General features: G+C 36.3%; 3 protein-coding genes across 3 annotated transcripts; 1 reads left to right on the top strand and 2 right to left on the bottom strand.

Moving 5' to 3' along the window:
- Positions 1-28,417: 28,417 nt before the first annotated feature.
- On the bottom strand, positions 28,418-30,604 carry LOC140147179 (allatostatin-A receptor-like). Its single transcript, XM_072168959.1, has 2 exons — positions 29,799-30,604; positions 28,418-28,565 (listed from the first exon to the last, which is right to left on the bottom strand). Exons 1-2 carry the CDS (start codon positions 30,602-30,604, stop codon positions 28,418-28,420), a joined length of 954 nt encoding a protein of 317 aa, XP_072025060.1.
- A 9,839-nt stretch (positions 30,605-40,443) lies between these two features.
- LOC140147178 (allatostatin-A receptor-like) lies at positions 40,444-46,690 on the bottom strand. The gene is made up of 2 exons (XM_072168958.1): positions 45,891-46,690; positions 40,444-40,654 (listed from the first exon to the last, which is right to left on the bottom strand). Exons 1-2 carry the CDS (start codon positions 46,688-46,690, stop codon positions 40,444-40,446), a joined length of 1,011 nt encoding a protein of 336 aa, XP_072025059.1.
- Positions 46,691-59,668: 12,978 nt separating this feature from the next.
- On the top strand, positions 59,669-62,640 carry LOC140147177 (allatostatin-A receptor-like). Its single transcript, XM_072168957.1, has 2 exons — positions 59,669-60,384; positions 62,331-62,640. The coding sequence occupies exons 1-2, from the start codon at positions 59,669-59,671 to the stop codon at positions 62,638-62,640; spliced, it is 1,026 nt and encodes a 341-aa protein (XP_072025058.1).
- The last annotated feature ends 9,449 nt before the right edge of the window (positions 62,641-72,089 follow it).

Here is a 72,089-nt window from a genome sequence, read left to right as displayed (position 1 = left end):
ACTGGCAAAAACAAACCTACCTTGCTCTGTCCCCGAACTACTATTTTCACTGTCATTTTTCCTTTATATATGTATTGTTATATGTTATCTTATCGAATAGCAAGACATTATAAGCAAGGTCAATTGCATTTTGAACTTGAAGGTAGGAAAAAACGCGCCTTTCGCTTTGATACAATTATGCTGTCGATTACAGCATAAGATTGTTAGACGTTGGAGGTGGGAGAACAAATTAATAAATGTAATAAAATTAATTTAAATAATTACTTGTGTCAGGATGTGTTGAAATTTCTTCTTTAAAAAGTCATTAAACCTCTATTAAATAATACATCTATACAACCCGCCGTATATATTGTGTGTAAATCAGCTACACGTCGTCTTTATCGTTCATCATGTTCATTATTCACTTCCGGCTTTTCACGCTAGTATTCCTAAATCTGTTAAGTCATTTTCTTAACAGAAAGCATCTATCATCTACATTTAACCATCGTCTTTGGGATTACTGCTTTGTAACATCGTAGCATCAAACCAGCCTTAACAACGCTGCGTATACAAATCCGAGAGTAGCGAAAGCTTTCCGTTACTGGGGGTGACCGATTATGACGCGTTTGTTTCCCCTCATCGTATTCCTGCTAGCGCTGAACTGATCATCGATGTAGTCATATATTCGTAAACAATTTTTATTTTCAATAATGTACAGTAACATTGTCAGTAGTGATCATATCACCCTCATTCTAGATATTTCAACAACTTTCAATGTTTGAGTGCTTCTTCTAACTTTTATGATTAAAGGTTCATGCATTTATAAACTTATTATCACCAACAATAAATTGAGAACACCAAATTATAGTTTCAATTAACAGACTTTTTTTTTTAGATATTTGCTGAGGTCTGAAGACAAAAATGTTCCAGAAAATCTCAAAAATTTTCAACCGGCCACGCCTTATATTGTTGGTCATTTTGCAGATTAAATTAAGTTGCCAAACTTGTGTCAGCAAAGTGGCATGACTCCTCAAAATTATTGTCAAGTGGATTTTTAAATAGGCCTACTGATATACGTTTAAATCACGCGTAAAAAGTTTAACCTAAGTTATATGTTAGGGGGTATTTTGATGGACAAGGAGTGTTATAATATATGTTACTTCTCGATGTTTACACCAGAAAATAAAGGACAACGCTAACATCCGCAAATAGCAACGTAACTGCAACTTTTGACTGCTCAGTGCCAGAATTTTGTAAGTACAATAGCTGCCATGTGTATCTAACATGTGTAGATTAGTACAATATAATGTGTATAAATTGCCAGATGTTCACAGGGCAGCTATTGCTTTACTGATACTAACTAGCCCTTTCATTTGTTTCGTGAACAATCGATATGGTCAAACATCGCAATTAGGTAAACTGTACGTAAGAACCCAAATGCCACAATATAAATGCAACCTATACGTGATGCGATCAAGCAAAATCAGTCGGAACTCGGAAATATTAAAGTTTCAGTTTCTTACAAAATAGTAAAAAGCATTTACAAAGCTGCATTTTGCAGAAAACTCCATTGAATTTGAACAACCAGTTTCAAAGATATGAGCAATTACAGAGTTTCCAAAACAATAGGAAAGAAAAGGAAATATTACCTTTGTTTGGCTATATCTCAAAATCAATATTTGCGAGTTCCGACTGATTTTGCTTGATCGCATCACATATTGAGACGCGAGTGCAATAATTCCGCTCATGTCTTACATAATATAACACTGCTACAAATTTCGAAGGGGGGAGTGCATTAGACGCATCAACATCAGCGCACGTGCATTATCTTGTCTAATATTTCGAGCAACAAGTAAAACAAGTTCATTAACCTATTTCATATACGAGAAGAAAAACCATGTGATATTTGCTGTTTTTACAACAAAATTATCACTAAAAATATTGAAAAATAGAACCAAATATAAATGCATCAACCCGCCCGAAAAATGAATCAAGCCTACGAGACGCGAACTCGCGCGAAAACACTGCGCGTAGTAAGCGGAGTGCAATTAGATACAATCAATGCATGGTTAGGATTTTTCTAACGCTTGCTCTGATTGGTTCTCGCTATCTAAGTAAAGAGTGTATGAATGAAAAATAACACTTTGAAGCAAAAGTTCATTCAACAAATCATATACTTCGAAAAATTGTTTGATTTATTGTTGTTAATAAGTTATGTACGTTTTACAAAACTGTTGTTGTTTCAGGCCTCTTTAAAATATAACTCGAGAATCATAGGACATACAAAGGTATATTTGTAATATTTGAATTCTTCTACTTAAGTAGAGAAATTACAGTTTCCCTGTAAAATGTCCTACTTTGTCTTTAATACAGGCCTTTCGGCTTAACCACTTGCAGGATATATTACCACATTGAAACCTGAATTTTGATGAGTTTTATGGCTACATAACGGGTATTTTATCGCTACCTTATGTATTAAACAAAAAGGTGTGCTCTGAAACACATTTCATATCGTTTTATTATTATTTTTCGTTTGTTCGTGTCATTCTTTTAGTCTGCCTATAAAAGTGCATGTTGGATGGTGACCTCTTTTTAGACATCATGGATGTGGGTCATGTGTTCATAATTACGCTCAAATCCTACAAATGTGCAACTTTTCCTAAGAAAAGTGATGTTAAACAAAGATACTAAGAAATGTGAAGGGTTGGCCTCATGGGAAAAAGGTGAACTAAAGCAAATAATTATATGCCTCTTCAGATCTCTATTTTCCCAGGCTCATTAAGTCTATTTGCCTGCTTGAACATCTCAATTGTAATTTAGATGGATCTAGTTCTAGTTCCTGCATCACAACTGACAAGGCATCAAATGAATGAATTTGCCACCCATTATTGCGAAAACTAAAACACCTGTGGGTTTAGGTTTCACAACGCCACAAAACGATTTATCACGTCTTATACTGCCAATCAGTTGAACCTGTCAATCAAATCTTGGGCTTTACAATAGGGAAATCAAAAACAGAATCTTGTTATGCAGGAAAACGAAAACGTCTATTTAATTGTCTGTATTTTCAAAGTAGATTAGTTACATAACATTTTATTTAGATATTATACAGAATAAGCAAGCCACACCAAGGTATATAAGTTTTTATTGTTTGAACCTTCGCAAAGACGTTATTATAAGAGTGCTCATGCAGGTATAAACAGGGGCAGAAAATAATTATGACGCTATCAAAGGGTATTATTAAAAAAAGTGATACATTATCGTTAAACATGTTAAACGAGAAGACGCGTAAGGAAACATTAACCTGTTAAAAATGATTGATTCCGTGCACACATGATGCTCATCAAAACCATTATTAAATAAAAAATTCCTTTAAAAAAGGTTATGGCGCCCAATGTGAACTTGGACGTGATATGGTGAATTCCATGGTGTGTAGATTTCGTATTATAATGATTTTTCTAGGGAAGAGTAGAAGATGATCAAATGCAAGAGAAATGTGTTTGATTGGGGAAGGTGTTCTGACAATCCAAATATAAACATAGTCCACCTCAAATGACCTGTAACAATTTGTGATTGACATTACTTAATTCACCTCGGATGACTTTGATCTGACATTCAACATTTTCGCGCTTACACCAATCATATCCATAACAATTTAACTCTTACAACTTTCTGTCAACTCTCTAATTTAAAACTCTAAATTTCTGTCTGTTTGCCTTTTCTGTCTTGAACCATTTTACACTACAGTTTATTAAGATAAGCAAACATTGCTGGGTAGATAACAGGATTTAGTTATTTACTTAATCCAATCATGGAGGTAGTAGCTAGTACTCATACCTCCATGATCCAATCATGGCATTAACGTACATTTTGGTCGTCAGTGTTTTAAAATACAACAATGTAGAACATGTATAATTAATATGTCGTGTTGTTTGCATGCAGTTTGCCGCCCAATTGTGCCACCATATTGTAACTTTGGCAATAAACGCTATATAGATTCTATGGTAATTAGCAAAACAAAAGCCATCAGTTTAATAGGCCTCGTTAATTGATCTTATCACTATGGACCACAAGAGTCTCATCCCAATGGCATAGTCCAATAACCTCAATTACATAATCATAGTGCAAAATTTGACCTCAAGTTGCAGAGTATGAGTTTGTGTACAAAGGATGAATGTACAAATGTATTAGGGTTTAAGAACTGTTCCCATGATAGATGAGCATGTTGTGGATCCTAGTGTATGGTCAAATGTCACCGTCTGTCGGGTTCTAAGGCACACGGTAAACTGGTTGAATTCATACAAAGGTCAGGATTTATTTGGTGTTTTTATAAATCCTAATTTTGTATTTTAAACAAAGAATATACGCTCACCATTTTATCCCGTGCATATCAGAAAACAATAATAAAATAAAATCCAAGCAAATTGTGGTTTTATTTCTGAGCTGGGCATACTTTTAGCAAAACAATTGCGAAGTCAATCTAGCAAGAGTGAAATTAGAAGCTTTTCACAAAGTCATGCATATATATTGTGGCGCCTCCGTAGAGGGCGCCACAAAAAGAGATGTTTTTCACTCAGTGTCGTATTACCTTGAAAGATATAGGTTTATATAGTTTCATTTTAAGGACATTACGCAAATAAACGTTTATGTAACATTGGCATGTCAGCATGGTCAGTACCAAACTACATCATAACACAAAACAATTTATAGGAGGAGCGCCATATAGCACAGCTGTCAGCCCACATTCGTAATGGACTCGTACTTTTTCAACAAAGTGGTACCATTAATTTCTTAATGCATGAGCAAAATATCATGAATTTGTATGTTTGTACACTGTCTGCATGAGCAGAGTACAATGTAATATATATTTATTTCGTTTATAATTCAACACACGTTTTCATTTGTGTCTAGACATGACCATACATTTGTGATATCTGTGCGATTGGGATAAAAGCAGGTCGTCCGCAATTTAAATGTACCCTTGTAAACATTAACTGCACGTTTCAATTGTTTCCGATTATATATTAATTTAAAAAGTACTTAGCAAGTACATAATTACAACGATAATATTTCCTTTTTCACGCAACAAACATACCCGGGAAAGTCATCGATGGACTCGCTTGTACATGTATTTACTTCAAAATCACAACCATGGCGTAATTTTTCTTAAATGCAGAAATCAGTGAAAAGTCTTTTGGTGTAAATCATGTTTTGTGGGTGTTGAACCAGGCTATGAAAACAACAAGCACCACGAGACAACTATGGCCGCATCTATATACAATGGCATAGTTCAGTAACCTCCCAATAGCGATCATACAGCTCACTGAGCTTCACAAGTTGCCATCAGGTTTTGAAGTATGATTTTTTTCTACCCAACACTTCAAAGGACACTCACTGAGTACTAAAAATGTATTTAGGTTAACGAACTGTGTCCCGACACGTTGTAATGTTAATGAAGAAATAACATTCCAGGTTATCTGTAAGTGAATATGCCACACTATATTGCAGCAGCGAATTCACATCATTTACCCAATATTTAGGTTTGAAGGAATAAAACCTTGTTGCTTCTTTTTTGTAATGTAATCAAACTAGCTAAATATAAATTGCTGTTGATTTTGGATCCGTTACATGCATTATAGCAAAGCGATTAGCGCAACATCTAAGAAATGCATTATTTCTGTGTTTTTAAACAGTTCAAGCGCTTGTTGATTTCTTATTAGACCGAATGACCACATCTTGATTTTTGTTTTCTGTCAATGTCTGGTGGCCCAATTACCTAGAATATTTAAGACATCAAAAGGCTGGTAATGTTTGCGCAGTGTCAAATAAAACGAAAATGTTGATGACATAACGTATTTGAAATACGTACAACAGAATCAGAATGGCTTGTAGATTTTCTTATTATCGATACAGCAAACTAGGCTGCTGCTGATATTACATGCCCTACATAAATCAAAGGTATCTGTGTAAGTGCTTATTAATAATGAATGAGTTTGACATGAGATGACAGGGAATTTGCCATTATGTGTGAAGTATCAATATCGGTTAAAACATACGTTAAATAAAGGTTATTTGCGCAACGAGACAGTAAAGATGTAATGTTAATGTTTTGTATGAAAGCTTTTTAACGCGTTTGATAATATCCCACATACCTCACTTATTTGATGGCATGTAGATCTGCATTCATTTTTAAGCAAAGTTGAACAGTGATGGCGCTAATTACCTTTAAATCTTGTTTGTATCTTAATAAGGGGTAGACACTTGTATAATAACATCAGACAAATGAATAACAAATAGAAAGGAAATTTTCAAAAAATGTTACCATGTAAAGAAAACAACTCATAATTATTATTGGGCTTAAAATATATGTAAATAGCGCCCTCAATTTGCACACAAATATACAATTTACAGAATAAAAATTACCACAAAGGCATAAAAAGACAACAAAAAATTTGATAAGGAAAGGAAAATCTATGGTTAAAAAATCTAAAATATATATGTGTATATTAGTATATTAACTGTTGGCATTGTCCAGATCTATAAGTGACAATTATATGTTTTGTTAGAAAACTTAATAAATGATCAAATCAAACAACCGTGATACAAAATCACTTTATAAATAAAGGCATAGAGAACGTGTAGTGAAATGAGATACATAACATGATATTTTGCAAACTGTTTATCTTCCTGAGCAAAGTATGAAGTACATTAATATACGACGTGACTGTGTGCGTATGGTAAAGCAAATCAAAAATATGAACATAAATGGATGAAAATTGTCCATAATGACAGTGAATTTAATACACCAAATATAATCAATACTTTCCACACACAGTAAATTTTGTATCATAATGTATTTTGTTATTCGATGTATGTGAACTACGTTGTCAATCAGCAAGACATAGAATGTCTAATTACGTAAAGGTCAATTGCTTTTCGAATTTGCAGGTGGGTGGAATTGAACACGCCTTTGCTTTGATATAATTATGCAGTCAATTATGGCATAGAGGTGGAAGAACATTAATTCGTAATAATGTAATAATTAATGGCAATAATTACTTTTGTCAGAATGTGTCGAGAATACTTCTTCAAAAAGTCATTACATTTTGATTGAATAGCATTATGCAACCCGCACATACCATATTGTATGTAGATTAGCTACACGTCGTCTTTATCAATCGTTACGCATTTCCGATTTTTAACGGCTGTATTTGAAACTCTGGCTAGTCATTTTCTGAACAGAAATTTAACATATATCGCTGACATTTAACCACCGTCATTAGTATTAATGTTTTGTAACACCGTGGTACCAAATATCCGTAACAACGTTACAAATGCAGGTCCAATAGTATTGGAAGCTTTCCTTTACCAGATTTACCGATTATGAATTGATCATGATTGGTTTGTTTTCTAGCATTGTACTCTAACGCTGAACCGATCATCGTTGCAGTAAACACATACCTAACAATAACTTCAAAATATAATTTCAGTTAACTGATGCGCTTTTTGTTTGATAATTCTATAAATTTTCTAAAAAGTCGCAAACAAATCTCAAAAATTCTCGTCTTCTCTTGTTGACAATTTTTAACATTTGGCAGTAGTGTTGACTTTACACTAACATGACTAACACGTATAACTGAAACCTATATTACTAATACTCTTGCGCAGTATACTGCACAGTTTAGATTTGTCTTCATTCGTATTATAGGACATTCCTGTAATAGGAACCTTCCTGCCGTTGAGGATGTGAACATCAAATCACATATAAAACACTGAAATAAAGCGAGGTCAAAAAGGTATCAATTGATTATATAACGAAGTGATACCTTTAACCTCGCTTTAGCTGCCCTATAAATAATAACATTGTAGACGGGAGAATAATGTAATAATATGCCAATAATTACTTTTGACAGCATGAGTCCAGAATATGTCTTTAACTCTCTTCACGCGGGTGTCGACTGTAGACGACATGTTTAAAACAAAATTCAAAAAATTCGGAAACGTATATTTTCATGACCATATTTAGAATCAGCATGAAAAGCCTAGTATTGGTTCAGTAGTTCTTAGATAGCTCTTGATATTTTGAGAAAATATTTCAAAACTTCAACTTTTTCCGTTGAAGAGCGTGGCTAGTACGCAGAGCATTAAGAAAGTCATTCAACTTTGCATTCAGAAAAGACACATGAACCCCATATAATTGTATGTAAAATACCTGCAGGTCAATCGTCTCTATCGCTCGTTACACACTTCCGGATTTTCTCGGCTGCTTTTCAAAATCTGTCTAGCCAATGTCTGACACAATGTATCCATTTCCTATAAATGATCAATATCACTGTCATTAGGATTACTGTTTACTGTTACTGTAACCAGCATTAATGTTACGAGTACAACTCCGATAGTAGTGTAAGTTTCCGTTACTGGGGTTACCGATCATGACGCTTTACCCTGCATCATCGGCCAAATATTCTGAAGGAACTAGTAGCTCATTATCTGTGTGTCCATGTACCAACCACAGTTCATGAGTAATTATGCTTATTGATATTACTATCTTTTAGTACCATTTTTGTACAAGATCTTTGTACAACATATTTAATTTTATTTGCTCTTCAATTGCAATGTGGTGAATTTCTCAGCATACATTTTTGCACACATTATTTATTTGAATATTATCCATCTGTTTCTGTTGACAATATACCATAAATTATCCAGAAAGTCGCACAAAAATATCACATAAATGTTGACTATTTCCAGTAAGAGCTCTTATTTCCAGTACCCATACATACTAGTCATTATTATTTTCCTGTATTTAATAACATTGTTAAAACAAACGTTTACTCTTAAATTTAATTTTCTTTACATCAGCATGAGGCTGCAAATTGGGCATGTTGTACACGAAAAGAGGCTATCTTTGAGTTTGAAATATTTTGAGGTGGGATTTTGTCAGAACGATGAATTCTTATTGTACTGGTGAATCGTGTATTATTTATTTATTCATTTATTTATTTATTTGAAGGTAATTCCGGAGATTTTTTGCTCAAGGTCAACCTACAGAAGAAGGATCAATGGCACGAGAATTGAGATTGTGGAGTGATGGATGAGAATATTAAACGCTACAAGATAATGGGATATTTTGTAGATGTGGGAGAGTAGGATGTTTCTGCATTTAGATCAACAATACAAGCTCAGACTACTGGAGAAGGTCCTCATGGTTAGATTATGGGATTGCAGTATCACCCGGGCATGCAGCCAATCTCTGGCATGTTATTGGCGAGATCCTTATTGACCAGGAGAGGAACTCAGTAGTAATCAAGAAACCTTTGAAACCTAAAACAAAAAACGTATTACCAGATTACAAGTAACAGCAAAGAACTATAATATATCGACTGCTCAGTGCCAGAAGTGGGTAAGTACAATAGCTGCCATGTGTAGCTACCATAAGCAGATGAGTACAATATACCATTTGTAAATTGCCACATGTTTACAGAACAGCTATTGCACTTACCCACTTCTGGCGCTGAACAGTCGATATATTCCGGCATACTAATATACATACTATATTATCGTTAGTTCTTCACTTCGCTTTTCACCCGTTTCAAGATGGCATAAAATGGATTGCCAATTAACTTTATCGTCACCTAGCTACTTAACAAAGGCAACTTGCATCAATCTGCTTCACATCTCGTAAAATTCCTGGTGTAGGTTGTCCACAGAGAAGAGGAAATCCGCGTAAATTGGCAGTGAAATCTTACATTAGATAAATACATCTGAGTTAAGCAAACAGATAAACTAGGTTAACAACTGATGATGTAGTTAAGGCGGGGGTTGAGGATGTTTGGTGCCATTATGAACAGCAGTTTTCGTAACTTCACAAATACCAGCCGATATGTCTTATCCTACATGTATATACGTACATGTTGTATAGTCCATGATTTCTTGTGTTAAAAAACGTATATTGTTACAGTCTGATTGCGATGGTAACGTTTCTAATTGTAACAAATGTAACTCAAAAATGAAACGACCCATGGGCATCATACTTAGGGAAAGGTACGTTGCATCAATACACACAAAACCATGAATCCGGAATTTTTGAATAGATACCATCGCAACTGTGGCCGAATCAATTGGTGTAATTCTTTTTAAAAAATGGATTTGTAGATGTTGTTCTTCTCACCATGTGTACCAATTATCATTAAATCGGACCTTGTGCACAGGCAGAAGAATGTGTGATGTTTCAAAAATTGTGATATGAAGAAACGTTGAAAAATAAAATAATTAAAATAATCGGCTTATTTGAAGTAAATTATTATCGAGTAACGGATTGGATAAATAGTAAGGCAATGAAAATCGGGAACGGGATAATAAAACAACTGCACGAATCCACAAGTTTGAGACTATCCGAATTAGTTAAGGATCAAGTTTAGGTAACATATCCTCGGAGGTTGTCCACAATAATAAAAACAAGTAATCAACCTGCCTATAAGAGACATCTCTTTTAGTAACTTCTGCGAAGATGGTGTGGATTTACGTTTTTAATAATAAATAGAAACATAGAAACACTGTCGTTCATTTTAAAAACATATTGAGCGTATCTTCGAAGGCTAGAATAGTAAAAATTATCATAAAAACTTTTGCATATCTTAGAAAACATATACAATAACCAATAAGTCGCTATGTTAAAATCTATCTGATTCGTCGTGACGAAGTGATTGTTAAAAACCCGAAATGTATCATAATGTATAAGGATATCTAGCAGTTATGATAACAATCGTTTTTATTCATTTTCAATATGATCACATATTCCTCAATAAAGAGTGCTGCAGGTATGAAACGTGCGGATTGACGCAGAAAGTGTTTGATCAAACTTTAAGCAATGTTAAATTTAGCGCAATGAATTAAGATTTTGGTGATAGCTCATAGATCATTATTAGATTATTGTTTCTTATACCTTGTGGACTTTTGCATTGCCAATATTCGTGCTACAAGGCACCAACCCACAGAGAACGATTCAAGGAGTGATTGAATATTATATCCGTGTATACAATAAATCAAATATGAGAAACTGTAGTAATCGATCAAAATAATGGCATATTCTCTCTGCGACACCGAGGGCATCTTTAAATCGAGATAAATTCCGATTCCTGTTGGTTGGCGTCATCCATCATGCGAACACGCGAAGAAGCGATGTAAATTGAATTCGAACAGAAGTGTACCGACATTCTCTGTAAACTCCTTCTCCTCTCTCCTTCTCTCCTCTCCTCTATTCTTTTTTCTCTTAAATCTCCTCTATCCTTCTCTCCTTATATGTCCTTTATTCTTCTCTCCTCTCTCCTTTTAACTCTCCTCTATTCTTCTTTCCTCTTTCTTCTTACTGTCTCCTCTATTCATCTCTCCTCTCTCTTCTTGCTATCTTCCCTATATTTTCCTGCTCTCTTCTCTATCTCCTCTATTCTTCTCTCCTCCGTGTCTTATTATTTCCTCCATTCTTCTCTTTTTGAACGGTCTTCTCTTCTCTTCTCTTCTCCAACAAAGATTTCCGCGACATCGCCCTCTACCATCAGTGTGTAAAACAATGGAGCGGGTTAAAGTTATCTGTGATTCGACAGTATTATAAAACCACAGTATGGCATATTATGCGGCGCGCTATGATGAGCTATAATTGATTAATGACCAATGAGATCGATCGCTAATTCTCGCACCAAAAGAAACGGCTCGGTTTATTGATCACTCATCGTATTCGAAATTGAACTGTAAACTTGTCAAATTATATAGTCCCCACGCACGTACCTGCTCATGGTGAATAAGTGTAAGTTATATTAATGTAAAAAGCACACGATAAACCTAAGAGTAGAATATTAAGAGCTACTGATATTATGTCAACATTACAGGTTAACTCGAACATATTTGTTTGATTTGATTTTCATCATGTTGTATGCAATTTCATTTGCGTAACTTCAAATAATTTTATGTCAATAAATCTCTCTGAAATCAAGTACTTGAGTTGTTTTATTAACGTGTGGCTGTTTGAACGGTCCATTTTCTACATCAAACCATAGATCTTCTCTGATGATCTTCTATGATGCTGCTTCGATGCTTGTTATTAATGAACTATCAACTAATTAATCAGAATTAACGCTAAATTTATATTGGGCAATATCCCTACAGACACAAATTACTATTTAATTACAATTAACAATAGTAAATTAATTGATTTCATAAATAATAAGGATCGACCAAGCCTCGATGGTCGATCGAGAGATCGAACTAATTTGTTTCTATTGCCAGATCAAACACACAATTCACTAATCATTTCATCCAAAATAGATTTATCAAATGTCCGATATTATACGTTATTTTTCGGCGTTTGTTCGTGAGGGTGTGTATGAGAGGATGTGTACGGGATGGTTGTGGATTGCATTTGGACCTTGAAGGTAGGACGAAACACAATTATGCTGTCAATTACAGCAATTAATAAATGTAATAAAATTAATTTAAATAATTACTTGTGTCTGGATGTGTAAGAATACTTTTTTTTAAAGTCATTAAACCTCTATTAAATAATACATCTATACAACCCGCCGTATATATTGTGTGTAAATCAGCCACACGTCGTCTTTATCGTTCATCATGTTCATTATGCACTTCCGGCTTTTCACGCTAGTATTCCTAAATCTGTTAAGTCATTTTCTTAACAGAAAGCATCTATCATCGACATTTAACCATCGTCTTTGGGATTACTGCTTTGTAACACCGTAGCATCAACCCAGCCTTAACAACGCTGTGTGTACAAATCCGATAGAAGTGAAAGCTTTCCGTTACTAGGGGTGACCGATTATGACGCGTTTGTTTCCCCTCATCGTATTCCTGTTAGAGCTGAACCTGATCATCGAAGTAGTCATATGTTTGGGAACACATTTAATTTTCAACATTGTCAGAAGTGATCATTACCCTCATTCTAGATATTTCTACAACTTTCAATGTTTGTGTGCTTCTTACTTTTATGATTAAAAGTTCAAACATTTATAAACTTACTATCACCAACAATAAATTGAGAACACCAAATTATAGTTTCAATTCACAGACTAATTTTTATTAGATATTTGCTGAGGTCTGATTACCAAAATTTTCCAGAAAATCTCAAAAAATTGTCAACCGGCCTCGTTTTATCTTGTTGGCCATTTTCAAATATTTAATTGCAGATTAAACTAACCCTGCACAAGTTTGTGTTGCCAAACTTGTGTCAGCAAAGTGGCACGACTCTCCAAAATCATTGTCAAGTAGAGTGAAAAAGGCCTACTGATATACGTTAATCACGTGTAAAACGTTTAATCTAATATAAATGTAGGGGTATTTTGATAGATAAGGAGTGTTATATTATATTTATGTTATTTCAAGATGTTTACACCAGAAAATAAAAGACAACACTAACATTCAAAAATAGTACATGTAACGTAACGGTACTTGCTAAACTAACTCTTTCATTTGTTTAGTGAACAATTGATATTTGATGAAAAAACACGATTTTTAAACTATGCGTAAGAATCCAAATGCCGCTATATATATACAACCCATATTGAGGCGTGAGTGCAATATTTCCGTTCATGTATCACACTGTTACAAATTTCATATATCCAGTTTAACTAAACACTACTTTTAAATGTAAACTGGGCTCAAAAAGATAATTTTTAAGGTCATTATCTTTAAAATACTGTCCATAACAATGAAACAAAATTACACGCAGGATTACTTCAACACTCTACTATAAACACATGTCAGTGATCAAGCAATTGTCCAACTGACACAACAGCAATATGTACTGACATCGAAGAGCCTCCTGGACCACATTCACAGGCGAAAAATTGGCACCCAGCAAAAGAAATCTGTGAGAATGCGTACAAGATGCGTACACAGGTGATAATTTCCAAAGAGTAAGTGGAATAGTATGGAAAGGGGCTGCTTCTGCTTTTGACACACTTTCTTCCAGAAACAGGTGTTGTTCCACACTATTCCACGTACTCACAGATTTCGTGTGTTGGGTGCCAGTTATTGGGATGTTAATGTGGTGCAGGAAGCTGTTCCATGTCAGTGCATTTTGCTGTTGTGTCAGTTGGACAACTGTTTGGTTACCGACCAGTGTTTAGAGTGGAGTATTGAAGTATTAAATCCTGTGTGCAATTTTGGTTCATTTTTATGGACAGGATTATAAGATATGACCTTATAAGGTCATTTTTGAGCCCAGTTTATTAAACAAATAAAAGATGTGCTCTAAAGCATATTTCGTATCATATTTAGCAATGCTAATAAACGCTCGCAATCACAGTCCATCAAGAAAGTAATGTCATTCATTTAGTCTGCCTATGAAAGTGCATGACTGTTGCTGACCTCCTTTTAGACATCATAGATGTGGGTCATGTGTTCATATACGCTCATAATCCTACAAATGAGCAACATTTCCCAAGAAAAGTGATGTTGAATAAAGATACTAAGAAGTGTGGAGGGTTGGCCTCGTGGGAATAAATGTAAACTAAAGCAAATAATTATATGCCTCTTCAGGTCTTTATTTTCCCAGCTTCATTAAGTCTATTTGCCTGCTTGAACATCTCAATTGTAATTTACATGTATCTAGTTCTAGTTCCTGCATCACAACTGACATCAAATGAACGAATTTTCCACCCATTATTGCGAGAACTAAACTGTGGGTTTAGGTTTCACAACGCCACAAAACGATTTATCACGTCTTATACTGCCAATTAGTTGAAATTGCCAATCAAATCTTGGGCTTTACAATAGGGAAATCAAAAACAGAATCTTGTTATACAGGAAAACGAAAACGTCTATTTAATTGTCTGTATTTTCAAAGTAGATTAGTCACATAACATTTGGATATTATACAGATATTATACAGAATATTTTATTTAGATATTATACAGAATAAGCCAGCCACACCAAGGTATATCAGGATTTTGATTGTTTGAACCTTCGCAACGAAATTACTTATAAGAGTGCTCATGCAGATATATACAGGGGCAGAAAATAATTATGACGCTAATGGTATTAAAAAAGCAATACATTATCGTTAAACGAGAAGAGGCGTAAGGAAACATTAACCTGTTAAAAATGATTGATTCCGTGCACATTTTGATGCTCATCAAAACCATTATTAAAAAAGAGATGTTTTTCACTGAGTGTCGCATTACCTTGAAAGATATAGGTTTATACAGTTTCATTTTAAAGACATTGCGCAAATAAACGTTTATGTATCAGCGTGTCAGTACCAAACTATATCATAAAACACAATAATTTTAAGGAGGAGAGCCATATAGCACAGCTGTCAGCCCACATATCAGCCCACATATGGATTGATAGCTAGGTCATTTCGTAATTATCTCGTACTTTTTCAACTATGTGGTACCATTAATTTGTTAATGCATGAGCAAAATATCATGAATTTGTGTGTCTACACTGTCTGCTAGCAGAGTACAACGTAGCAGGTCCGTACGCAGGGGGGTGCGGGGGGTAACGCGAGCAAAAAATCAGTTTTAACGCATTTTTGGACAAAAAAAGTCCATATTTTGGGAAGAAAGTCCACTTTTTACAAAATCGCCCCCCCCCTTGGGAAAAAAGTCAACCTTTTCAAACTCAGCACCCCCCCCCCCACAATGAAATCCTGCGTACGGAACTGCAATGTAGTATATATTTTTTTCGTTTATAATTCAACACACGTTTTCATTTGTGTTTTGCCATGACCATACATTTGTAATGTCTGTGCGATTGTGATAAAAGCAGGTCGTCCGCAATTTAAATGTACCCTTGTAAACATTACATTGTATAGGTGAAACTGCACGTTTCAATTTTTTTCCTATTATTGCCTTTTAAAATAATATTATTAAATGATAAAGTACATAGCAAGTACATAATTATAACGATTGTATTTCTTTTTTTACGCTACAAACATACCTGGGGAAGTCATCAACGGACTCGCTTGTAGATTTATTTACCTCAAAATCACAACCATGGCGTCATTTTAAAAAAAATGCAGAAATCAGTGAAAATCATGTTGTGTGGGTGTTCAACCAGGCTATGAAAACAACACGCATCATGAGTCAAATTAAATGGACTAACCCCCAATAGCACAAGTTGCCATCAGATTTTGAAGTATGATATATTTCCTACCCAACACTTTAAAGGACATTCACTGAGTACTAAAATGTATTTAAGTTAACGAACTGTGTCCCGACACGTTGTAATGTTAGTGAAGAAATAACATTTCATGTTATCTGTAAGTGAATATGACACACTATCGCAGCAGCGAATTTGCATCATTTACCCAATATTTAGGTTTGAAGGAATAAATCCTTGTTGCTTCATTTTTTTGTAATGCAACTAAACTAGCTAGATATAAATTGCTGTTGATTTTGGATGCTTTACATGCATAGGGAAGCGATTAGCACAACAAGTATAGAAATGCATTATTTCTGTGTTTTTAAACAGTTCAAGCGCTTGTTGATTTCTTATTAGACCGAATAACCAAATCTTGATTTTTGTTTTCTCTCGATGTCTGGTGGCCCAATTACCTAGAATATTTAAGACATCAAAAGGCTGGTAATATTTACGCAGTGTCAAATAAAACGAAGATGTTGATGACATAAGTATTTCAAATGCATACAACAATATGTGCTTTTAATCAGAATGGCTTGTACATTTTCTTATTATATCGATACGGCAAACTAGTCTGCTGCTGATATTACATGCCCTATATAAATCAAAGGTATCGGTGTAAGTGCAGATTAATAATGAATGAGTTTGACATGAGATGACAGGGAATTTGCAATATGTGTGAAGTATCAATATCGGTAAAAACAACACGTTAAGGTTTGACACTATTTTAAAGTGTTGCAATTTGGTAGTTCACAGCATCTTGCGAATGGTAGGCAGCTTTGGCAAAAATCGCATTGCTGATTTCATAGCGAGTGTGTAGAAGAATTCAAATATCACAGATATACTTTTGTAGGTCATGTGGTTCTTGAGTTATGTTGTAGGAGGGCTGAAACACCTGCAATACTTACATAAACGTACATAACTCATTAACAACGATAAATTAAGCAAGGTTTGAAAGTATATGGTTTGTAGAATGAACTTTTGCAAAACATCAATGTGTTATTTTTCAATAATATATTGATTTACATAATGAAAATTGATATTTTGGGCTGCTTCGACCAGCAGTACCTTGTCTACCCTTAAAGAAGTGTTATTTGCGCAACAAGACAGTAAAAATGTAATGTTAATGTTTTGTATGAAAGCTTTTTAGCGCGTATGATAATATCCCACATACACAAATTACTTTATAAATAAAGGCGTACAAAACGTGTTTGTGAAATGAGTGTACATAACATGATATTTTACAAACTGTTTATCTCCCTGAGAAAAGTATGAAGTACATGCATATACGACGTGACTGTTAGCGTATGATGAAGCGAATCAAAAATATAATTTATGGGTGAATGAACATAAATGGATGAAAATTGTCCATAATGACAGTGAATTTAATACACCAAATATAATCAATACTTTCCACATACAGTGAATACTTTATATTTTGTATCATAATGTATTTTGTTATTCGATGTATGCGAACTACGTTGTCAATCAGCAAGACATAGAATGTATAATTACGTAAAGGTCAATTGCTTTTCGAATTTGCAGGTGGGCGGAATTGAGCACGCCTTTGCTTTGATATAATTATGCTGTCAATTATGGCATAAGGTTATTATAAATTTACATTGTAGGTGGAAGAACAATATATGTAATAATTAATGGTAATAATTATTTTTGTCAGAATGTGTCGAGAATACTTCTTCAAAAAGTCATTAAATTTTGATTGAATAACTCAATATCAGTACAAACCGCACATACCACATTGTATGTAGATTAGCTACACGTCGTCTTTATCAATCGTTACGCATTTCCGATTTTTAACGGCTGTATTTGAAAATCTGGCTAGTAATTTTCTGAACAGAAACATATATCACCGACATTTAACCACCGTCATTAGTTCAAATTCAAAGTCCAAATAGTAGAAGTTTTCCTTTACCAGGTTTACCGATTATGATGGATTTTGTTTTCTGGCATCGTATTCTAGCGCTTTTTCTTGAGCATTTTCATTTCTTCTTCTTCTTCCGGTACTGTGCAAAACCTCAAAGAGTATCGACGCACATTGGTTGATTTGCAAGCATACAAGCGCACAACATGCTCCACTTGAACAGCATTAATGTACATTTAAAAGAAGTTACAGTTATACTGTCAGAAGTGATTAAATTATCTCATTCTAAGGATTTCTACATTTTCAATGTTTGTGTGCTTCTTCTTTCTTTTGTGTTTAAACGTGTTAAGGGGGGCTGAAGTAGTACTTTTGTGAAATAAAGGTATTTTTGTAATTCTAGGTTTTTTCTAAATTAAAAATCTATAGAGTTTGGGCTTTTATTTGCTTTTTATTTGAATCAAATCGGACATTTGGTTCAGAAGTTGCAAGTAATCAAAGGGAACAAAGTGACGCGCATTGAATTTTGTCCTATACTAATACACATAATGTATTTCTTATTGTATTGTATTGTATTGTTTTCAAGGGGCGATATTTAAGGACTTTTCGGACAAAAATTAATTTCTGAATAATGTAATATGTTAATTGCATATAAAGAGTGATAATAATTAGTATAAATGTTATTGTTGACAGAAACGTGATTTTATAATATTTGATATGCATAATTGCTGCCTAATTAACATATTAAGTGTTTCTAGACCAAAAATGTCATTTTCTGCCAGATGTCGTTTCGCGTCATTTTGTACCTTCCGCGTCACTTTTCTTGGTAATGGTGTATCTGTTTGAGCTTATATTTGGCAGGTATGTTGGACATACCTATATCTAAAAATTTACAGAAGAAAATTTTTTGAAAAACATCTGGTAACCATGGAAACGACCCCAATAATATACATAACTTTTGTTACCAGTGTGTTATAAGTTTTTGAGAAAATGCAAAAATAGGCACAAATTTATTGAGGGGTGTAGTACCCCCTTAAGCAAACAGATAAACTAGGTTAACAATAATTTGATGATGTAGTTAAGGCGGGGGTTGAGGATGTTTGATGCCATTATGAACAGCAGCTTTCGTAACTTCACAAATACCAGCCGATGTCTTATTCTACATGTATCTACATGACCATGTAGTCCATGATTTCTTGTTTTAAAAAACGTATAATTTGTTACAGTCTGATTGCGATGTAGCGTGTCTAATTGTAACAAAATGTAACTCAAAAACGAAACGACCTATGGGCATCATACTTAGGGAAAAGTACGTTGCATCAATACACACAAAACCATGAATCCGGAATTTTTGAAAAGTTACCTTGGCAACTGTTACCGAGTCAATTGGTGTATTTTACAACGTTATTTAGAGACGCAACATTTTTCTTTTTAAAAAATGGATTTGTAGATGTTGTTCTTCTCACCATGTGTACCAATTATCATAAAATCCGACCTTGTGCACAGGCGCAATAGGAGAAGAATGTGTGATGTTTCAAAAATTGCGATCTGAAAAAACGTTGAAAAATAAAATAATTAAAATAATCGGCTTGTTTGGAGTAAAGTATTATCGAGTAACGGATGGGATAAATAGTAAGGCAATGGAAATCAATAACGGGTTAAGAAAACAACTGATGGAAAACTAATCCACAAGTTTGAGACTTTCTGAATTAGTTCAGGATCAAGTTTAGGTAACATATCCTCTGAGGTTGTCCACAATAATAAAAACAAGTAATCAACCTGCCTATAAGAGACATCTCTTTTAGTAACTTTAGCGTAGATGGTGTGGATTTACTTTTTAATAATAAATAGAAACACCTGAGTTCACTTTAAAAACATAATTAGCGTATCTCCGAAGACTAGAGTAGTAAAGTCAAAACTATATATCATAAAAACTTTTGCACATCTTTGAAAACATATACTATAACCAACAAAGTCACTACTGTATGTTAAAATCTATCTGATATTTCCCGCCAAATAGAGACGGAAATCGGATTTTTTTTTTACTCCGTCGTGACGAAGTGATTGTAAAAAAACTCGAAATGTATCATAATGTATAAGGATATCTAGCAGTTATAATAACAATCGTTTTTATGTTTTTTTCAATATGATCACATATTCCTCAATAAAGAGTGCTGCAGGTATGAAACGTGCGGATTGGCGCAGAAAGTGTTTGATTTTGGTGATGGCTCATATATCATTATTAGATTATTGTTTCTTATACCTTGTGGACTTTTGCATTGCCAATATTCGTGCTACAAGGCACCATCCCACGGAGAACGATTCAAGGATGGATTGAATATTATTGTATACAATAAATCAAACATGAGAAACTGTAATCATCGATCAAAACAATGGCATATTCTCTCTGCGATACCGAGGGCATCTTTAAATCGAGATAAATTCAGATTCCTGTAGGTTGGCATCATCCATCATGCGAACACGCGAAGAAGCGATTGAAATTGAATTCGAACAGAAGTGTACGTAAAACCGACATTCTCTGTAAACTACTTCTCCTCTCTCCTTCTCTCCTCTCCTCTATTCTTTTCTCTCTTAAATCTCCTCTCTGTCTTATGTCCTTTATTCTTCTTTCCTCTCTCCTTTTAAATCTCCTCTATTCTTCTTTCCTCTTTCGTCTGACTGTCTCCCTTATTCATCCTCTCTCCTCTTACTATCTCCCCTATTCTGACCTCCTCTCTCCTCTATCTTCTCTGTTCTTCTTTTCTCCGTGTCTTACTATTTCCTCCATTCTTCTCTTTTTTTAATGGTCTTCTCTTCTCTTCTCCAACAAAGAATTCCGCAACATCGCCCTCTGCAATTAGTGTGTAAAATAATGGAGCGGGTTAAAGTTATCTGTGATTCGACAATATTATAAAACTATCAATATTCTACTCTTAGGCTTATCATGTGCGGCGCGCTATGATGAGGATAATAATGTGGGACACGGTAGTCTACTGTAGTAGACCACTTTAATTTCTCATCCCCTAATCCCACTGACCATGGAAAATCAATCCTGTTCTGATCCAACAGCTCGGCCATCCATGAGAACCTCTTTTCTCTGGGCAGGGCAGTCACTGGAGATGTATTATGTGGCTCAGTGGTTAGGGCCTTGGACTCATAATCTGAGAGCTTGCTCGACGTGCGTTGGTTCGAGTCCCCGTCCCACCACCGTGTTGCGCCCTTGGGCAAGGCGCTTTGCCTCGTTGCCTCACCCCACCCAGGTGTAATGGGAAGCTGTTAGGGGTAGTCACAGTCGTTGTATTGATGAACCCTGCGCCAATTGTAGGCTGCAAACGTGGTTCCGACATATTCTAATAACGGCGGAATAAATGTAAAGCGCTTTGAGGCTGTTTACGGCATAAAGCGCTATATAAATATCTACATTTTATTTTATTTTATTGATCAATGACCAATGAGATCGATCGCTAATTCTCGCACCAAAACAAACGGCTCGGTTTATTGATCGAGATTGAACTGTAAACATGTCAAAGAAATTCTCCACGTACGTACCTGCTCATGGTAAATAAGTGCAAAATAATATATATCAAAATGTTTGTTCAACAAGCACATGATACGCCTAAGAGTAGAATATTATACTGATATTATGTCAACAGGTTAACTAAAATATAATTATTATTTTGTTTGATTTGATTTTCATCATGTTGTATGTATTTTGATTTGCGTAATTTCAAATAATATTATGTCAATAAACTTGTCTGAAATGAAGTACTTATATAGGTTGTTTTGTTAATGTGCGGCTGTTTGAACGGTCCATTTTGTACATCAATCACAAAATTCACTAATCATTTCATCCAAAATAGATTTATCAAATGTCCGATGATACGTTCTTGTTTAGATATGTGTTTGTTAGTGAGGGTGTGTATGAGAGGATGTGTACGGGGTGGTTGTGTGGGTGGGCGTTGATAGGCAAAATAAATGCTATTATAGAAATAAAATCACGATATTTAATACTGTGAAGATCACTGATATGCCCCCGACAGGGCGTTTCAACCAATGACAAGCTTTGATTGTGTCCGTTTGTCTGCAATGCGCGTGCGTCACGCCGCTCAGCGGCAAGCGGCAGGATAGTATGAAACCAGCATAACATGTAGGAAATAAATACATTTAGGAAAGAATACCTCTTCAGTCAAATTGAGCAAATGTGTTCAATATTCCTTTTCACCAAACACCTCTATATAAACATCGTGCCACTTACTGTGTATTATCTTTGACTTGAAAGCTAATATCTCACAATACATTGTCATGCATGTACAATAACATTAACTTAGAAGCCAATTATAGCTTGTTTCACTAGCAACATGAACATGATTAGTATTTGCGTCATATATTTACGCATCTGAATGTAAAATATCCCATTTTTAAATATGCGTCAATCATACATTGAAAACCAATTGTATTTGCGTCGGCATTTTATTCATCTTTATATGAGAGCCAAAATGTGCATTTGAAGGCCCGATCAAATACTATGTGAATAATAAAGGGTTATTCCACTTAAGACATGTTTTTGCTTTACAAAACGTTACATTTACTAATGTTTCGTTACCTGAGTAACAGGGTAAAAAAGTCAATGCCCGTTGAATCATGTTAACCATGGCCTATTTTTGATGTTACACCTGAGATATGGCAAACTATTCTTTGTTTAAAATGTTGTTCCAAACGGAACAATTTTTGAGACCACTTTGGTAAAATTCGGTGCATTTTTTATTTTTGTACCCCTGTGGGCAATGGTAGAGACCACAATTTGACATTTGACCTTTTTGTCTATAGCTCAATAATTATAGATGGTAAAATTGTACTTTTTCTGGATCCTAATAATGAGAGGAACCCATTGATATGAGCATTACGCTGAATCGACCAATTTTGAAATTTGAGCCCAGGATAAGATTTGAGCCATTTGTGTTTTATGCGAATTAGCGTGGGTTTTTTTTTCCTATTCCATTTTTTGTCCTTTTTTGGATATGTTGTTGTAGATGTCTTTTAGAGATACTTACAACTAAAAAAACATTGATGCATCAATTTGGTCTAGATCAAACGTAAATTGATTCATCTATAATTTATAAGCTTTCCGCTTATGCCAAAATCTGTTTTTCAATGGTGGAAAAAGTGGAATTGGGTGATGTCGGTATGACGTTCTTGATACCGTTTAAAGTACCAAAAAGTTATGACGTCAATATGACGTCATAATCTTCACGTGGTTTTTTATAGTATTTATATCTTAAATACAGGGATAAGAATATTTCTAATAACATAAAAATTAAAATAATAATTAGGAAAAAATACGGTCTCACTGGCCTCGTCGGTCTTACCTTGGGCCAAATGAACGCACAGGATGGCTCCACAATCTCTCCAAGTGATTTGAAGGCTTATTAAGCGTTTTACTACGTTTTGTGTTAATTTGAGGGGTTACTCCCCCTTTGAATTAGCTGTTGAATTTATGCATTTTATTTATTACATGATCTTAAACATAGAACATTAACATTTAGTTCTACTATTTTAAAAAATACGTGCTTTCTCTCTTAATAGTTTCTATATAAATAAGCATTATAAGTTCCCGTTTCAAACTTTATGATTTAACGGTGCTGGCACAATCATGTACAATACTGCCTGGTTTTGGAACAAAATCATTCAAACGCCCTCATCAGTAGATTCTGCTGTATGAAACTTGGATCAGTATTCTTTATTACTCAAGTCGGCAGTGTTTGTGTCATTATACGAGGTTTATTCTATAAGTTCTACCTCCGCTTTTCAACCTCAGCATACTAGTACACATTAGAGAACGAATTTGGAGAAAACCTTCTGATAATTACAAACACTCGCTGAGCAGCAAGACCTTCCCTGTAAGATTTTAATCCGATAAGCTGATTATCTATTTGTTTTCATGAATTGGAAGACATTCTTTGATGTATTACTGGGCTCAATCATCTGAAATTACTGGAGCCTGAGCCACCCAGGCTGATGGCTCAGCATATTATTTTATTGTCAGAAGGTTTTCATTTCCTAATGATTGAAATGCAAGACTCGGGTTTATTTTAAAGCAAGTCATGAATCATACTGATAAATTTTGCAAAGAGGAGGGGGGTACTTGATACCGTGAGAGTGGGAGGGGCGAGGAAGATAGAGAGCAGATGGAGAGACGGAAAGACTAGAAAGAGAAGAACTCGAAAGGAGAGAAAATGGACCGGGAAGGGAGCGGAGAGACTGGTCATTCGGAGGGGGGGAGGAGGAGGAAGTAAAATAGGGAGATAGACATTGATACGAGGGAAGGGAGACACTGCGGCCCTGCACAGTCCCGTAGCCAGGATTTATTGGGGTGCGACTGGCTCATAAGTGGACCTTTTGTGATTTAAGGGCTTATTTTCAACGCTTTTACAGAAAAAAGTGCACCTTTTCATTCGGATTGGATTTTGTCATATCAATTTGACAAAATCAAAGACGAGAGGGCGCTAGCCCATTAAAATCACCAGTGAGTCCATAATCTTGCCTCTCCAGCCTTTATTGACACAGGCATCTACCTCTACTGAAATAAGCTGATTGGTACTTCAAAGTCAGAAGTTAGATTACAGTAAACTTACTAAATCCCTTGCGTTTTCGTATCTGAACAATAGACTTACGAAAACTGATAAGATAAAACGACCCTAAATGTTCTTGTTTATTACTCGAATTGAAGATTTTGATTGTCCGAATGAAGTCGTCATCACACGAGATACTAAATAACTCTTGTTTATTACTCAAATTGAAATATTCTTAGTACAAAAACTGCTAAAACAATATCGACGGTTACCATGCGAATGCCTCATTTAATTCAAATAATATGAATTCAATGATATTTAATTGAAATAATAATATTGATGCAAGTACTATAATGAAAAGTATGTCACGCCAGAGAGTGTGTCACCTCACATTTATTACAATACAATCAGGTTATTCATTTACAGTGTGTATCAAAATGATTGGTACCCATCAATTTTGATGTTTATTGAAAAGCCGACCTCTTCCAAATACACTTTTGGATACATTTGAAATATCCAGAATGTATAGTTTATGACTTGTTTTTGCAATTAATTACAAATTATTTGGATGAAAACTGATGGGTACCAATCGTTTTGATACAGCTTGTATATATCTACATCTACATGTTTGCAATTAGATTCAAAAATACAATGTATAGAAGCTATTATCAAAATGTCATGATTAATAAATTCCTTTGTTTATTAAATATTGGCCCACATTTTCATTAAAGTTGCAGAAGCATGTAGCCTTTATGTAATTATTATAAATAGTTTTATACTTTACCACATTAATCAATTCTAATAGATATTTTAATTTGTCTGTACGTATTTGAAGGGTATAGTCGTCCGTCGATATACGATATAAGATATACGGTAGGTCTATACCTTTTTTCATATAGTTTCATTTTCAGGACATTACACAAAATAAACGTTTATGTAACATTAGTGTGAACAGAGTTTGAAAATAAATCTAATACTGGAACTTACTTTTTGCAACTTTGCTACATTGCGTCTGGAACCACCAACACCAACGCTGACAGTAACTGGTTACGTGATAGACGGCTAGTTCAGTGCAGTCTAGCGCATTAGGAAATGAATTTAGAGAAAACCTTCTGTTAATAAAATACTATGCTGAGCCACCAGCCTGGGTGGCTCACGCTCCATTCTTAGTCAGTGGGAGTGGTCTAGTTCGTAGACACATTTCTGATTGGACAATCGCATGATTTCGGGTGCCGTCTATCAGGCCGTAGACGACCCCACGTCATCATGCGTCTTGATAATGTATAACACGCGTGTAGAGGTGCGCGTATGTATCGCGCTGGATGCGTAGACTAGTGCGGAATACGCGAACGCGCTAGCAATACGCACAACAGAATACGTGAAGTTGTAAACAAGTTTCGTTCATTTTATAATGAGGGAGTTTTTATGACGGTAACTTAGTTTTGCTTTAAAATTTGTTTACAGTTATTAAAATAATATTTAACTGACTAAGAATGAGAATAAACGATAGGAATTTTTATTTTGCCTATCCTCTACCTATGATAGACGACAGGCAGGTCCAATATTTTTATCGTAGTGGATACCGGCTGCACCGGCATCCACTACTCAAAATATTGGACCTGCCTGTCGTCTATCACACGGTAGAGGATAGGCGAAATAAAAATTCCTATCGTTTATTCTCTAAGTAATTTAAGATGATTGAGCTCAGTAATACATCAAAGACTGTCTTCCAATTCATGAAAACAAATAGATAATCAGCTTACCGGATTAAAAGCTTAGAGCGAAGGTCTTGCTGCTCAGTGAGTGTTTGTAATTATCAGAAAGTTTTCTCCAAATTCATTCTCTAATGGGTCAGTTGCTTGGTGAAGTCTGGTGGTTCTAGACGCAACGTAGCAAAATTGCAATAAGTAAGTTGCAGTATTAGATTTATTTCAAAACTCTTCATTACAACTACTGGATGACTAAGAACATTTCCTCATTTATAGTGTAAACATATCAGTACCACTATAAAAAAACAAAAACTAATAGAACTACATCAAAATCATTTTAATAAGGACAGCAGCCATATAGTACAATTGCTAGCAAGGTCACATTTCTCCATCAAAGACGTCAAGTGGCTGCAGCAACAATCCTCTACAAAATGCACACCAGGTTGTACCCACCAGATCTGAAGGCACTGCTACCAAAGCCTTTTGTAATTTTGTAATCAGATGAGCTACCCGCTCTAGCCTGTCCATGCCCTGCCAGGCTCTCACAGTATACCAGTTTCTAGAACCATATCTACTGGCAGGACCTTCATCCACACTGCAGTTCAAGTTTGGAACAGTAGTAGTCGGAGATATATCTGATAACGGCGCACCATCCTTCAAGAGCAGAGTGCATAAGCATCTTATTACTCGTGTGTGCTTTACTGCACCCCTTCACTCTTGTTTTTCCTAAGCTGATGTGACCCACTGATTGGCCCATGTGGTTGTCGTTTATAGTGCTTATATAAGTTCTTGACCTGTGTGCTATTGTTCACTCTAGCATTTAAAAAAAAGACCATGGATTGACCCATTGACTGCCTGATAGCTAAGTCATTCCGTAATTGACTAGAACTTTTTTCAGCAGAAGTGGTTGGGGGTCACTCAACACAAAGCTCCGAAGGACCCTGCATTTTACCAAAACAGAGCACTGAAAGACCCTTGATTGGTCTAAAAGGTTCCTTAATTGCTAATTCCTCACATTTCTGGTTTGTAGGCGATTTTCAACCAGAAAGCCAAGAAAGAACCTTGATTTCAATAATTGTTCGCAGCTCCAAAAGACCCCCTTTTACCTGTTCGCAGCTCCCAAAGACCCCTTTTAACGATACACCGTCAGTTCCCAAAGACCCACCACTTCAAAATTCTGGGGGAGCATACCCACCAAATATTTATGATCCCCCCCCCCTTCCATTGTACACTTGCATTGACAAATATCTTGCGAATAATATCCTCACATAAAAATAGCGTTGCTTTCTCCAAACTGTTATCTCCTTGCGCTGTTCTCCAAACTTAACTCCTTGCACTGCTTTCTCCAAAATTAACTCCTTGCGCTGCTTTCTCCAAAATTGGTGCTATTTCCACCTTTCACACACTATCTTCAGGAAGCAGGACTGCGATGCAGTTGTCCCCACTTATATTGACAATTGTGTTGGATAAAAAAAAAACCATAGATCATCATATTTAGATAATCTATGCATAAACCAGACTTCAGCAAGTCGACAGAAGAATATATATTCCTTTCTTGGAAGAAGTACGCTCTTTGACGTATTGTAGATCTTCTCCGACAACACTGGCAGGCAGTAGTACATTAACTACAAAATATATTTCTGGTTTGCAATTTCCTTTCTTTGAAGGAATTGGACTGTAAGTATAAGATCAACACTATAAACTGTGAAGAATTATGTTTACATTTTCTTATATACCAAGCAGTGGGAAATCTCACATATTAATAGCCAAATGTGATCTTGGAAATTCCCAAGCCTTAATTATAACATTAACCTTTCACATGACATCACTTCCTGAGGGGAATCCCGTGACATTACTTCCTGTGGGGAATTCCATACGATGTCATCTTCACTTTACAATCTCAGGGGAATTCCCATATGATCCAAAATTTTGAAATGATTCAATTTGTTTTTGATCAAGTTGATGCAAGAAAGGGGAATCCCTAAAATGTCTCATGAAATAGATTTTAATTGTAAACAAAGATAAATCATCAAATTAAATTACTCAGGGCACATCACACCATGTATCAAGCAAACGTGGATTTTTGTGTTTCTGACATCACAGTGTCTCCCATGCTACTCTGTCCCTTACGACGGTCCCCCTCCTCTTCCTCTGAACAGGTCACGAAGGGCATTGCGGAATTTCCCGTTCTTAAAGGCATATATAATTGGATTAGCACAGGAATTGAAGAAGGCGAGAAGGACGAAACATCTGTAAGATGTGCTGTACAAAAACCTGGAGAAGACGAAAAAATAGCATGCAGAGTGATATGTTCATTTATGACAATCTAGACCAGACAACTCTGAAAGCATCTGGTGACGAATTATGTAATACTATTATGGTATACACACAGATATTTTATCATATTTTATAATCGGACATTAGCTAAAACTAGATGAAAACAACAACAACACAGTAAAGAGCGAAACATCTTTAGTTGGTGTTTTGGAGCGCAAACCGCGCAAAGCTTTCAAAGCTTAAATGAACAAAATCGAGGACAATTCTGTCAAAATCGTGCCAAATGAAGATGCATGGCCCTTTTACAACTTTTGGTTAATCTAGTCCCGACCTTTTGATCCATCCTACTAGTTTAATGCTTTTTCCAGGTATCAGAGGAGCTGCCCTAGCACAAGCACTCATATTTATGATTTACATGATAAATAGGATAGACTTTTTGAGTTTCGTGTTCAAGTTCGAGATGAAAAAAGGAATTTCCAAGGGTCGTCTCGCAGATCTACTCACAGAATAGCTTTACCGAGATAAATGCGCACGAAGCGCGCGGCAATATGGCATTTTTATACTAAATGGGCCAAAGTGGGGTTAATTTTTGGCCAAAAATAGACCAAAACGTAAATCGTAAATTTTGTCACAACATTTCTGTCGACTTCGCAGGGGAGGGGTCTGACTTGTTACCATGCCCAATGGCTAATCTCCATTGGTATTGATAAATATACACATAGATTGGAATGTTCCATGCATCTGCCCTCTAAGCGTACTTGAAGTTAAGCTGACGCCGGTGCAGCATTCAGACTAGACCTGACGACATCGCCCATCTTACGCGCGAAGTTTCTTTTGTGTACGTTCGCGCTATTCGCGCTATTTTTGAGTTCTCTCACTCAAACCTGACTTAGTGTTGACCCCCACAGGCATCATGCCCACATTCCGCGGTATCGTGCTGATGAAGGGCACGGTGCAGAGGTTGATGGGATGCGCACATATTTTGTCGATCTTGCAAAATCATTCCTTGTCATAGAATAAAGAGATACAGACAAACTGTCGAAGTCTCAGCATCACTCGATCGTTCCATGAAATGCAACAGACAAAACTGCTAAGCACGTACCGAGTATTTTTTACGGTCTTTATAGCCTAAACTTGAAGACACGCAGCGCTCTATCACCCCCATGGAGACGACCCTGGTTGTTGGTTTTGAGGTAGGTAGTAAATTTCAAAGAAAAAAAAGAGTCTTACCGATAAGGTACAAATCCAACAGTGTACCCAAAATGTCCCACTTGATCTGGAGTCCAGCAAACAATAAATGTGACCACTACGATAAACAGCATTTCTATCACCTTCTGCTTGGCTTGTAGCAAAGCATACTCCGAGCTGTCAGTATCGCTTCGCAACCGCAATTCATGCGCGTTTTTACGCAATGTCAAAATAGTTGCCACGTGAGTGGCACACATTATTATCACAGGTAGAACAAACTTCAGTAGAAATAGAGTCACCCCAAGCGTAATTCGAAAGGTATCACTAGGCCAGATGAGAGTGCATCTTCCATCAATATTAAACCAGATGAAAAGAGAGTAGAGATTGCAGCCGACGGCTACTACCCAAACACCTATAAGCACAAATTTAGGGCGCGATTCGGAAAACACAATTCTGTACCTAATTGGGTACGATATTGCCAGATAGCGTTCTACAGATACCATCGTTAGCGTAAAAACAGACACTGTAATGGATATCCACATTAACTCGTAACAGTAAATAATCTTGCAGTAAAACTCACCACGCCAATCTTGTGGTATCCCGCTGATTAAAGTTGGTACAGGGATCAACATAAGTGATGTTAGCAAATCAGCCACTGCTAACCCCACCAATAGCATGTTGGTTGTGTTACGCATTTTAGGGTTTTTGAAGTAGATTAAGATGACCAAAGCATTACCGACTATGCCCGTGATTGCTAGCAGGAGTTGAACATAGTTATACCAAGTCCAGTTAACGGCAGCTTCTTCCAATCCGTCAGGCAAATTGCTAGAATATATAGAAGAATTCATTGCTACGGAACTTCCACCGTTATTGATTGCAATCTCCGAAAGCCAGATAATACACCCGTTATAGTTTCATAAATCTTGATCCATATATTCTGAGCCTCGTTATGCCAGAAGACTACATTATTTTTCATACAGAGATAACATAGCTCCTTCCAATCCAGAAAGCGTGGATAAATGCCGTTTTATTATTATTATTAACATCACGAACCCATTGTTGCTTTCATTGAAAGCATTCGACGGTGATCGATTTTTCTTAGTCGTGTGTCAATTGGCTTGTCGGTCGTGTGTCTTGAACTCGCCACCAAAAAAAGGTGGCGACGTTACATTTTGCCAAAGTCGACTCAAAAGAAATGATGATATCTCTGTCAAGCAAGAAGTTATTGTCATGCTTGTGGTCTCATTTTATTGCTAAATAAAATGCACTTTCAACCCTGTAAAAAGAAATACTTGAACTTTTTTAATACTGACACTGTGCTTCATAGAATTCAGAATGGGCAGGGTTGCGGTGGTGGGGATGTGGTACACACAAACTCTATAGGATTGGTATTTTTAGTGCGTAATCTGCTTCTGTGAAGGCTGTAAATTGGATTTGGACTCTCTTTAGCATCTAAACGACTCACGGCCTTACAGCTAAACAATTCTACTAATTGTTTTTAATCATTTATGATTGGTTTAGTGTAGAAAATACAAACTTTTCCATACAAAACTACCCGTTGTCATATTAAACACTGTAGTAAGTAACGCAGATGTCTTCAAAGTCTGAAAGTTACTGTAAAATTTTAATTACTTATTCTATCATAGTCAAAGTATAGATTTTCTGAAGGGAAATTTGACGAGGAATCTAAATATGGACATATTTTTTCTGTATGGGTTAGGGGGAAAATGTTTCGGTTCAAAATATGTTGAATTGTAAAAAAATCTAACATACTTTGGGACACCCTATATTCCGAGATTACCAAACAGCTGTGATTTTGGTTTCTTCCGAAGTCAGTTGGCTCTCCATTTCCTCTAACCAAATGAATGTTGTTTACTTCCAGTTTATTACTGTAAGTTGGTAATAAGCAATGCATTGAGTGACCCATTTTTTATCAAAATCATTTTTATTCCACCCTGTATAACTTGCAGGTCACCCTGTATAATGAGTTGAAATGTATATATTGGAATTGCTGATGCCTTCAGCTTTCCAAAAATGTATACTTTAGCTAGTTTAGTGTTGATGATTGTCGAGATAATCTAATTAGAAACCCGGTTGGTGTAAAAATTCATAATATTTGTCATGTAACGCTAAGGGTGGCGAGTTCAGGACACACGGCCTGTCACCAATCAAAAGCAAATTAATTTTGGAAATGCTTTCTTGTTCATGGTTAAAATTACTGGAATATATTACCATTCCTTAGATCCGTTAATTTCGGTTCAGAACGGTGTTTCAATGATTTCTATCAGTTAAGTAATTTAGAAGTTGTGAGTTTATTATTTTGTGAATTACATAGTTATAGCTTATATTACTATTAGTCGAGGATAGAGACCATTCAAGACCCAATATAACCAGAATCAGCCGGGTGCCAAAAGGGCATCTTTGAGCAAATTGAGTTTTTGAGGTCAAAGGTCACATGGGGGATAAAAGTTGAAAATGCTCTGATCAAGTTATAAAATATCACAAGGGCCACATAGGTAGTAATTATATCTGCTAGCATCATCTCAGCTGAAACCTTCAAAATTTTCATCCATGACCAACAAGGCTGTGTTGGTCATGGATGAAAATGTTGAAGGTTTCAGCTGAGATAATGCTAGCAGATATAATTACTACCCTGTGGTCTGTTCACATAGCTAAGATGATAGTGGGCATTTCAGTCTTATATTTATCGGCGATTGGTCCACGATTTGCATAATATTAAAAATCACACACTCTGTGTATTTGACTGATTGAATGATCGTGTGTAATATAGTAATATAGTGATATAAAATTGGATCGATTGAGCCCATATTTATTGGTCGAGCTATGAGTTTTAAAATATAAAAGGTCATTCCTTCCATCCTCAGCTCACCTTTGGAATGCTTTACCTGGTCCAATTACCTCTAACCAGAATCGGCTGAGCTTCAAACGGGAGGTAAACAACTATCTTGACGCCAACCCATCAGCGCTATCATACCGATAGCAGCTGTTAATGCCTTGCATAGTTCAGACATTTAAAAGTCATAGCGAGACCAATAAGTATTGGGCGTAAAGCATCCGATTTTATCATTATTATGTTTTGGATCAAATATTTTTACACACTTCGATTCAACAAAACATCATAATATGGAAAATTGGGTTTCAGATAAGACGTCTAGATTTTGTTTCTATCTATACTTCAATAGTTTGGTGTTGGATGAGGAATATCTCACAAGTCCTCACAATAAAGAATCCCACGGTCTTAGATTAAAAACCAAATTCCTCATTTTACAGTGAATTCGAGTAGGTGGTTTCCAAAAATTTGTATAGATGTATGTTGCTGAACATCTTTATTGCTTGTCATGACTTCTGCATCTGGTAAGTCTCTGCCTAATGTATATGCATGTTGAGGTGAATGAGGTCGATATCCTGGTTTAAAAATATGCCAATTAAAGCTAGTCCGTCAAGAAGGACCGCGCTATTGTTGCGATAATCCACGCCGTCAAAATTTCTTGTTCAATCAATTAACTTCTCGTCTCTCGTCTATTACAGGATCTTCATTGGCTACCAATCTTTATTGGCCGCATATACCAAGATTAATATATTCAAGACGCTAACATTAACTCCCAATTGCAGTTCTGCACTGAACGTTCTGCAAAACGGGAGTCGGTCAGAGACTGATGCTTTTACATTTTACCTGTGTATTTCATATCTCATCCCTGTTTCATTATCCGATAATGTGTTCAAGTTTGGTCTTTGAAATGACAAAATATATTTGATTTTTTTATCAATATAACTTGTACGTATCTGCCGTAACGTATCTGTTCAGCCCTTTCCCACCTGTTTTCTGAATCGTGCAAGTGTACAAACTTCCTGACTTCATATCCCCAACGTGATCAGTCACCATCAACGTACTAAAGTCTGGTATGATATTTGGCTTCATTAACCACTACTTTTTTCCGAGGAGAGTACAATTTATGTAACTTTTTTTTTATTTTTATGTCGAGCATATCTAGGCCTTAACAGCTGCAATCTATGTTTCTTCATACTGATCATGGAAACACTAGATCTGACGTAATAATCGGATTGTCTACCATAGTTTTAGATTAATACAATTTTTGAATGTATCGCCCTACACTACAACGTTCGTGCGCGGTACCTATGCATCATGCTAATCACTCGCACCTGTAAGATTAGAGAGCGGTATTGTATTCAATCTATGATTGCAGAAATACACAGATAATGAGTTCAACCTGCTTGTAGTGCATGGCGATATAGTCAAAATTGTATTCACATATTGCTATGGTATATTATAGTTAATCCGATCTATTACGTCACTTTGACAGCGAATATAGGTTGTTGATTGGCTCCAAACAAAGGATTTGAACCGGTGTCCTTCACCGTAATCATGGCGCAGTGCAGTCCATTCAATCAAATGTTGTCATCAACCTATTTGATCGTAGTGCATTTGATATGTGTGTGAGACAAACTGTCGCGGTAGAGTGCAATCATGCTTTTGTTGAATGCATTTGAGTAGTCCGCCATATTTGTGGTATGATACGTCATATGCACAACCTCTATAGACTGTGTACTGATGCATCACTCATGGCAGCTTGATGAAACGCTTTGCACAGTAACTTGCACGAGCTGCAGGCGGCGTGAAATGAATGTCAATTATCTTCAAGTTGTCATTGCCGCTCCACCTGTAAGCAAATATTACATTTAGAATTCATGAATGCAATTTCATATTTAATAGTAAACATGACAATAAAATTGAGGGATTTTCGAAAGTGTTATTTTGTTACAAGAATTCACAATTTTATTGTTCAGGAAAAAATTCAATATTGCTATAGCTTTACTCAATGCTTTAAAACACAATGGATCTACAGAACTCGCATATCGTTTTATCATGTCTTTTTGTCTAATTTCTAAGCTCGTTTTATCTTGCCCATTGGATTCACGGAGTAAAATATAGTATATTCCTCAAGGACAGTTTTTACATTTCCTATAAGTCGTTATTATCATCTAATGAAATACCTGTTGTTGGGCAGAATTTCAGATTCAGTTCAAAATTGCCAAAACTGTCTCTAGATTCGATATAGCTCTCTATGATTTTTAAAATTATGTCAGTATAAAACTTAAGCCACAACTTAAAAGTTGTAAAGTTTTTATACAGATATAGTTTAAATATGAATAATTTACTGGGTGGGCAATTTAATTTCTTCTTGTCCCTTGTTAGGGAAATTGAGTGAATGGGAAGATGTAATTTAATGGCATAGATGGCATTCATGCCCGTAGCTAGGATGAATCATTCAAGGGGTGTGTTGTAGACTTGTTTTTTACCAAAAATTCAGCCTCGATTTAAAAAGAGAACTCGTGATTTTAAGGACAGATGAAGGTATGGTTGGTAGAAGCAGCCAAAAAAATCCATTTTCATTATCTAAATCAATATATTATTGAAAAATAACACTTTGATGTTTTGCAAAAGTACATTCTACAAATCATATGTGACGTGTCATGTCAAAAGGAGACACTTTTGGGCAGGATCGTAAACGGGGAAATAACCAAAACTCTGCCCGGGGAGTTTTTTTCACAATTTGGGTTTGTTGCGAATTTGTCATGTTATTAATGTTAGAAATATTGTCTAGTAGTTTCAGACCGGAATATAACTGGCATCTTGTATTTTTTGAGACATTTTTCAAGGTAATTCCTACTCTCTACATTGTCAATGATAGTTTAAATGGCCGATATCTCAATTTCCAATTTTATAATACCATAACTTACGAACGCAATACCTTCGCTTAGGAATGTCCGATTTCATTGGGGGAAAAGGCGTTGTGGAGCAAAATATCTCGTTATTTAAGATATGTAAAAACCTCAAAATTGATAACCTGCCCAAAAGTGTCTCCTTTTGACATGACACTTCACATATACTTTGAAAACTTGCTTGATTTATTGTTGTTAATGAGTTATGTACGTTTTACAAAAGTGTTGTTGTTTCAGCCCTCTTTACGACATAACTCAAGAACCACAGGACCTACAAAAGTATATCTGTGATATTTGAATTCTTCTACACACTATCAATGTAATTGTTGCCAAAGCGCACTACCATTCGCAAGATGCTGTGAACTACCAAATCTCAACAGTTTAAAATAGTTGCTAATCTTAAGCCTCAGACTGCCAGAACTGCATAAACCGGGGGCGCAAATTATATTTGGTATGAAAACAATTATGGCCGCGGCGTGTTGTGCATGCGCGACACATGCGGTGTGTGAGGTGTGATGTGCCTCCCTAAGATGTTGGAAAATTTTCAAATAAGAAGGCCTTTATATTAAAGCCATTTGGTCATCATTTTTAGTTTTTTACACTATTATTGTTTTTAACAAATGTATGCGGGTATTCAAAACAGAAGTATAACACCCAGTCGTTAAAACGGCAATGTAGCCGACTTGGCCCTATTTTCACTACTCGAAATATAAGCTTAAGGGGGTACTACACCTCTCGATAAATTTGTGTCTATTTTTGCATTTTTCTCAAAATCTAATAACACATTGGTAACAAAAGTTATGTATATTATAGGGGCAAGGAATCCAATTACTACACTGAAATTTCTGTGATCCAAGACAAGCGGTTCGTTATTTATGATAAGAAATGAGGTACCGCAAGGATGTACCTCATTTCCTATCATATATACCGAACCGCTTGTCTCGAGTCACTGAAATTTCAGTGAAGTAATTGGATTCCTTGCCCTATAATATACATAACTTTTTGTTACCAGTGTGTTCTTATTTTTGAGAAAATGCAAAAATCATCTAAATTTACCACAGGGTGTAGTACCCCCAAAGGCCATTCAGGTTCTCATCTGTTTACACGGGCCCGAACTGTATTTGCAAATGGTCCTATGTACACGCATGACGTCGCGCGCGCATACGCGATGGACGGTACCTTGCAAAAGATTATAGTGATAGTATAAAAAAAAGAGGTCGATACCGGTACATCGTATATTTTCCAATGTATAGACGATATATGCAATCTACTAGTATTAGAGAGGGCTGGAAACTGCCTTAAAATTAAAGAAGCCTTGTATGTGTGATACAAACTTTTGCTAAACATTTTTTGCCAAACTTTCGAAACTGTTGTAATTAGGCCAAAAAAAAGGATTGTCTCAAAGCTCGCACGCGCATTTGTAAAATCGCCCAATTTGAAAAAAAAAAAGAATGCAGTTTTTTTTATTAAAAAAAAAACCACAAAAATACCAAGTCGGGAATTTTAAAAAATCGCATTTCGCATTTGTTTTCAAACCACTCGTGAGCGTTGAGACAAACCTTTTTTTGGCCTTATCCTGTGTGATAAAAGCATCTTTTCATGACAAGTAAATCTTTTCTCAAAACAATATTTATGTATTCTTACGTAACCACGTGTCATGTATTCTTCACACCAAATATGAAGTTTCTACTTCAGTTATTTCAAAAGAAATATCTAGTTAAATGTAACATTTGTGGTAACAAATTAGGAAACCCCTAACTTTGTGTGACTGTTGCCAAGGAAACGGAATAGAACGCACAGGTTACAAAATTGCTAACATAGCAGATGCAGAAAAGCTGCTGTACATTTTGGTATTATAATTTGTACATTCAAAAACTCTGTCCTACAAAATCATTAAATAGAATACTTTTAGATGGCCTCTCTTTTATTGCGATTTATACTTTCACAAACTTGCCAGCGTAACGTGTGTCGCAACAGTAAAAACACCTTCAAAGACGTCGAACTAAATGCCGTCGTATACCATTGTATACTCTGACCTCTTCTGTCACAAAAGACACGATTAAGACGAGCAAAGTCCTCAACAAAGCTAATCATTTGAGTGTAAAGAACAGAAGGTCGGAGTGGACAACCAAAAATCGTGGCTAACACCGAAAAAAACCAAAAAACCGGAGAAGTACAAGTATAAAATTGCCTTTACGCCAATCCGGCTTGAAATGTGGGGGACAATTGGCCTGAATTTGAATTATCAAAAAGTTGCTGAAAAAACAAAATCAAGTCAATGGGCCATTTTGCCGAAAGGTGGGGGCACGTCCCCCCCCCCCCCCTCCTTGGGATTGACGCCCATGCGCCGTGCAACTTGCAACATGATAATTATCTAAAATCAGGTTACGCTAGAGTGACTTTTAGAGCGGTCATTAAGGCCAATAGAGGTTGTGCATATGACGTATCATACCGTAAATATGGCGGACTTCTCAAATGCATTCAACAAAAGCATAATTGCAATCTACCGCGACAGTTCGTTTTACACACATAACAAATGCACAACGATCAAGTAGGTTAATGACAACATTTGATTGGATGGACTGCACTGGGAAATGATTACGGTGAAGGACACTGGTTCAAATCCTTTATTTGGAGATATTCGATAAAAGCATGCAGGGCCTCTATAGTCCGCCGTTTTTCCGCTGCGACAGGCGATATTCTGCGCAAATTATTTGATGTATGTTTTCAGCAGCAGATGACTCTGTAGGAAAATATATACTGCTTCGGACATTCTGTTGCTGTGTCTGCCTTAACGGAGAACGCCCGTAAGACGCCGAATTATAATAGCTTTCATGCGCAAGCATTCTATTCAAAACGCTATCTCTGAAATAGCATACACTCCTCTCCTGGATAGTCAGTGAAATTTTTTCACTGGCTGTCATTTATGTATGTGTTGACTTGTGTTAAAAACCTTTCTCATACTCTTCTCCTTTATCAAGCTTTTATAAATAGTAAAAAAATGGATTGATTGGTTCAAAGCATTCAAAACATTATAATTAACTACAAATGAAGACATCTATTAGTTTCGGTAATCGACATCAAAAACAATTGAATACATGAATACAAAAGTCCATGCGAAGTTATTTTGAGAGAAAAACCCGTGTATCATTTTAATTCCTTCAGTTAGATTTACCTGGTCAATATGGTAAGTTTTACGTGCAAATGAGTGGATTAACCTGTATTAGGTATGACGATTAGCATTTCAGGGACTTCGTGGGGTTCATTTTAAATTTTGGACTTTTTTTAATCATATACAAAGACAACAATGTTAGAATGAGATTACCACTAGTAAGATAATACAAAATAAAGCACACAGGTATGTATAATGTTGATAAGCATTCTGCCATGTAATATAAACCACACACTTTCCTTTATTAAACCCATTTTTTGTTCAAAAGTCATTCTCTAGCAATGAATGTGTTACAAGTGGACTTGTATACATACTGGATTTCAATCAATGTGTTACAAGACTCAAATCATGGAATTGGGTGATTCTTTCATACATGCTATTTTTCACATGCCCAATAGACACAGAGAATGAATTTGAGTTGTTCTTTCATGCATATGACAGGCCTATGTATAGCAACAATTTCCCATGCTTAACTCAATTTGGCCAAAGTATGGACTTAGGTGGCTTTTGTATTCATATATTCAATTGTATAAGCATATATTTAACATTATTCTATCCAAATAACTGTTTAGTCAATTCTGAGCACATCACTTGCTACGGAAAATGTTTTCCCTCAAATCATCCTAATCAAAATTCAATTGTCTTCCTGAAGACAGTGATGTCAAAGTAGTAATGTGCCTGTACCTCTGTACTTGCGTGTATACATTTGCCATTAGTGCTAAACGTTACAAGATAAAGACACCAGGTATTAAGCTAACGTAGATTTTTGTGTTTCTGTCATCACTGTGTCTCCCATGCTACTTGGAGCAAGCAAGTTCAAGATGTTATATTGTACACCTGTCAACAGTCATTAAAACTCATCATACCCAGGTCAATAACAATCACTACTGAACACTGCTTCATGAGGGAAACAAGGCCCCCTAGGTTGCTATTTCATCTCTGGGTCAACATGGTTAAGCATAGAGTGCACTGCTGAATATATAGCTAAATGAATTTTGTGATTGGGGAGTGAGGCTACTCTTTAGCCTCCTGCAAACCCACCACTAAAAATTTTAAGCATTATCCTACAACATTGTTTTACTGAGGAAGAAGCAAATGCATGTTAACAAGACTAGTCTCCTACTTCAGTTCAAAGGTCGAGGTCACAAACGAATGATAATATGACTTGGCTTGGAAGCCAAGCCAAAACATGGATTGATTGTTTCAAAGCATTCAAAACATTATAATTAACTACAAATGAAGACATCTATTAGTTTCTGTATTCGACATCAAAAACAATTGTTAACTCTCTTCACGCGGGTGTCGACTGCAGACGACATGTTTCAAAAATATTTTAAAAATTAAAAAATTTCAGAAATGTAAATTTTCAAGACCATATTTGGAATCAGCATGAAATATGCATTAAAATGAGTACAAACAAGCCTAGTATTGGTTCAGTAGTTCTTAAGATAGGTCTTGATATTTTGAGAAAATATTTCAAAACTTGAACTTTTTCCGTTGAAGCGCATGGCTAGCAGGCAGAGCATTAAGCATATATTTAACATTATTCGATCCAAATAACTGTTTAGTCAATTCTGAGCACACCACTTGCTACGGAAAATGTTTTCTCTCAAATCATCCTAATCAAAATGCATTTGTCTTCCTGAAGACAGTGACATCAAAGTAGTAATGTGCCTGTACCTCTGTACTTGCGTGTATACATTTGCCATTAGTGCTAAATGTTATGGCGTTACAAGATAAAGACACCAGGTATTAAGCTAACGTAGATTTGTGTGTTTCTGTCATCACAGTGTCTCCCATGCTACTCTGTCCCATACGACGACGGTCCTCTCCCCTTCCTGGCAACAAGTCACGAAAGGCATTGCGGAATTTCTCGTTCTTAAAGGCATATATAATTGGATTAACACAGGAATTGAAGAAGGCGAGAAGAACAAAACATCTGTAGGCTGTGCCGTACAAGAACCTGGAGAAGACACACAAAGGAGAAGGCAGAGTGATATGTTGTGGATTTTGTTCATTTTGAATAATTCCAAACATTAGGTTTCACAGACTGAACAGACAGACTCATTGACCCATTTGTGTCATATACTGTTTCTAGCTAAAATGACATCCTTGTGATCTGGTCAACTCATTGACAGATACCAACTTCATGAGGGAAATCAAGTTTTGATCAATTCTCTTCAGGTTGTGAAACCATGGCCACCGCCGTAGATTAATTCGCAGAAAAGGACATAACACTCTAAAAAGGACGAGGGGCCTAGCACTCAACAAAAAAGACCAAATCACCATGCCCTCTACGGTCTATTGCCTTTTGGTCTAATACCATTTGGTCTAATTCACATTTAGTCTATATTCAATTGGTCTATTACCAGAAAAGCTAATTGCCACTTAGTCTAATAACCATATAGTCTAATGTCTATTTAGTCTAATATTGTTTGGTCTAATAACCGGTAAGTCTACTAACCATATAGTCTAATAACCATTTGGTCTAATATTTCTTCAATAACCGTTTGGTCTAATAACCGTTTGGTCTAATAACCGTTTGGTCTAATAACCGTTAGGTCTAATACTCGTATGGTCTAATAACCAGTTAGTCTAATACAATTTCGAATCCAGGTACTAACCGTTCGTTCGTTTTCCTATCTGTTTTTTATTTACAGTAAAGACTAAAAAGACTCAATTTATTTTATTCTTTTATTCATATGCCTAGAATGTAAACTTAAATTAACCTTTTCTTGAATTCTATTTTGATATAAATTGCAAACAAAAAACTGCAATAAGTGGACTTTTTCAGTTTCAATTACGTTTTTCCTTTTTCCTTTTCACACATTCTTGTGTCGAAAACAGTAAACGACTGGTTACTGTTTTTCATTTTCTTAAAATGTAAAAGAAAAAACAGACCCAGAAATATAACGTTTGGACTTCTGATTTTGAATTAGGAAAAAAGAAAATAGGTTATTTTCCGTTTTCTTAATGAAACGGAAAAGCGAAAACAGTCATTTACCGTTTTTCTATTTTTATAAATTCAAAATAGGAAAACGGAAAAGGATTGTTTTCCCTTTACCATTTTGATATGCAAATTTGGTATTTTAATGTATAGTGATGAATAATTAATGTAATTGTGTCTGCAAACATTTCACTGCATAAGGGCATATCAGATAACTTGACCTACAGACAACTTGACCTACGGAAAACTATTTATTTCCTTTTTTCATAATTCAAAATCAGAAGTCTAAATGGTATATTTTTATTTTTTCTCTCACATTTGAAGAAAATAAAAACAGTAAACAATCGTTTACCGTTTTTGATGCAAAGATATGCGAAAAGGACAAAGAAAACAAACCGTAATTTAATCAGAAAAAATCGCCTTGTTACTGCTTTTCTTTTGCAGTTTAGACACTAATGACATAGTTATTTTAAGTTTACATTCTACTTATATCGTAAAAGAATAAAACAAATTGTGTGTTTTTAGTTTTTACTCTAAGTAAAAAGAGATAGGAAAACGAACGAACGGTTAGTACCTGGATTATTTCGTCTATTTATTAATAAACTAAATGCTTGTAAGACTAAAATGTTTGTAGACCAAATGGGTATTAGACCAAATGGCTATTAGACCTATTGGTTATAGACCAAATGGGTATTAGACTAAATGGTTGTTAGACTAAATGGTTTTAGACTTAATGGTTATTAGACCAAATGGTTATCGGACCAAATGGTTATCGGACCAAATGGTTATAGGATCAAATGACTATTGGACGTAGTGGATATAGACCTAGTGGATTTAGACGAAATGGATGTAGACCAAATGGATATTAGACCAAATGGTATTAGACCAAATGGTATTAGACCAAATGGCAAATCCCCCCCTCTACTGGGTCCTGTTGCCAGTCTGATGAAACCACTAGCGTAGTGATGAAACGTCACTAAAATGTTAATTTAACATCTTCAATTTCTTGGAATCCACTGTTGCAATTAACATTTCTCATGAATTTGTTCAAAGATTAGAGCGATAAGTTATTTCATAACCAATCTAGACCAGACTTAAAGCCATATTATAACATTTGCTGAGGAGGACGCCCTCACTGATTTTTTTAAATTCACTTTTTTACACGATTATATTGTACTTTATTAAACCAATATACCTGCAAAATTCAAGACTCTAGGTGCTGTAGTTTTGTCAAAATCCGAGATTTTGAATAAAGCGCCGGAACCGGCGTCTTATTATTACGATGGAATTATTAGTCGAACGCATACACGATGTTCATAACACACAGTATACACGGCGTGCAGGACGGTGATCTACACAACAAAGGGTCGTACCATAAATGGAAATGGTTAGACCATATCAAAAGTACTCTAAGTCTATGTAATATGAATCATGTCTTAAACATAAATGAACCAACTCATATAAAATGGGCGAACACTTGTTCTGAAAGAATAAAACATATTGATTTTATCACATTAATGGACCAAGCTAATTATAAGTCCTCTTTAAGCCATTATGTAACTTTGAAATCATCCCATCACATTGAATCATACCTGCTAGATAAAGTTGATTTTTACGGTGTCAATTTAAAATTTAAAATTAGATCCAACACACTCTCACTTAATAGTCGAAATTGTAAATGGGATAAGAAGTTAGATGCCACTGGTCTCTGTTCATTATGCAAAAACGATATTGAAGATGTTTACCATTTTCTTTTTACATGTACATATCTTAATGCAATCCGAATTGATGAATTTTCAAAACTGGAAAGCTGTTTAATTATGAATAAGTTAGATGATATATGGATTATGTTTATTACAGGTGACTTGAAAATGAAACTGATGTTAACCCTAGGTAATACGCGTTTATATGAATGTCGTCAGGACACAGAAAACATCAGTTCCTTTTTCGACACCTTTTGTAAAAGTTATCTGAAGCGTGCTTGGTTTTTACGTAATAGTATTATTGATTTATCTCGTACTACTGTGTTTTAAATATTAGTTTTAGTTATGTTGTGTATTTTATTTCTATTGCTGTAAATATTTGTATATATGTATTCCCTTTTGTTTGTATTGAACGCACCGCCGGGTAGGCGTGTGCCACTGTTATAAAAGTGTATGTTCAAATAAATAAATAAATAAATAAATAACATGACCGAAGGAGTGGTACGTATTGGCGACATACGCGCTGGTAGTAAATTCCAATTTACTTTGCTTTGCCGTAGTTGTTCGGCTCAAAAATAAAGGGATATATCTGACAGTAAAAACTAACATTTTATGTCAAAGAATTGCTAATCTATTTTGTATGATAATGTTATAATATTGCTTTAACTAAGCTAGAAAGGCATCTGGTGACGAGGATCACTATTGTGTAATGCTAAAAAGCTTTTGCATTCTTCTGTCATTGTAACAAAGGTTTTATGGTATTTTCGGAAATTAGCTCAAACTAGATGAAAACAACAAAAATAAAAAGTTTAAACTGACTTTCAGCTCAACTAACCTTTCAGACATATCTTCATCAGAAGAAGTTCTATGATGTTGGGTTGGACTAGATCTTTTGTTGACCATTGGTGACTTTTGGTCATAAGATTTCTTCCGATGAAGATGTGTGCAAAGTTAGTTAAATTTGTTATACTGAAAGCCAGTTTAAACTTTTAGAAATTGTTTATCACCAGTACGCATGAACTGATATTCGAACATCATCATACAGGAAAGAGTGAAATATCTTTATTTGGTGTTTTTGAAGTCTAAACGCGGAATCCTCTAATTTAGTGTGATATTATAATCTGTTACTTCATATGTTTGACTTTCAAGACATATTAATTTGGCCTTATTCTTATTTCTCAAATAATAACGTGTTATTATCATACCAAATAGCACAATTCGTTAGCTAAATTACAAAAGTTACTTAACGTTTGTACCTTTTTTACTGTTAATCACAAATGTAACACAACAACCATCTCATGAGAAATATCACTTTTGGACCTGTTTCATGATTACTTGCGATTGATCTCTTGCTTTATTTTACAGATCGTTACCCCTTTGAACTGATGAAACTTTGGTAGTAAAGTAAATCTTTTATGAAACTTGCTCGGGACTCGCACTTATTAGACATCGTCTGCCTATATTTCGTTAATCATTGAACAGTTGAGAGTGTAGAGATTTTTACGTGTTGTAGTAGACATCAAAGAAAGTTTAAAACTAGTCAACAACACTCACGTTTTTGTCCGCATAATTTCAGAATAACCATACTCCGTCATCAGCTGTGTAATACTGGTGAATGACTGTATGACCTTTACTTCTTGTTGACAATGTCCTTTTTTGACCTTTTGGAAGTTGTTTCTAGAAGAAGTGTCATAGATTTTGGAAATTTCAAGAACTTAATCACGTCAAATCCGCTCTGAAACGTTGTGGCTAAGCAAATTGGAGTTTCAAGCGGGCTCAAGTCAAGAAATCTAAGAGCGATCAATCTCATAGCACCGCGGAGTCATCTCAAAAAAAGAAAACCCTTGTAGTAGTAGTGCCCTACGTTCAGAACCTGTCAGAAAAAATCAAAAGAGTGTTTGGCAATTATAACATCTCCAGTATCTTCAAACCACATCAAACTATTCGGCAAGTACTTATCGCGCTCAAGGATAACCCGCGGAATATTAAATGAAAAATCAGGAGTGATGTACCGCGTCCCCTGTGGAGGTTGCGACAAAGTTTACGTGGGAGAAACGATGTGAGTTTTAGGAGACGGACTAAAAGAATACACTGCCGACACCGCCTCAAATACATCAGCAATTGCAGAGCACCACAAACGTACAGGACATGATGCTGGCACTGTGACAACGTCGAAGTGCTCTACAGAGAAGAAAAACTATTGCCAAGAAAAGTGAGAGAAGTGATTTTCATCAAGAAAGAGACCAGCCCCACCCTTAATAGGGACGGGGCCGAAAACTCCAAAATCTATGACACTTAGCTTCTAGAAACACATGACAAAAGGTCAAAAAAGGACATTCATTGTCAACAAGAAGTAAAGGTCATACAGTCATTCACCAGTATTACACAGCTGATGACGGAGTATGGTTACTCTGAAATTATTCGTACAAAAACGTGAGTGTTGTTGACTAGTTTTAAACTTTTCCTTGATTGAACAAGTGTTGTTTCTGTTGTTGTTGTTGTTGCTCTTGTGAGCTAGTGTAAGTAATTCCAAAGGAACAAAGTCTTACCGGTAAGGTACAAATCCAACAGTGTAACCAAAATGTCCCACTTGATCCGGAGTCCAGCAAACAATAAATGTGACCATTACAATAAACAGCATTTCTACCACCTTCTGCTTGGCTTGTAGCAAAGCATACGCCGGGCTGTTAGAAGCTTCACTTCGGGACCGTAACTCATTCGCATGTTTACGCAAAGTCAAAATAGTTGCTCCGTGAGTGACAAACATGATTACCACAGGTAGAACGAACTTCAGTACAAATAGAGTTACCCCAAGCGTGAATCGAAAGGTATCACTGGGCCAGATAAGAGCGCAACTTCCATTTATATTAAACCAGATGAAAAGAGAGTAGAGATTGAAGCCAACGGCTACCACCCAAACACATATAAGCACTATTTTAGGGCGCGATTCGGAAAACACGATTCGGTACTTAATTGGGTACGATATCGCCAGGTAGCGTTCTACAGATACCATTGTTAGCGTGAAAACGGACACCGTAATGGATATCCACATCAACTCGTAAGAGTAAACAATCTTGCAGTAAAACTCGCCCCGCCAATCTAGCGGTATCCCGCTTATTAAAGTTGGTACAGGGATCAACATAAGCGAAGTTAGCAGATCAGCCACTGCTAAACCTACCAATAGCATGTTGGTTGTGTTACGCATTTTAGGGTTTTTGAAGTAGATTAAGATGACCAAAGCATTACCGACTATGCCCGTGATTGCTAGCAGGAGTTGAACATAGTTGTACCAAGTCCAGATGACGGCGGCTTCTTCCAATACATAAGGCAAAGCGCTTGAGGAATTCATTGCTATATGGAATGTGGAATGTATGCCTTTAATGACTGGAAGCTCTTTAGCTAAGTTACCACGTCTGCTGTAGTTTCATAAATCTTGATATTCTGAGATTCGTTATACCAGAAGAACACATCTTTTATACAGTTTACAAGGACCTTACATTTATAGGTAATTATGCGCACAATGGACTCAGAACTATTGTTGTTATTATTTTGATAACAATTACTAAACCAATAAAATAAAAGTCGATGTCCTGTCTTGATGGTGTAATTTGGTTTTGAATTTTGAACCTCTCTACATTAAAGCATTGATTGCCAGACAGCCATTATGCATGGACCTTTTTATGTGGTACATAATCATGTAAAATTCGGGTGTGATTAAATTAATATTATTCAGCGACAACTTCCTTCATTATCAAAAAATGCTTTTAAAAATGTTTAAAAGGGTTTATAAAACGCAATCTGTTTATTCTCCAATTTGGTATGGCCTGTGTACACTAATTTCTAAACGCAGTCATGACAGAGCGAAATGTTGTCTAAGACTTGCATATCAAGCTATTGCAAACTAGTGCATTTTTTTAAAGGTTAAACGTCCTTTATAAATTATTTTATAAAGCCTTGTGGGCTTCAAAGTATGTGATGATCCTGGATGGAAAGATTGAAGCCTTTAGGTGATGTTAGCCGATGACTATGAATGGCCAAGTGGACCAAAAAACGTGTACGATTATACGTGTAACCTTACACGTATAAGATGACATCTTACACATGTAAGATTGCATCTTATACGTGTAAGATCACACCTTACACGTCTTAGAATCTAGCGGTTTGCTTAAATTGTCGAATCATAAATAAAGAACCCACATTTAAACCCCAAACAACTAATTCTTACGCGTATTCATCTTTGACCAATGAAATCTCGCCATAGCATTTCTTACACGCGTAAGAATTGCCTACTAGGGATGGACGGTATTCCAATTTGACTAGTACATATGACGAGCGTCGAATAATCTCAGTTACGATATCGATATGTACCACGGTTGATTTCGCAAATAACGTGATCATTTTACTTTGACCTCTTGAAACTAATTGATATTGAGAACAAATTGACTCCAGATAACTGAGAAAAAGTAACCAGAAAGTGAGATAAATCGGGCTGTGACCATGAGTTCCAACAATCGGAACATTTCCTGACAGAGTTTCGGCACACAATACAGGACATTGTAGCACTCATACAAATTTTGAAATGCCTTGTTTACGATGTTGGTGACGAGCTCTATACTTATCCTCGGTACACCGTCAATAATGTCGCGTATCGTCCATCACTAAATTCAAAATCATACATGTTGTTGGTGTTACAAATCTAAAAACCCCAAAAACGTCTTTACATATTATTGGTCGAAGTTTGCAACGCGTAAGATAATTGATTGTCAGTGAATGCTTACTCTGTGATTCGTCAACTTAAGAATTCCTCTTCATTCTTACGCGTGTAAGATGCACCCTTACACGTATAAGATGCAATCTTACGCGTATAAGATGCAATCTTACACGTGTAACCTTACACGTTCGTCTTACTCGTTTTTTGGACCACTTGGCCATTCATAGATGACTGTGGTAGCGCGTTCAACAATGTGTATAGATATGTTGCTGACTTGCTAAACTGCTGTTTGTACTACCCGAAGAGCAAAAATAACCAAAGTACAACCCTGGCATAACTACCGAAGCCTGGTGGTTTTCTCTGTTGGACTAAATTCAAGTGTTGGTCGCTTTTAAATTAGCTAGCTAAACCACGTCAGGTTTTGTTATGCTATTCTGAAAGCATGTCTACAGCCCTAAATGTCCAGTACATCCACAGAAGGTATGGGAAACTTCTCTAGTCCTTCTAGGATGACTTGTATACGAAGAAGACAAACAATTTCTTAAAACTTTTCAAATTCCTAGTTATTTTCCAGAAATAAGGAAATAATAATGATAATAAACTCATTGCCCCGTTCATTCGAGGGAGAATTTAGACATATTGCTTGTTTTATTTGAAAGGAAAATTCAAGGTCAAAATGTGCTTCAGATTTTGTGTTAATGTTTTGAATCGCAGTAGTTTCTATAATGTGGTTGGTGGATTAAAAAATTATTCTGTAACTAATATCGTCATTCAATTTGTTAATATTTTTCAACATATTTTGAGAGTATTAGTATACGATAGCATAGATTTGGAATCTTTTTTTTTATCATTTTTATACAAAATATCAATACTTGGCTTGCATTTCCACTTTTTAAATTTTTAAGCACTTGACTTTTTAAAATAAAAACTACAAACTAAACAGGGAAAAGACAAAGAGGGTTTGGTTTTGGGTAACACTAAAGGTCACGAAGTTCATATCTTGCAATTATAAAACATCGAAATTTATCTAACATGTTTAATAGAATTTGTCAAATATAAAAGCGTTGAAAAATTGAATTGGTCAAATAGGGCGTTATTAAATATGAATGTAGGGAAAGCATAATCTGTTTTAGAATTTTGCTTGCAAACGAAGCATATGGGTTAATATCGATATCTTTACCAGTGCCCTATTTAGTGCGAAATTAGAAGGGGATAATTTGATCAGTGAAAACAAACATTTAAGTAGGAATCTATTCTTTATACAAATCACACATTATTGCTTTTAAACTCATTCAGAAGGAAAACAGGTTTGAGAATAAATTGCTTATTACGGCTACAATAAATACAAGCAATTTAGTTACCATCAACACGCGGACGTGAAGTTGATTATTATACGGCGCGGCGTATCCTTAGAAATCGTTTGTTATTAATTGCTCTGCGTGCTAGCCATAGTCCTAGGTTTCAACATAAAAAGTTCCAAGGTTTGAGATATTTTCTCAAAATATCAAGAGCTATCTCAAGAACCACCGAACCAATACTAGGCTTGTTTGTACTCATTTTGATGCATTTTTCATGCTGATTCCAAATATGGTCATGCAAATTTACAATTCTGAAATTTTTGAATTTTTTTTTTTTTTGAAACTTGTCGTCTGTAGTCGACACCCGCGCGGAGAGGGTTAAGGTTTGTTTTGTTTGAAGCGGAATACGTTGTGGACACATTGACAATAATTGCTATAATAATGTGAGAAGCCTTTGAATTTTACGCTAAAATCGTGCAGACAAAGATAATACATAGGTATTGAAAATTTTAACTGATTGCAACCATTAGTCGATCAAAGACATTCAAGAGATAAACTTCTCTTTGTACAGCATGACTATAATGTAGGCCCTACATCTTGTATTATGTAGAAGACAAACAATAATGAAACTTTTCAAATTGCTATTGTTTTCCAGAATGACAGAAATGGCGGAACAACAATAACTCATTGACGTGAATTTATTCAATGCACCGTCATTCATTCTGTGGAGACGCTAGGAAAATATTCAAGGTCAAATGTGATTGTGTAGCTTTTGGTTTTCTGTTAAACGTTTTGAATCGTGGTAGTTTCTATAATGTGATTGTTGGATTAAAAAATATTATTCTGTAATTAATATCGTCATTCAATATGTTGATATTTGTCAACATATTTTGAGAGTATTAGTATACGATAGCATAGATTGGGAATCATTTTATTTTTTTATCATTTGTATTGTATACAAAATATGAATACAAGCCTTCAAAATTTTCTATGCACGCATACGACTTGATATGTCAATAACAATGTGTGTTGCCAACGATTAATATGTCATTATATGAAGTTTTGGGCCATTTCGCTCAAATGTACAGATTTTATACAATAATATACAAATAAAGAAATTGATTCACTTCAAAAATGCTGAATTCTAAATGCGGCTTTTAAATGAAGTGGTAACACCTGAAAGATGGATGCTTCTGAAATGGTCACAATGGTTTTCAAAAAAAGGAGGTCATATGATTCATATTTTGTTTAAACATCGTAGTTTTGTCATTTATGCACAAATTGCTGTTAAATTCGCATTATTGTTTTATAACGTAAGCTGACTAGCTTTCAGTGAGTTTTTAGCGGGTTCGCTGTCGGACAAGTTTAGAACTGTCAAGCTTTCGTCAGGAGTAGCTCTGACCTCTTCAGGACAAAGATAATGAGACATGTAGACCGCCCTTGCCTACTGATGGCTCTGAAAAGAGCCGTTCACTGAATACTGCCCCTTGTCAACAGAGAACAAGCAGATCTCGCCTATCTGCTAATATAGAAGGTTTTGGTAGCTCTGAAAAAGAGCCGTTCACTGAAGACTGCCCCTTGTCTACAGAAAAAAGCAGACCTCGCCTATCTGCTGATTTTAAAGGTTTGATGGCTCTGAAAAGAGCCGTTCACTGAAGAATGCCCCTTGTCTACAGAAAACAAGCAGACGTCGCCTATCTGCTAAATTTAAAGGTTTGGTGGCTCTGAAAAGAGTCGTTCACTGAAGACTGCCCCTTGTCAAGAGAAAACAAGCAGACCTCGCCTATCTGCTAAATTTAGAGGTTTGGTGGCTCTGAAAAGAGCCGTTCACTGATGACTGGTCCTTGTCAACAGAAAACAAGCAGACAAGCAGACAAGCTTTCGCAGACAAGCAGACAAGCTTTCGCAATAGTCGATACATAATAATACTACCTGATATGAAGTAATGTGTATTTATTATTATATTTATTACACTTAATCACTGGTATATACAATATTTATTATAATATAACACCAAAATGTATTGCACATGAATATTCAAAAGTACATACAAAAAAAGGAAATTTTTGAGATGATACGCTGCCAGCAAACTAATGTGATTTGGGATTATATTTGGGTCCTTTTGTCCAAAAGTTAAGATATTGGTGTTTAACTGAAGAAAATCATGATTACAATGATTACTTCGGTACACATGAACTTGGAAGTTTGGCAAATATGTTGTCCTTGCTGCTGTCAATATATTCCTTCATCGCTGATTTGGAACTAGCCGCTTTGGATTTATGTCCTGTTTACTCTTTTTGAGCTTGCGTCCTGATTCACCAATGTACAGTTTACTATATAGTCACAGTCTTTGCCAGCGATGCTGTACACCACACCAGATTGCTTTTCTTGCTCATTTGTCCTTTGGGGAGACGAGAGGTCTACGAAGATCTTAGATCTTAGATGACAAAGGGTTAGATATTGGCCCTGTCTGGGACCACCTCCTTACCACCCCCCCCCCCACCAAGGGGGGCGCCACAACATCTTCCTCTTTGACGTCATCTTCATCTATAACGTCATTGGAGGGGTCTCTACATCACTGCTAGCATCATTGCTAGCACCTCCGCATAGAAGAATCATCTGAGAAATGTTTATGAAGAAGCCAATGAACAAATCCTTGCAAGAAAGATCGAGGAGGTGGAGAATTGTAACATTTACTGCCAGCATAAGGCAGTCTGGGACCTCATCAATGAAGTCAGTGGGCGTAAAACTGCTAAAAAGGTTACATAAAAGGGAACACACAAGGTGAAAGACTGAATACTTGGTTCCAACACTTCCAGCAACTATTTGGAGACACACCAAGTGTAACCGATGAGTGTGAAGCCATATGTCAAGTATACCAAGAGTTTAACATGCGAACTGATGCTTTTGATCAGGTTGAAAATGACACTGCCAAAAAAGACCTTTCAGAAAGGAAAAGCACCGGCCAAGATGGAATTCCACCTGAAGTCCTGAAACGTTGCAACCTTAATGACATAGCCCTCAACTTCTGAGGCATTGATGAATGGAATAAATGGAAAGAAACCTGACCAGTAGTCACTTCTCAACCTCATACCAATCCCCAAAAGTGGAGATTTAAGAGAAGGGAAGAACTACAGGGGAATATGTTTGTCATCCATCGTAGCAAAACATTCAACCGGCTGCTACTCAATAGGATTCGCCCTATTGAGTAGCAGCCGGTCCTGATATTCAATCGGAATGGTTTTCGACCTGGGAGATTTACGGTATTACAGATACTGGCTCTAAGGAGGATAATTGAGGAGGACAAGAATAACAATATGAATGCTGCAGTAATATTCCTCGATTTCAAGAAGGCATTTGATACCATCCACCGTGGAAAATGCTTGATATAATGAGAGCATATGGAGTCCCTGAGAGGCTAGTGGCTGCCATAAGATACATGTACCAACATATATATAGCTCATGTCACATCACCTGGTGGATTTTGAGATCCAAGCTAGAGTTCTGCAGGGAGACACTCTGGTACCATTCCTCTTTATCGTAGCCCTTGATTATGTTCTAAGGATGCTATGGAAGGCAATGAAGAGCGACTTGGTTTCACTCTTGAGCATAGGAAAAGTAGGCGAATAGGCCCGCGCACACTCACAGACCTGGATTTTGCGGATGATATTGCTCTTCTAGCCGACAGCCTCAAAGACGCAGAAATGTTACATCTTGTTGAAGCTGCTGCACAGAAAGTAGGACTAGGAATGAATGCTGTACAAGGAAACTCCATGGAAACTCTTCAATAAAAACAATAGACAGAAGTGATTTGGAAATAGTGCGTGACTTCAAATACTTAGGTGCATGGACTGCCAGTAGTGAGAAGGACTTTAACATCAGAAAGGCACTTGCTTGGAAAGCATGCAATAGTATGGACAAGATCTGGAAAGTAATCTGTCAAGAGACCAAAAGTTCAAGTTATTTTACCACCATGGCTGCTATACTCGTCTTTTGCGAAAGGCACTGGATGTATAATGGCAAACTGTTGCCAATCTCTGAGAGGCTCAGGATTAGAAGGATAAAGTTTACTGAGCACTATGCAAGGAGCGAGGAGGAAGCAGCTTCAATTGTTCTTATGTGGCAGCCCAAACATGGAGGAAAGAGAGCAAGAGGCCCACCCAAGAATGATTACATCAATATGTCGGCAGATGATACGGGATTAACAGGACCAGACATCAAAAATTGTATGCTGGATAGAGCAGTTTGGAGAGCCATTATAGGAGTCCGACTGCAGGAGTCGACCTAAGCAAGTAAGCAAGCTACATCATTAGCAACAACAGTAAGATCCGCTGAAGACACCGGCGCGCCGGTTGACCCGGTGAAAGCGCTCCGGTGAGCATACCAAATTTGAGCAGCGTAGAAGTTTAATTTTGCTTTCTATCATCACTGATCATTTTAAAAGTATTAGTATATGATAGCATAGATTAGGAATCATATTGAGTTGACCATCATCCCTGTCATATTAACATCTTGATTAATATGGAAACTGTCGACATATTTTTATTCAAAATATCAATACGTCGCTTGCGTTGCCAGTCTTTGAATAGAGCACTTGACTTGTGTTAATACTTTTTTTTATATATTATATAAAAACTACAAATTGGACAGGAAAAGGACAAAGAGGATTTGGTTTTGAGAAAAATGAAAGGTTTTCTGATGTCACGAAGTTCATGCAACTTATAAAACATCGAATATTTACTAAATAGAATTTAACAAATTAAATTAGTCATAATTATAGTGCGTTGACAAATTGAATTTGTCAAATAGAGCGTGATAAGTATGAACGCACAGATAGTATACTTTGTTTTGAAAAAATATTTTAAATAATAATGCAATAATAAGTAGCTTGCATTTGGTTAACATCGAACAAATTAGAATTTTATAGAACGTTATTAAGTATGAACGTAGGGAAAGCATACTTTGTTTTGACATTTAAAAAATAACGCAATAATTAGGAATTTGTAAACGAAGCATTTGGGTTAATATAGAAGAAATTAGAATTTATATGAACCATTATGCCTTTATAATGTCCAGTGTCCTATTTATTGTCAAAACTGTTTCCTTCTGTACGAGACTTGTTAAAAGTCTTTTAGAGAAAGAAAACAGTTTTGAGAATAAATTGTTTATTACGGCTACAATAAATACGAGTGATTTAGTTACCACCAACACGCGGACGTGAAGTTGATTTTCATACGGCGTTTCCTTAGAAATCGTTTGTTATTACGGTTTATTGTATTTCAAGCAAAATACGTTGTGGACACATTGAGCGAAAATAATTGCTATAAAAATGTGAGAAGCCTTTGAATTTTACACTAAAATATCGTATTCCTATGCAGTGGGCATGCAGATATAAACGTCTTAGAAAGATGCAAAAAAAAGTGGAACAACCCAGAATTTCAAATTAGTATTAACACATTCTAAAGAATTGAATCTATTATTAATTTCCAAACACATTATATACACATTGATCCGGATATGAAATGCAATACGATTATGCATGGTTTTTTTTTTACTTCATCCTGATTGTGCCATTTTATCAAGTGAAGTAAATAATTTTGTTGGTCTTCCATAAGTTTCTTGCTTATTGTGGAAGGTTGTTGTGGGTCATCTGCTCTTAAAATTCTTAAGTTTCTCAATATGCGCCTTTTACAAAAAGTTCACAAGTTATGCATAAGTTAATGATATTTACTTTGTTCCACACCCAATATACATTGTATTTATATGCAATAAGTATGAAATTTTGGTTCTTCTGTCCTCTTGAACGATATTATTGAGGAACGGATACGAGATGATATTATTCTCATATGTTTCTAAACACGGAATGATGCTGCACAACAAATCACAGGTTGACCTGTATGTTCTGCTACTTTGGTTGACTGTGATACAAGTAAAATTATTTTCATTCGCTATTAATAATAGGATAATATCATGACATGTCCACCGGTTCAAGTTAATTCTGGCATATTATCTCACTCGTTTTCATAGCAATACCGAGAGCAATACCTATTCGAATATTAGGATTACATACTATCACATTTTAAAGAGGATGTCGAAAGAAAAGAACGATATCATCATAAATACCACCACGCAGACTATTACCAATCAACATTTTGCGATGTTAAGGGCTGGGGTATGAACGTTTGGACAGTATTTATTGTGGGACATTAGAGCATATCAAACATATCGAATTGCATTATGAATACGAAGAATGTCATTCTGATATCAAATAATTTTGATTTTTTGAAATTCGCAATTTAATACACATTTTATGGCAAATCATTAAAAATTGATATTTTTGATATTTAACAGTACTTGAAGTAAACTTTATATATCTGATGATTTATACTTAAAGTGTATGTAGGTGGGATGAAAAGCCGACGATCAATTGAAAATTTTGACCTTTCGTATTGAAGATATGGATTTTTTTCCCAAAACACCCAAAAAAATTAGGTCTTTTTGGGAAAAAATCCATATCTTCAATATGAAAGGTCAAAATTTTCAATTGACCGTCGGCTTTTTCCTCCTGCTACATACACTTTAAGAATATGTCATTAGATTTATATAATTTACTTCGAGGACTGTTATATATCAAAAATTTGAAAAATATCAAATTTTTATAATTTGTATCATATTGTGATTTTCAAAAAATGAAAATTATTTGATATCAGAAAGACATGCTTCGTATTCAGAATGCAATTCGATAGGTCTGAGGTGCTCTCATGTCCCACAAAAAATACTGTCGAAACACAATAAATGCTCATTTTAGATCCCTTAACATCCACGGATATTACGTACTTTGAATAAGTTGCTGTGATTCCTAATACTGCTTAGTGTTAATGTTGCCAACCATAAACAGTTGTTGTAAATAAATGTCAAGTTAAAATCCTCGATCCATCATTGCACATAATATTGCGCTCACATCTTCCGTATTCCGCATTTTATTTAGCCTAAAAATGGTGAAAACAAAACATATTCAAATGCCCATACGAGCTATATCTTACGATGGGAAATACAATCCACCCTTTTGGTTCTTAAATTCGCCGGTAAAAACACTTAAATATGCTTAAGTAAACTAAACTACAAAATGACTCTTGACTAAATGTGGGACCACCCTGGCAGTTAAAGAGAAAAATGAGCATCAACTAATAATTGAAACTGGCTATCTTACCTCACAACCCATACTCTACTAAAGTGCTATTATTAAGCGATGTAAAACATGTCTTATATAAAGTGCGGTTATCTTTTTGGGTGACAGGCTATCTGTAACTGAATAAATCAAGGCTAAATAATCGTCCCATTGAAATACGTGTAAAAATACCGGTTTTCTTTGCTCGTTTTGAGGCCTTTTGGGCGCCTTTTGAGATATTTTTTGATAACCAGTCGATTGCAAATCAATGAAAGTTTAACATATGTTTCAATGTATGTTAGCCGTCCCCCTCTTTTCACGCTACGAAGCTGTGAACAGCGCCCTCGCTGTTTTGGACATACTCTCAAGACTACAAACCTGTTTCTGCCGGGTTTTTTTTAATTCGCAGACATATTTGCTCGAAAATTATAAAAATGCGACTTTTTTGGCGACTCAAATTCATGTATAGGCTTAACACTTTTATATAAGCTATAATTCGCTACTCTCTCTCTGATTATTAGTCTAAAGACCAGCCCAAAATACTTCAAGGGGTTTTTGTATTTTACCGGAACTCATACACAAATGGCGCATTGATTTAGTGGTGTGCTCCCTCAAAATGTATTTTATGCTGGGACAATGCTGGGACCATAAGCGTAGATCCCGGGGAGATGGGGGGGGCAGGGGATAGTCCATACAATCATCCCCCAATGTTGACGCCTGCATGTTGGTTTCTGACCAAATTAACCTCATATTTAGCCATTTTAGCCCCCAAAGTGCAAATTTTCGCGCGCTTCGCTCGAATCCCGGGGAGATGGGGGGGAGATGAATCCACAAGCCTCAGCACAGTTTACAGGTTGTCGTTGACCAATACTGACCCATATCTTTCCACAAACAATCTAGACATTCCACAATCGACCTTCACAGCCAGGAGCAGCTCCGCGAGTTTTGTACGGGTTACAACGAGACAATTTAGCAGTAAGTTCCTTGTCCAGGGGAATTTCAAGCCAATTCAATTTTACACGAGAGCATAGTAACCACCGCCCAAGGTTCGAACCTCGAACCTCTCGCACCATTGTCAAACACCTTATCGATTAAGTGAAATTGACTGCTTGTACCAATATATTTCTTGACATGTTTCCTAATTACTCTGATTGAATATGTGTTCCTATTGAGGATATGTAAATATGGTTATTGTTATAAAGTAGGATTTGCTGAAAAGGCGTATCAAACATGCGTAAAATGATCCAATTGTTTATTTTTAACTTGCAATGAACAGAGTCACTTGATATAGGTGGACAAGTAGAGTTGCGTTGTTTATAGTTGGCACGATTAAAAATGAAATGTGAGGAAGGCGAGGCAAAGACTTTTCATTAACTAACGACTGAAAATCATTAACCGACCTAGAATTCACACTGTTAGAAATCTCCGTAAAATGTCCATAACTGGACATAAAATGTCCATAACTGCCAGTCATAATACTGTATTTTCACCATTTCATTTTTAACAGTGCACATACCATTACCAACTTATGGCAAAAGGAGACCTGGACGTCAATGTACACATTTACAATAATTTATCCTATATCCAAAGTATATGATGGAGGTAAGATGCAATCAGAACAAAATTCCAAATGAAATGGTGAAAAAACAGTATTATGAATTTTATCAGTTATAATCCCGTAAAATGACTGACATTTCTAACAGTGTAAGTTGAATGTGATCTACAATGAGACAAATTCCCGGGAGAAATATCTTTATGTCATGTATGTATCCGATACTAAAATTAAAGAATGAATTAAAAAGAGTAGTTTGCGTCTGACGCCAGTGCAATGGCGCGACGTGATTGGTCGCTGACCTGCGCAGTACGACATTTTTGGTCTGGTTGACAGAACGTCATACGCAAACTAGTCTTTTTAATTCGGTCTTCAATTATACTACACTGATACATAAAGGAATTTGTCCCTGGAATTTGTCTCATTATAGATCATACAAAGTGCTTAATCACATTCACCTTACAAAATACTAATTATCTGCATTGTCAAACTTGGACTTCCTTTCAGCTAATTTGAAAGCCTCGTAAAACTACAATATTTATTAAGCAATAGCTGTTAAATATGAAGTAATTTATTGGAGCACAAGAGTATAGATTTTACAAGCGTTGAGTAGTTGAGTTAATGTAAAACTTGCTCGGGAAATGAGAAGCACCGTATCAATCCGCTCGCTTTCACGTGTAGTGGTCATTATACGGAACGTAGTACATGGTTTTATCAAGACTACATTTAATATTAGTGTTATTTCAATAATGCTTATGGCCGACTTATCGGGATGAAGAACATCGGCGTAGCGGGAACACAAATAGTTAACCATTCAACATTGAGGATTATTTTTTCTGTTTACGGTTCAAAAGTGTGATGAGGTCTCGTCGCAATTTAAGAAAATTGAACTTTAATTTTATGTTATAAGATAAAATTTCCACATTGTAAATAGACTTCCACCCTGACTATGTCTACAGTTTAACAATCGACAGTTCGTACATACAAAGTGTCATTTATCATGTCACACTTGGTCTTGGAAAGCAAACGTACCAAGGAATATATCTGAGCACGTTGCTGATGATCATCATCGGGGTGATATTGAGATTCAGTGGAGCGACAGGAGTGGTAAAGCGTATCAGATTAATTGTCCAATCACAGAATAATATTCAACAGACGAGTCATTGTGCTTTGTGCAACAACTGCCAACTCGCCGCGCCGTTGACTAGTATCATTATAAGATGCGCAACTTTTTCTCCGTAATATTCTGACTGCAGGGTTTTTTTTCATTCAGTTATAATTCGACACCGCATCCTTTGGTATTTAGAGCTTAAGTGCCAGTGGACACCAGTGCTTTCAAGATTCAATATTTACCTTATCATCGGAACCTCAGCACATAATTAAGGATCTACGAGCTTTTTTGCGCATATTTATGCACCGCACACTGGACTTTGCATCTTACTTTAACATCGCCTGAAAGCACCTAAACACGTTACTAACTAAACCAAACTAAGATGAATGGCTCTACAAATGTAAACATATCTCCATCAGAAATGAGTGATCATACGGTAATTTACGCTCCTGTACAATGGACTTGGCCAAATATTTTTCAATTAATCATGGCAATCTTGGGGATAATTGGAAACGGACTTGTGATCCTTGTCTACGCAAAGAATCGTAAAATGCGATCTACTACAAATGGTCTTCTAGTCGGTTTAGCCGCAGCTGATCTTCTTACTTCGATATTGCTTATTCCCATACCCCAATTGTTGACCGTACCGATGGATTGGCGCGGGCATTTGTATTGCAAGATTGTCTATTCTTCAGTTATCATGTGGATTCTTATTGTCGTGTCTATATTCACTTTGACAATGGTCTCTTTTGAAAGGTATCTTGCCATTTCGTACCCCATTAGATATCGTATGGTCTTCTCCAAATCGCGCCCAAAATACATCATGCTTGGTATCTGGATAATTGCAATCTGCATCAACTTGTTCTCATTTTTTATCTCATTTAACAACAACGGACAATGCATGGTGATCTGGCCAAGTCCTCAATTTCAAGCCTGCTGGGGTACTTTGCTCTTCTTTATAGAATATTTCATTCCGATGATTATCATGATAGTTACTCATGTGGGAACGATTTTAGGATTAAGAAAGCAAGCGCGGGAACTTATTTCGCGGAATGAATCTCCAAATAGTCCAGCTTACGCGCTATTGCAAGCTCGTCGTAAAGTGATTGAGATGCTCCTTATTGTGGTCATCACGTTTGTTATTTGTTGGTCACCGGATCAATTTGCTTTTCTAGCTTTTAACTTGGGGTTTGTTCCCGTCAGGTAAGACAGATTGTAGATTACTTATTAATGTTGAATTGACAAGCCAATGTTGTTGGTAGACCATTTTGATTGTTAAGTACATGTTCAGTAAGTTTTTACACAAACGCTTTCGAAGAGATGTTAGAAATGTTTATCTTTAACCATTGATTGGCTCGTTCTACATGCATTATGTTTAAGAGTTAAATAATTATATTTAAAAAAAAGAACTACAATTTGTACATTTATCTGACATGATGCGCTTTAGAATGATTTGACGTTAAACATTGATTTGATGGCGGCAATTATGTATCTTTAAATCACACTGGGAAGGTAAACCTGCGGTCAAAACCAGGTACCTTTGTGTTACAACGATCTGGATGTTTTCTGATGATACCTTGTGAACCACCGAAGTGAAAATCTATGGTCATATCAGTTACTAGATTGCACAAGCTACACTTAGATACTATTTTAAGAATTACGATCACTTAAAACCTTATAAACCTGATCATCAAAATCTTTAGAGGATGACAAAATTACTTGTTCAAGATCACTTAAAAATCGCTTAAATGCGCTAATGCATTAATAGCAAATTATGATGAATATAATAATTATCCATGCTCTAAAGTATGCATACACAAGCCAACGAAACCATTTATATCATCTTACTTATTTTGCTACGGTCAGCAGTTAATCAATAAATTCAACTGAATTCAGCTAAATGACACGTTAACCGTACACATTCCTTTTGGCGGTTATTTTCCTCATAATAGCAAACGCATAAAACGGATAATGTGTGCATATTGTAGAGAATCCGTTGAAGTTTAAATATTAATCTTTCGATTCTCAGATGAAATTGAAAAGCAGTGGAACCGGAAGCATTAACATTTTGGGACATTTGCACCTGAAGTGCGCAAAAAATATTAAATTTCACACTATTTTAGCCCAAAATGAAGGTGGGTTTTGCAATTAAATTTAATGGGCCAGTGTGCGCAAAGCGTGCATAGTTTTGCAATTTTAACCTATTTTGGCCCAAAACATGGTGTTTTTCGGGCTAAAAAGGAAGATGCACATGGCAACTATTGCTGTATTTTTTCTTCTATTAGTATTTTAGGGGGAGATTCCCCCAACATGGAAAAGAAAAGTTATAGGGAGGATCCCCATGCCCCCCGCTTACGCCGCATATGTTGAAAAGTCGTAACCAACAAAATTCTAAAATGCATTGATCATGAATTTAATATCATTGCTTATGCTCTCTACAATATTGCATAAAACTCAAAACTTTTTGAGTTGCCATTAATATGGGAAGTCTGTCAGAATGTAACAGTATCACTGGCGTAGCCAGGGGTAAAGGGAGAGCTGTCCCCTTTATGATGGGATGGTGATGGCCGCCAGAATTTTTGTCCATTTTCGTCAAATGTCCCCCGTCCTGAAAGCCTTTTGTGACAATGGGTGACAATCGTTAAATCCCCCCCCCCCTTGAAAGTCACCTTTGCCAAGGGACGTAGCAAGGACAAGGACAAGGAACAGTGTGGAGCCCTTTTACCATCTCCTTTATCAACCCTGTCCCTGTACGTTTCCCCCTTTTGTTCACACCCCCGCATAAACGAACAATCTAATTGAATAAACGTTGGAAAAAACCAGTGTCAAACCGAACCGGCGACCTTCGCTAAGCCAAAACGACGCTTTAACCAACTGAGCAACAGAGACACGCTGGAGAAGAGCGGACGATTGAAATCTAAAGATATTAGGTTTGAATGATGTTCATCACATTCCTAGCGGAAGGTATCAGAATTAAATAATAATAAATACGCAGTCACGTAGGTATGAAAATTATTAAAATGTTCCAAGCTTCGCTCTTCTCCGACAAGTGTGCCTCTGCTGCTCAGTTGGTTAGAGCGTCGTTGATTAGAGCGTGGTTATTATATTCGAACAGTCTAATTATTGGTTTGTCTCTTAACTTTTTTCAGATACCTCTATGGTACCTTATACCAAGTTTTTGTCTTGTTGGCATTCTTCAATTCCTGCTGCAATCCAATCATATACGCCTTTAAAAATGCCAAATTCAGAACCGCACTCAAGAAAATCTTTACCGGCAAGTTCCTGGAATGGTTGAGTGCAACAGATAACGTCCCCGATGTGAACACCAGAGATGACTACCAACAAAGAGTCCATGATAATGGTGATGTTACCACGACGAATGGAGCTGAACTAGAACGCGTGCAACCTGCTGTCTCACAAAGCACACTTGTCAGCAGTACGGAAGAGCAAAATATTTAGAAGCAAAGCTATAATATAGAAGGTGCTTATTGAATAACCGGCATATGGACTATACCAACATTTCAAGGTCATTTTAACGGAGAAGCTGATACATCCGATGGAGCTAAATTACAGCGCGTGCAACCTGCTATCTCAAAGGAAGAGTAAAGTTGCAAGGAAGAGCAAGTTACTATTTAGAAATATACATTTTTGTAACCATGGTACAGAACCTATTCCTGAAATGAGCACCATAGATTTGGACTCCCTGTAAAGAGGTCATTTCAACGGAGATGTTGCCAACTTGCCACATCTATTAAACGGAGCTGAACTATGAACCAGCACGTGAAATCTGCTTTGCTGTCTTACGGAGGACACTTATTGTTGCACAAAAGAGTAAAGGGCAAACTTTTAGTACCACAGCCGGATACCATGCTTGCTCCGGATGTGAACACTTACGAGATGTTGAATATCAACAAATAGGCCATGTTAATGGAAACGTTGCTGTAACATGACTAATGAAACTTGCTGTAAATTGTACGAAGAGCAAAATCTTAAGAACCACATCCAAGTTTAGTATGTTAACGGGCACTAATCAGTTTAACGGAAGAAGAAACATTTAGAGCCCAACTCTTACAACCTTACTTGCAACATAGAAATACCCGCATCTGACCAATCTAATGTGTTGTCAACACTTTTCTCAGAATTTTAAATGATATTTGCAGTGAATAAATAGTGAAACTCAAACAACAGTTGGCAGATCTAAATTTGCTTGTTGTCGTTTAGTAGAAAAAACAAGATACATTTTTATAGGATTTTTCTAAGATTCGGGCATTTTAGTGAAAAATATTCTTTAGGTTGCACAAAATTCATGTCTTTTGCACCTTTATTTACAACAGGTCTGTGGTGCTTGAAAGTTCTTGAATCCATTGCAAAGAACCCGAGACAGTGTCATATGACCTAAACCAAAATGAAATTCTTGAAAAGGCCCATTGTATCCTTTCATTAACTGAAACAGTTCGTGAAACATTTAATTCAAAAGAGAAATGCGTCGATTTTTGAGATACAATGCAACCTTATCTTTAACTTATCTTTAACTTATCTTTAGCACGATGTACAACCTTAGGTGGAGTAAAGCAAATCTAAGTTCAAATCTTTTAACTTAAAGGTTAATGCCAGCGTGCAATTGAACATTGCGGTACATCCCAAAGGCCTTTGAAACCCAAACTTTGCATTGGATTCTGTGAATTACTGAAAAGGTAGATTTTAATGCCCTTGCTTGCTGTAGTAGTCTTATACGACTGGGCCATTCCTCTCTTCTCCACTGTTCTCTTTTGTCTTGTGTTATTACTGTGCGTGACAACTGACAATAAACGGACTACAATAAATAAAAAATGTAACATTATTATAAGCCAGTGTGTATTAATTGAAATTTTCTTCACATGCCATAGTTGAGTTAATAAATGAGAAAAAAGAAATGCTTAACCATTTTACCACATCATGTGTTTCAACTGTTTCTTTTCCAGAATATCAACTAATTTATATATCGTACTTTTTGCAGCTTCATGCCATTCTTATAATAATGGCACATTACCAGATCGTGAAGTTATCAACGTAGAATTCCAAGTATTACAATAGATTGGACTTACAATAATAAATGTTTGTATAGCTGTATGTATCAGTGCAGTAATATAGTTGCTTAAACTCCAGTCTCTTTCGTCAAAAAAAACTCAATTAGAGGCATAATACTTGTAGACGGAATTCTACGGTATTTACAAACTTGCGAGATATATCAATTTTAAGTATAAAATCATCAAACTTAATAATGTGGGTGTGGTAATATTACATCTATCTAAAGCATCAATAATATTAAGTTTAAATCATCGAAAATGTCCGGCAATTTAGTTTTATTAAGAATTTTTCAAAGAAATTTGGACGATGATTGAAATAACATTGCCTTGTTTTCGAATTATATTAACCAATATTAGAATTTAGTGTCTAGCAATGTCTAGACTAGAAACTCATCATGAACGCTGAAAATTCAATAATGGAGAGTTTGCAAAATGCAGTTTACTTCGCAGTGTAGAAGATTGTCTATTCAAATAACTCTACTGTGAAACCCTTACATTGAATGAACAATAGATGAAGTTGACGTAGGCGCATTTATAGCGATTGTTGAGCCTTTCCAAGGGTTAATTAGGCTGAAGAAAGCATTCAAAGTACGTAAAACTATATGTGAACTGATACCGCGAAATGAGCGTAAAGTCGCAAGTTAGTAGTTTCGAGACATCCTGGCTGCTGAGTTGATGTTCTTTGTTTGCCGGAATTGCCGCGCACCTGTACACGCCAGCATTGTCCTTCAAGGACGAAGATACATAATAATCGGATTAACTACCAAAGCAATAGAGGAATACAATTTTTGAATACATCGCCATACACTACAAGCAGATTACACTAATCACCTGTGTGCGTCTGCAAACATAGATTGAATACAATACCGCTCTTTTCAAAAAAATTAATCTTACAGGTACGAGCAACGCTCTGCAGGGTCTATTGTTCTATTGTTTCCGATTAGAGCGCTGACATATTGGAAAATGTTGCCAATCAATGCAATATTCATGAGAGTGTACATTCAACGTCCAGTTTGCGCAATTGGGTGAGTTGTGTTTGGTAGGTGTGAAATACATCTGACTGGGCGTTTTAATTACGTAACGAATAAAGGCATTGACATCATCGAATGGCTGCCCAGTGCTGTTATGTGTTTAGTTATTATATAGGCCTAATAATTATTTTTAAATGTATTCATCATTCCTTTCTTTTCCCTTCTCTGTACTTATTCTTTCCTAGGCCTACACTTTATCACTCCCTCGCTCTCATTGTCCCCTCTCACTCTCCCTCTCTCATTCCCATCATTTTCCTTATATTTCTATTTATCTACTTGTCTTTATTATATCTTTTTATTTCTCCTTCCTCCTCCAACCCTCTCTCATTCTCCATAGCCCTCCTTCCCCCCTCCTCCCTCCCAAGACTTCTCACAGAGGTGAATCTGCCCCTCCCCTCTTTGGGTACGCCACTATCTCTATACCAATCTCCTTCTTAAAATAAAATTTAATGGAAATTTCTTTAAAACAACCTTTATCGGCCTATGCTTATACTTACATGTATACGTATAGATTACCATTATAGTGTAATATAGATATATGGACTGGACATGGCAGCCTTCATACATTCTAATGTGTAATCGATCAGCAAGAGCATTCAATTTATTTAAATGAAACGCCTAACGTCAGGTGGGTGGTAAAGATGATTGCATCGACAGCTAAAGCCTCCTTATAGACTTCAGACCCACACAAGCACACATTTGGGATACGTGAGTACAATGGTACCACTTTACACATGACTGTAGTGTATAGTCACTTATTGATACTCGCCTGTTGTGTAGAACGTTAATATGATGCCGGATCAGTGACCAATTTAATGGCGGAACCCCTTTATTCGAAACAATGGTACCACTTTTATGAATAGCTTATCGCAACTTCTAATCGGCATCAAACGAACAAAAGATTATATAATCTATTGCGACTCTATTTCTATTTAAAAGCTCTTTGGGTACGAGTGATCAGCCTTTTTTGACATCTGTGGTTCAATGCATAGATACCGCGTCGCGTGAACGTTGTAGTGCTGGGCGATCTATTCAAAAATTGTATTCCTCTATTGCTATGATAATCCTGTTACATCATTACTTCGGCAGCGCACACCGACATCGCCTGGCTAATAATTATTTGGTGCAGCGGAGATACTAAAATAAATACCGGGATCGATACACGTGAATTGCTATGATGCACGATTTTGATATCAGACGAAAATCTTCGGATACCGGGGTGGAAAATGATGAATATCTCCCGTAAATGATTTCGTCTCAAGAAACCAGATCTGGTCTCATACACTTGAAAATACGTGTTGAACAGATATGATAGTCGTTAGTTTGCGCTTTGAGAAACGGCCGTGAGTCTTGAACTTAAAATCTGACCAAAATTCTTAATTTTATATTGCGTTGGTCCTGTATGGACTACAGCGCGGGCTATAGCTGCACTCACTACTCCAGTGGAGGCAGTATGACCATTGACCGCATGTCGTATACAAGCTTACTCACACATCGAGAAATCAATTACCCCGGCTATTGTCAGTAGCCTTAGTCAGGTCACTTGGCTACTGCGTCTCATATTAAAGGTGGAATAAAATGGCCATGCGTGGCTGTGGATTCAACCTACCATGGCGATTTCTACCATGAAGATATCGGGGCGATGACACTGTGCAGCGTATACAGACATATTGTTGGCTTGAACAGGTGCGTGTGGAAAAGGGCAACAACGCAGCAGCCAGGACGTCTCGAAACTACCAACTTGCGACTTTACGCTCATTTCGTGGTAACAGTAAACATGTCCGTGTAGATCTCGTTGAGTTCGACCAGAAAAATAACATTATTCGATACCCTAAATGCTCGATAAAGTGTTTGGATCAAAGAATGGGGAAAATGCTATTGGCGCCAGATTTGGTAGGATGAGCGATATGCCTCCTGATATCCTACTCGAGGTGGCTATGAGATCCGCATTGTTATTCCTACAAGCTAAACGCATTCAATAATCATGAAATCTTATATTTAAGCAATTTTCGGGTTGTTCCCTAGCCATTCAAAGTACGTAAAACTATATGTGAACTGATACCGCGAAATGAGCGTAAAGTCGCAAGTTAGTAGTTTCGAGACATCCTGGCTGCTGAGTTGATGTTCTTTGTTTGCCGGAATTGCCGCGCACCTGTACACGCCAGCATTGTCCTTCAAGGACGAAGATACATAATAATCGGATTAACTACCAAAGCAATAGAGGAATACAATTTTTGAATACATCGCCATACACTACAAGCAGATTACACTAATCACCTGTGTGCGTCTGCAAACATAGATTGAATACAATACCGCTCTTTTCAAAAAATTAATCTTACAGGTACGAGCAACGCTCTGCAGGGTCTATTGTTCTATTGTTTCCGATTAGAGCGCTGACATATTGGAAAATGTTGCCAATCAATGCAATATTCATGAGAGTGTACATTCAACGTCCAGTTTGCGCAATTGGGTGAGTTGTGTTTGGTAGGTGTGAAATACATCTGACCTACCATTCAACCTACCATGGCGATTTCTACCATGAAGATATCGGGGCGATGACACTGTGCAGCGTATACAGACATATTGTTGGCTTGAACAGGTGCGTGTGGAAAAAGGGCAACAACGCAGCAGCCAGGACGTCTCGAAACTACCAACTTGCGACTTTACGCTCATTTCGTGGTAACAGTAAACATGTCCGTGTAGATCTCGTTGAGTTCGACCAGAAAAATAACATTATTCGATACCCTAAATGCTCGATAAAGTGTTTGGATCAAAGAATGGGGAAAATGCTATTGGCGCCAGATTTGGTAGGATGAGCGATATGCCTCCTGATATCCTACTCGAGGTGGCTATGAGATCCGCATTGTTATTCCTACAAGCTAAACGCATTCAATAATCATGAAATCTTATATTTAAGCAATTTTCGGGTTGTTCCCTAGCCATTCAAAGTACGTAAAACTATATGTGAACTGATACCGCGAAATGAGCGTAAAGTCGCAAGTTAGTAGTTTCGAGACATCCTGGCTGCTGAGTTGATGTTCTTTGTTTGCCGGAATTGCCGCGCACCTGTACACGCCAGCATTGTCCTTCAAGGACGAAGATACATAATAATCGGATTAACTACCAAAGCAATAGAGGAATACAATTTTTGAATACATCGCCATACACTACAAGCAGATTACACTAATCACCTGTGTGCGTCTGCAAACATAGATTGAATACAATACCGCTCTTTTCAAAAAAATTAATCTTACAGGTACGAGCAACGCTCTGCAGGGTCTATTGTTCTATTGTTTCCGATTAGAGCGCTGACATATTGGAAAATGTTGCCAATCAATGCAATATTCATGAGAGTGTACATTCAACGTCCAGTTTGCGCAATTGGGTGAGTTGTGTTTGGTAGGTGTGAAATACATCTGACTGGGCGTTTTAATTACGTAACGAATAAAGGCATTGACATCATCGAATGGCTGCCCAGTGCTGTTATGTGTTTAGTTATTATATAGGCCTAATAATTATTTTTAAATGTATTCATCATTCCTTTCTTTTCCCTTCTCTGTACTTATTCTTTCCTAGGCCTACACTTTATCACTCCCTCGCTCTCATTGTCCCCTCTCACCCTCCCTCTCTCATTCCCATCATTTTCCTTATATTTCTATTTATCTACTTGTCTTTATTATATCTTTTTATTTCTCCCTTCCTCCTCCAACCCTCTCTCATTCTCCATAGCCCCTCCTTCCCCCCTCCTCCCCTCCCAAGACTTCTCACAGAGGTGAATCTGCCCCTCCCCTCTTTGGGTACGCCACTATCTCTATACCAATCTCCTTCTTAAAATAAAATTTAATGGAAATTTCTTTAAAACAACCTTTATCGGCCTATGCTTATACTTACATGTATACGTATAGATTACCATTATAGTGTAATATAGATATATGGACTGGACATGGCAGCCTTCATACATTCTAATGTGTAATCGATCAGCAAGAGCATTCAATTTATTTAAATGAAACGCCTAACGTCAGGTGGGTGGTAAAGATGATTGCATCGACAGCTAAAGCCTCCTTATAGACTTCAGACCCACACAAGCACACATTTGGGATACGTGAGTACAATGGTACCACTTTACACATGACTGTAGTGTATAGTCACTTATTGATACTCGCCTGTTGTGTAGAACGTTAATATGATGCCGGATCAGTGACCAATTTAATGGCGGAACCCTTTATTCGAAACAATGGTACCACTTTTATGAATAGCTTATCGCAACTTCTAATCGGCATCAAACGAACAAAAGATTATATAATCTATTGCGACTCTATTTCTATTTAAAAGCTCTTTGGGTACGAGTGATCAGCCTTTTTTTACATCTGTGGTTCAATGCATAGATACCGCGTCGCGTGAACGTTGTAGTGCTGGGCGATCTATTCAAAAATTGTATTCCTCTATTGCTATGATAATCCTGTTACATCATTACTTCGGCAGCGCACACCGACATCGCCTGGCTAATAATTATTTGGTGCAGCGGAGATACTAAAATAAATACCCGGGATCGATACACGTGAATTGCTATGATGCACGATTTTGATATCAGACGAAAATCTTCGGATACCGGGGTGGAAAATGATGAATATCTCCCGTAAATGATTTCGTCTCAAGAAACCAGATCTGGTCTCATACACTTGAAAATACGTGTTGAACAGATATGATAGTCGTTAGTTTGCGCTTTGAGAAACGGCCGTGAGTCTTGAACTTAAAATCTGACCAAAATTCTTAATTTTATATTGCGTTGGTCCTGTATGGACTACAGCGCGGGCTATAGCTGCACTCACTACTCCAGTGGAGGCAGTATGACCATTGACCGCATGTCGTATACAAGCTTACTCACACATCGAGAAATCAATTACCCTGGCTATTGTCAGTAGCCTTAGTCAGGTCACTTGGCTACTGCGTCTCATATTAAAGGTGGAATAAAATGGCCATGCGTGGCTGTGGATTCAACCTACCATGGCGATTTCTACCATGAAGATATCGGGGCGATGACACTGTGCAGCGTATACAGACATATTGTTGGCTTGAACAGGTGCGTGTGGAAAAAGGGCAACAACGCAGCAGCCAGGACGTCTCGAAACTACCAACTTGCGACTTTACGCTCATTTCGTGGTAACAGTAAACATGTCCGTGTAGATCTCGTTGAGTTCGACCAGAAAAATAACATTATTCGATACCCTAAATGCTCGATAAAGTGTTTGGATCAAAGAATGGGGAAAATGCTATTGGCGCCAGATTTGGTAGGATGAGCGATATGCCTCCTGATATCCTACTCGAGGTGGCTATGAGATCCGCATTGTTATTCCTACAAGCTAAACGCATTCAATAATCATGAAATCTTATATTTAAGCAATTTTCGGGTTGTTCCCTAGCCTTTTAAATATTTATTCCAAATGTGTCAACACATGCAATTAATTTATTACGAACCGTTTTCAATTTCCTCATTTGTATAGATTTGGATTATTCGCTTCGCTTTGGATCCTAAGATTTCAACATAATGCATTCAATTATTAACATACATGTATTAGTTTATAACAAAAACTGTTTATATTCAAGCAAGATTTGGATTAGGCTGAACAAAAAAATTGTTACGTCTCAAAGCCCATGGCAGTTTCAAAAACGAATGCGGAATGCGGGCTAACTTTTTTAAGATTTTTAAAAACTTAATTTAGAAATAAGATGTGATTTTCGAGTACACAGTATAAAATTGTGGTTGATTGTTTACACAACTTAAACAATGCGAGTATCGAATCAAGTAACTTTTCTTCCAAATTTGTCTCAGAATTTTCACTGATGATTTTACGGCAAAAAAAAACATGAAAAACTGAGGGGGTGAATTTGCCATTTCAGCTGACATGGACGGGGAAAGAAAAACGAACGCGCGCGGCTACTTTGAGACATAACTGTTTTTCTAGCCTAATATTAATCCCTAGAATATCCACCTAATGCATTCAATCAATCAGTTTAACAGTTAAACCACTTAATAAAAGATTCTGATTGTTCACCCGTCTTTAAACATATTAATCCTTAGAGCTGCAACCTAATGCATACCAAATAATTATTACATTTTGATCAATTTCAGAGGAGATTTAAATTATTTGCCTATTATATCTTCAACCATGGAAAAAAATCTTCTAATACCCAAGTATTTAAAACTAATGCAATCAATTTATTACATTTAAAAATATTCTGAGTTTTGAACTGTTCACGTGTCTTTGATGGTAAGTGGTAAGTGGGTAAGCGCAATGTCAGCTGCTTTGTGAACACTTGGCAATTTACACACAGTATATTGTACTAATCTAACACATAGCAGCTATTGCACTTAAACACACAAGCAGTCGACATTCCCAGTAATTTACTTTCATCATCACCCACCTTTGCACAGTATTTTTGTGGAGCCAGAGGGCACATCAGACCAGGGGCTACTTTAGGAGAAAAATGTTACCTAATGAATATTCATAACCAATGACGTCACCTCATGAATATTCATAACCAATGACTTCACCTCATGAATATTCATAACCAATGACGTCACCTCGTAAATATTCATAACCAATGACGTCACCTCGTGAATATCCATAATCAATGGCGTCACCTCATGAATATTCATTACCAATGACGTTACCTCGTAAATATGCATAACCAATGACGTCACCTCGTGAATATTCATAACAATGACGTCACCTCATGAATATTCATAACCAATGACGTCACCTCATGAATATAACCAATGACGTCAACTCATGAATATTCATAACCAATG

The sequence above is a fragment of the Amphiura filiformis genome, chromosome 3, assembly GCF_039555335.1.
Source record: "Amphiura filiformis chromosome 3, Afil_fr2py, whole genome shotgun sequence".
NCBI classification, from domain to species: Eukaryota; Metazoa; Echinodermata; class Ophiuroidea; order Amphilepidida; family Amphiuridae; genus Amphiura; species Amphiura filiformis.
This window is presented reverse-complemented; position numbering and strand designations above follow the sequence as displayed.

Coding starts and splice junctions, on each gene's coding strand:
- LOC140147177 (XM_072168957.1), top strand. CDS start 59,669: ATGGCAATCTTGGGGATAATTGGAAACGGACTTGTGATCCTTGTCTAC. Junction 60,385..62,330: donor TTGGGGTTTGTTCCCGTCAG/GTAAGACAGATT, acceptor AACTTTTTTCAG/ATACCTCTATGGTACCTTAT.
- LOC140147179 (XM_072168959.1), bottom strand. CDS start 30,604: ATGAATTCTTCTATATATTCTAGCAATTTGCCTGACGGATTGGAAGAA. Junction 28,566..29,798: donor GTTGGATTTGTACCTTATCG/GTAAGACTCTTT, acceptor CGTCTTCTCCAG/GTTTTTGTACAGCACATCTT.
- LOC140147178 (XM_072168958.1), bottom strand. CDS start 46,690: ATGAATTCCTCAAGCGCTTTGCCTTATGTATTGGAAGAAGCCGCCGTC. Junction 40,655..45,890: donor GTTGGATTTGTACCTTACCG/GTAAGACTTTGT, acceptor TGTCTTCTCCAG/GTTCTTGTACGGCACAGCCT.